General features: G+C 35.1%; 10 protein-coding genes across 19 annotated transcripts; 5 read left to right on the top strand and 5 right to left on the bottom strand.

Annotated features, from left to right (window-relative positions):
- The first annotated feature begins 2,871 nt into the window (after positions 1-2,871).
- LOC133289284 (protein TIC 22, chloroplastic) lies at positions 2,872-6,419 on the top strand. Of its 2 annotated transcripts, XM_061487184.1 has the most exons (8): positions 2,872-3,237; positions 3,326-3,388; positions 3,800-3,874; positions 4,167-4,214; positions 4,600-4,659; positions 4,771-4,842; positions 5,716-5,751; positions 5,835-6,360. In XM_061487184.1, exons 1-8 carry the CDS (start codon positions 2,890-2,892, stop codon positions 5,937-5,939), a joined length of 807 nt encoding a protein of 268 aa, XP_061343168.1. In that variant the 5' UTR covers positions 2,872-2,889; the 3' UTR covers positions 5,940-6,360. The 2 variants fall into 2 exon arrangements, with proteins under 2 accessions (XP_061343168.1, XP_061343169.1); XM_061487185.1 differs by lacking the exon at positions 4,771-4,842 and having other exon boundaries at positions 4,600-4,644; positions 5,835-6,419.
- A 189-nt stretch (positions 6,420-6,608) lies between these two features.
- On the top strand, positions 6,609-10,022 carry LOC133289283 (UDP-glucuronate:xylan alpha-glucuronosyltransferase 2). Of its 4 annotated transcripts, XM_061487181.1 has the most exons (4): positions 6,609-7,173; positions 7,290-7,536; positions 7,663-8,296; positions 8,829-10,021. In XM_061487181.1, exons 2-4 carry the CDS (start codon positions 7,345-7,347, stop codon positions 9,785-9,787), a joined length of 1,785 nt encoding a protein of 594 aa, XP_061343165.1. In that variant the 5' UTR covers positions 6,609-7,173; positions 7,290-7,344; the 3' UTR covers positions 9,788-10,021. The 4 variants fall into 4 exon arrangements, with proteins under 4 accessions (XP_061343165.1, XP_061343166.1, XP_061343164.1 ...); XM_061487182.1 differs by having other exon boundaries at positions 6,609-7,541; positions 7,674-8,296; positions 8,829-10,022; XM_061487180.1 differs by having other exon boundaries at positions 6,609-7,536.
- Positions 10,023-13,885: 3,863 nt separating this feature from the next.
- LOC133289296 (protein WEAK CHLOROPLAST MOVEMENT UNDER BLUE LIGHT 1-like) lies at positions 13,886-19,889 on the top strand. Of its 3 annotated transcripts, XM_061487203.1 has the most exons (5): positions 13,886-13,924; positions 14,019-14,118; positions 14,280-14,449; positions 15,240-16,028; positions 17,479-19,889. In XM_061487203.1, the coding sequence occupies exons 4-5, from the start codon at positions 15,279-15,281 to the stop codon at positions 19,357-19,359; spliced, it is 2,631 nt and encodes an 876-aa protein (XP_061343187.1). In that variant the 5' UTR covers positions 13,886-13,924; positions 14,019-14,118; positions 14,280-14,449; positions 15,240-15,278; the 3' UTR covers positions 19,360-19,889. The 3 variants fall into 3 exon arrangements, with proteins under 3 accessions (XP_061343187.1, XP_061343186.1, XP_061343188.1); XM_061487202.1 differs by having other exon boundaries at positions 14,019-14,449; XM_061487204.1 differs by lacking the exon at positions 13,886-13,924 and having other exon boundaries at positions 14,026-14,114.
- Positions 19,890-20,311: 422 nt separating this feature from the next.
- On the bottom strand, positions 20,312-22,070 carry LOC133289299 (photosystem I chlorophyll a/b-binding protein 5, chloroplastic). The gene is made up of 6 exons (XM_061487208.1): positions 21,742-22,070; positions 21,505-21,637; positions 21,249-21,361; positions 21,060-21,164; positions 20,719-20,807; positions 20,312-20,628 (listed from the first exon to the last, which is right to left on the bottom strand). Exons 1-6 carry the CDS (start codon positions 21,939-21,941, stop codon positions 20,486-20,488), a joined length of 783 nt encoding a protein of 260 aa, XP_061343192.1. The 5' UTR covers positions 21,942-22,070; the 3' UTR covers positions 20,312-20,485.
- A 689-nt stretch (positions 22,071-22,759) lies between these two features.
- Positions 22,760-26,180, bottom strand: LOC133289307 (protein CYPRO4). Its single transcript, XM_061487219.1, has 2 exons — positions 24,418-26,180; positions 22,760-23,069 (listed from the first exon to the last, which is right to left on the bottom strand). Exons 1-2 carry the CDS (start codon positions 26,041-26,043, stop codon positions 22,788-22,790), a joined length of 1,908 nt encoding a protein of 635 aa, XP_061343203.1. The 5' UTR covers positions 26,044-26,180; the 3' UTR covers positions 22,760-22,787.
- A 440-nt stretch (positions 26,181-26,620) lies between these two features.
- On the bottom strand, positions 26,621-28,681 carry LOC133289270 (pentatricopeptide repeat-containing protein At2g04860). Its single transcript, XM_061487167.1, has one exon. It carries the CDS (start codon positions 28,424-28,426, stop codon positions 26,621-26,623), a length of 1,806 nt encoding a protein of 601 aa, XP_061343151.1. The 5' UTR covers positions 28,427-28,681.
- A 523-nt stretch (positions 28,682-29,204) lies between these two features.
- On the top strand, positions 29,205-31,545 carry LOC133289308 (thioredoxin-like 4, chloroplastic). 4 transcript variants are annotated; one of them, XM_061487221.1, is made up of 4 exons: positions 29,205-29,299; positions 29,856-30,477; positions 30,670-30,723; positions 31,128-31,545. In XM_061487221.1, the coding sequence occupies exons 2-4, from the start codon at positions 30,028-30,030 to the stop codon at positions 31,254-31,256; spliced, it is 633 nt and encodes a 210-aa protein (XP_061343205.1). In that variant the 5' UTR covers positions 29,205-29,299; positions 29,856-30,027; the 3' UTR covers positions 31,257-31,545. The 4 variants fall into 4 exon arrangements, with proteins under 4 accessions (XP_061343205.1, XP_061343206.1, XP_061343207.1 ...); XM_061487222.1 differs by having other exon boundaries at positions 29,228-29,299; positions 29,884-30,477; XM_061487223.1 differs by lacking the exon at positions 29,205-29,299 and having other exon boundaries at positions 29,349-30,477; positions 31,156-31,545.
- Positions 31,546-32,790: 1,245 nt separating this feature from the next.
- LOC133289318 (uncharacterized) lies at positions 32,791-36,270 on the bottom strand. Its single transcript, XM_061487234.1, has 4 exons — positions 35,541-36,270; positions 34,726-34,921; positions 33,257-33,388; positions 32,791-33,131 (listed from the first exon to the last, which is right to left on the bottom strand). Exons 1-4 carry the CDS (start codon positions 35,849-35,851, stop codon positions 33,009-33,011), a joined length of 762 nt encoding a protein of 253 aa, XP_061343218.1. The 5' UTR covers positions 35,852-36,270; the 3' UTR covers positions 32,791-33,008.
- A 13,066-nt stretch (positions 36,271-49,336) lies between these two features.
- LOC133289329 (cold-regulated protein 27) lies at positions 49,337-52,397 on the bottom strand. The gene is made up of 5 exons (XM_061487245.1): positions 52,271-52,397; positions 50,405-50,515; positions 49,990-50,290; positions 49,674-49,775; positions 49,337-49,590 (listed from the first exon to the last, which is right to left on the bottom strand). Exons 1-4 carry the CDS (start codon positions 52,364-52,366, stop codon positions 49,699-49,701), a joined length of 585 nt encoding a protein of 194 aa, XP_061343229.1. The 5' UTR covers positions 52,367-52,397; the 3' UTR covers positions 49,337-49,590; positions 49,674-49,698.
- A 1,079-nt stretch (positions 52,398-53,476) lies between these two features.
- LOC133289310 (protein DCL homolog, chloroplastic) lies at positions 53,477-60,607 on the top strand. Its single transcript, XM_061487225.1, has 3 exons — positions 53,477-53,923; positions 56,472-56,586; positions 60,100-60,607. The coding sequence occupies exons 1-3, from the start codon at positions 53,574-53,576 to the stop codon at positions 60,274-60,276; spliced, it is 642 nt and encodes a 213-aa protein (XP_061343209.1). The 5' UTR covers positions 53,477-53,573; the 3' UTR covers positions 60,277-60,607.
- The last annotated feature ends 822 nt before the right edge of the window (positions 60,608-61,429 follow it).

The raw sequence follows: 61,429 nt of genomic DNA, 5'->3' as shown, positions 1-61,429 counted from the left end.
TTTGTGTTTATTTCTCTTAAAAGAACTCAAGTCCTTGTCCTTTAAAACTTGTACACTTTTTCCTTATTTATTTGAGAATAAATACAATTTGAATAACAAGTTTGAGAAGAAGTGAAAACTAGTGTGTGATTCTGACATGGAAATGCTTGTCTGCATAGTGGGCAAGGTTTCTGAATTCGTTTTCATCTATGAAACCGTTGTTGTCGGCGTCTGCTGACTTGAAGGCTTGGCCACTATTCCAGGAGGCAAACAGCCCTCCGGTGAGGCGGACAGCATGGCGCAGTTCGGCTTTGCTGATTCGTCCATCTCCGTTAGCGTCAAATGATGTCTTCAACCACCGCTTAAACTGCTCCACCGTCATCACACGCTTCCCATCACTCGACACATTATGCTCCTTGAACGCCATACCCTTGCCCCCTTCACTGTTAGTGATATTGAATCACTCTCTACGTATAACCTATTTGCGTTATGTCTTGTTCTCATTCAGCTTCCAAGCTTGGGTATATTTATATATGTTCGTATTTTGTTAATGCACCAATACTTATAATTATTTATTTGAGTATATCGATAAATAAATTTGCAATTGCATCCATTGTGGAAGAATAAGAATCGTATCCCTTGCTATTTTGCTGCTTGCAGGATGGATCTATATATCTAAAATGGACGGCCGAACATTGTATAAACACAACATCGACACTTTACATCATTTCATTCTTACAAAAATGTGTGATTCACATTTTTTTTTAAAAAAACTCTTTTCATTTTCTTTTTCATGATTTAACTATTTCTCTTACTTAAAATGACACAATTTTGTGTCATTTAAAATGATATATATTTTTTCCTAATATTATATAGATTTCCATTAATTCTTATTTCAATTAAACAATGTGGGTGCTATTGTGCGTTATTAACCTTTCCCTCCCTCTCTCTCATTTTTTTTTTTAGTACATACTACTCTCTCATTTTTTTAAATGTACTATATTAGCATAAATGATGTTGTGCTTATTCTCTTTACTAGTTGGTACATAATATAACGATAAAAATCATTTGGTCCTTTCCAATAGGCACGCGGTGGGAAAAGAAAATCATGTGGAATCTTAAGAGCCCGTTTGGTATGCAGGATTTTTGGAGATTTTTGAAAAATTGAATTTTTTTAAATTTTTAATTTTCAGATATTATCGTAAACTGAATGTAAAATTTATATTTTTGAAAATTGAGATTTTCGGATAAAAAAAATTTCTCCTCTATCAAACACTCCCTAAATGTCGAGCTTTAAGACTATTTTAGGCTTTAAGAGTCTGCCAAGTTAAAGGCGAAATTGAAATGAATAAAATAAACAAGTTATTTATACAAATACTAATGAAAGGAAAAGACGAAGTTATCTCGTATAAGAAATTAAAGATTGCATTGTTTACAATATATTATAGACACCAACGTTGAACGATTAGGAATGGAATACTTTCCCATATACCATGCGCGGCAAAAGTAATTTGTATTCTGTGAAGCATGCATGAACATTTTACAAAAGAGCTATGTCCACCTTAAACATGCATTACACGTTCTTGTTTTTTGAAAAAACTTCAGCTAAATTCTTTGAATTTTATTATCACCAGGCTAGGGTGGGCGGCTGCTTCCATCTCTCAAAAAAAAAATTGAATTTTTTTTTGATACAGTTGAAGGTTAGATGTGGTGCTTTTGTTAATATTAAATGTATTTCGTTTGGAAGTTCTGGTTTGAGATTTAAGTTGAAATTTACCTTCACTTCACTTAATGTGTGTGTTATGTGTATGCTCTTCTGAAATAATCAGAAGTCAAAAATTAAATATTTTTTTCAAAAACGAAATATTTTGAAAAAAATCTAAATAACTTTAGCTTTTCTAAAAAATATTTATAAAATAAAAAGCACTTTTTTTGGAAACCCGTCCAAACCGGCCCTAGTACTATTCAAAAGATTAAAATTAGCAATTTTAATTTAAAATTTATTTTTAATATATTGAGTATGACAAAATTTTATATAATAATATGTTACCATATTATTTAATAAGTTTGATTGATATTAGAAAATTATAAATATTTAAAAAAAATATTTTTAAAGAAAAATTTAATTAAATTTTCGTGATTAATCCTTTTATCACTTACTTATTTTATATATTTTTTCATCCATCTACAACATTACTAACATTAAAATATGAATTAATATGTCTATTTTACTCCCATAAAAATTAATAAAATATACAGGATAAGTGATAAGAGAATAAATCATTTAAATCTTTTAATCTTTTCACAAATATAATTTATCAATATTTTTAAATCTATATATCCAGCGTCCTAAAAAGTTATTTTTAAATCCTTATACATATAAGCATTTAGATTTACAATAGTTGCAACGTGCATATTGTTTTATGCTTTCATAAGCTTTAGAATAGTTATAAGTTATAACACGCATAATGTCTTATGCTTTTATAAGCTTGTAGCTAAACATTCAATAATAAGGGGAGAGGGTATGACATGATATATAATTAATAAAATATATAAGAAGTTCGCCTTAACAATTTAACATTTGATTTTCTGATACAATAATTCTAGTTATAGGATATGTTATGACATAAACAATAATCTCTTCATTAGAGTTTTTTTTTTTTTTAGTTTTCATGTTTAATGACTTGTTGAACACATAAAATCGTTTAAAAAAAAAACAAAAAAACGAGGGGAAATAAAACAAGGAAGAAGACTGGTCTACACTCTACAGGCCCACGAACTCTGGAGTAGTATTTCATTGATGGGCCAAAACGAAATAGGTGATTAACCCATTATTAAAATTAAAATACAAGAACCGCATCCCAAATCGATATTTATAGGGAGCGACGTGTGTTTTGATTACAAGTGAAGATGGGGTGGTGCGGACAGGTGAACCCGCTTCTATCATTTTCGAGGTTCATTCATCAACACTGCGTCCGTTTAGGGACTGATATTGCAACTCGATTGGAGGACACGAAGCGAGTTGTGGGAACCCTAGCTCAAGCTCAAGCTCATCCCCTATTTTCATTGGCTCACCCCAAACATGCCCTTGCCGCTACATTGAGTTCCCAGCACGTGGCTAAGTCCCTTGCCGGCACTTCTGTTTACACCGTCAGCAATTCCAACAACGAGTTTGTTCTTATCTCTGATGCCGACGGAGCCAAGTCCATTGGATTGCTTTGTTTTCGCCAAGAGGACGCCGAAGCCTTCCTTGCTCAAGTTTGTTCTGTTTCCCACTCTCCATTCTTCTAATTGCTATTTCCATTATTTTCATTCTCTTTATTTAATTCATTGGTCCTCGTTTTAGGTTCGATCACGGAAAAGAGAACTTCGAAGCAATGCTAGGGTTGTCCCCTTAACTCTTGACCAGGTCTTCTTCCATTTCTTAACTGCATATATATTGTTATTTGATTTGTATATATCTTATTTTGATTCTTTTCTCAATGTCGAACCTTATCTATCAATTGACACTCAATAGAGTTGTGGCTTGGCTTCTATCATTTTGATAGCCACTTAGGAATTCATTAATTCAAAATAATAGGAACAATTATTTGTCAAAGAATTAAGTTCCTATTTAATTTTGAGGCTTGATAAAAGTGAAACAATCTGAAATGATTTTTTTACCCTTTGGGGCTTTACAACCTTGAATCTTATGATCCACCTTTCCGCTTCTTAGTCAGGAAGTACATGCCATTGACTGCAACTGGATAATTTTTTAAGAACGTTAACTATGATGTTTATCCTGTACCTTTTACATATGACTATTACTCTTGTGGTATAGGTATATATGTTGAAGGTTGAAGGCATTTCATTCCGATTTTTACCCGATCCAATTCAAATAAAGAATGCTTTGCAGGTTAGCATCTATTATAATTCTTGTGCACAATATGTCACTTTGAGCCACCCCAGAATTTTTCATCATTTGAGCTCGATAGCAGTGACAGTATTGTATGAGTTAAGCCTGATCAGTGTGAAATATAAATAATGGGGGATGGAAGCTTTGACAATATACATGGTAGCTGCAGTGTCGGAATTAGTTCTGTAACATCAATTTAAACTCAATTGCTCATAACCATGAAGCATATATGTCAGGTGAACCACTGACCTGTTAGATGTGTTTAATATCGTTTTCACTTCGTGTTTATCAGCTCAGACCAGCCAATAAGGGAGGTTTTGATGGAGTTCCCGTTTTTCAGGTATGTTTTCAATTTTTCCTATTTCTTGGTAAAATTCAGTCATTGAGAGGACTTTTTGGGTAATGATGGGGTGTGGGTAGTAATTACAAAATGGTATAAGCTTGTCTTTTATTTAATGTATTTATCACTATTGCAAGGGGAGTATAGTACCTATGCAGACTTCAGTAAATTTTATTTTCACTGAACTAACTGTCAACTAGTTTAGTGCAGCTGATATGTGGCATATGATATATAAATATTTGAGACTGGCTGACAGACCATTTAACCATATTAGTATTGCACCATCAGTAGTCTAATTGAAATCTGTGGTGGATTGGTAGTCCTTGATTGTTGTTCTTTCTTTGACTAATGAGTGTTATTGACTAATAATCATATATGCTTACAGTCAGACCTTTTGGTTGTGAAGAAGAAGAATAAGCGTTACTGCCCTGTATATTTCTCTAAGGTTTGTCTGACCTATTGATCTCCTCGTCGTTTCATTTACACTATTAAGACATCAAAAGGCATGTTGCTTTATAGAATATTATTAAATAGTAGTTGCTGGTTAAATGGACAGGAAGATATTGAGCAGGAGCTATCCAAGATTTCCAGAGCATCCAGAGGACCTGGAGTTTCTCAGCATATAATGGTATAGAATCTGCCATCTCTGGCTTTTGGTTTTTGCTAGTCTCTGTTAGAAACTTGGAAGCAAGTTTCATAATCGTTCTTTATTTTAATTCTTGTACTTTGGACATTTCGAGTATTTGTCAGAGACTCAGAGCTGCTTACTAGTTTCACAATGTTTTTAGTCATCACAGGCGACAGCATATTTTATTTAACCCCTGAAAAGCTGATTTTGTGTTGCCCTTCTTTTGTGCAAGACTCATCGTGAATAAAATTAATGTGTAACCACCTGTAGGATTAACTTGAAAACTTGCGGAACAGTTGGTTGAATTAGTGGTCTGTGTACTATATTATTCCTGATAGCGATGCTGTCAATTCCTTTTAAGGCAATTATTGAGTTAAAAAGTGCTCATGTTATTTAAATTTTGCTTTTGAACAAAACTATATGCCCTTGAAAACAATTATCTTGATGGAATAATTAGTTTTAGTTCTATAAATGATTTGATTTTTGTTGACGTTCTTTCAGTTTTCATGGTAAAAAAAAATCTTTTCAATGGATGATTCCAATGTGAAAATAGCAATCTAAAACTCCTTGTGGGAGTTTAGTTCGTGGATAAACTCTTTTAATCTGTTGTCCATGGAAAAGGTTAGGGGACAAGTGAGAAACTTGTGTTTTCTTAAAAGAACAGGAAGTAGATTTTTAAATTGTGTGTGTGTGGATTTAACTAATCACATGGTCCTCGTGTACTAATATCAATCTAGATATTCTGCTACTAGTGTTGTGAGAGTTTTTTAAATGATAAATTAAGTTACATGCTAGAGTAGATTTGTTTTAAGTATTTGTGATTTATAATTTGTTTATTTTCTTTTCTTTTTTTAAATAAAATTAAATGAACAGGTTGGCAGCTTCGAAGATGTACTGAGAAAAATGGAGGTAGTTAAGTCTGCTTACAGGTTAATAGCTTATAAGCTGGGAAGTAGTTTGAATTCTGATGAGTTCTCTCTCCCATGATACAGATGAGTGAAACGAGTTCAGGATGGGAGGATTTGATTTTTATTCCACCAGGGAAAAGTCACTCTCAACACATACAAGAAATTAATCCGGATGCAAACTTAAGCTAACCATAGTTTTTATGTGGTTTTCTTGAGCAAATTGGATGATATAGTTGTAACTTTCTAGTCAGCTGGTGAGATGACAGGACCTCTTTCTTCCAAATAGTAGTGTTCTTCCTTCTTGTCTTCTCAATAGAAACTCCTTCTGATGCCGATACTGCTTTAAAGATTCCCAGTGGATATAAGGTATATGTGATTCTGAGAGGACATAACAACTAACGTCCTTCATTTAAGAGGTCGATGGAACCACCATTGTTGAGTGTATTAAATACTAAATGTGTGAGAGGTGTTCCTATTCATACATGTACTCTTTGCTTATTTTGGCACTAGCTGTAATGCTACTCCTTGAATTCTACTTTTTTGAGTTCAGGGGAGAGAATGGTCTTCATTTACATTTGTTATCTAGATTATTTTTTCTTTCTTTTGATGGGGATGGCTGGGCAGGCCTCGGGGGTACGGGGTTGAAGGAGGATTGTCATAATTGATTCATCACCCTTTTTGTTGTTTGTGGGACATATGGATTGATTCACCACCTGAAGAGAATGATTTGCTACGGTCGTACAATAGACATAGTCGACCTACTGCCGCGCTTCATTTCATTGTATGAATGAAATGGTCAGCATCTCATTGGTCTCATATATTGTCCCCACACTTAGTTAGTCTAATCATGGCAGGATGCGGGGACAAAAATGTGATAGTTTACCATCTCTTGGGATGTAGCCGTGCAAAACTTGCCCTGAAATAATTTTTTAGGGACGAATGATGTGCGGGACGTTCAACCTGCAAACACATTTTATATCCGTTATGAACAGGGTAAGCGAAACGAGTTTTTCATTAGATATCAACTATCAAGAATTGGTGGAGCCTCACAATTGATGAACAAATGATAGCAATATTTTTTTGCATGTAAGAGGTTGACAGTGCAACCGAATGGTTGGTGGAGCCTGCTTACCTGTTCTTGTACGTTTCCCATTTTATATTTTCTCAGTCCCAGGCAGTTAATGTTAATGGACTTAGTGTTTTGACTACTGTATCCCTCCCTGTAGTTCTGAACTGATTAAGCAACTAAAGAAACAAAATGATATATAGGTAATTTTCTATTTTGTCTAGAAGTTTTAGTTGACCGTCGCCTGAAATATAAGTAATGCAGTTCTGTTCAATCTCTTTTGTCTCACTCGAAAGGAAATACAATGAAAGCAGCGAGGAAAGGACACATGGAGCTATATATGTGGTCTGCCTTGATGTAAGATTTACTCTAATTCTCCAACTACCGCTTCCAATCCTTGCTCCATATTCTATTCATGATATTTAACTACTACATAATTCGTATCTAAATTGACGAGTGGGGTGTTCGTCTAGATATATAATGTAATCCTCAGTCCTCCCTCACCTTCATAAGAATACTGCTCAAGCGATGCAAGGTTCGAGTCTTGAAAAGATGTTGAAGACGGTACCATCTAAAGCTTTGGTTACCAGAATCAATTTGGTCTTCCTTCTTGTCTTTCTGGTTGTTTATGCAACCCTTCTTCTCCGTCCATCTTCTTCCGTCTATTTTGAGAATGCAGCTTCCCTTGTGAGGTGCTCCTTGCGCGAATGTCATCACAAGGTAAGGTGAGCCTACTTTTGTGGCGTCGTACCTTTCTTTTTCCCTTTTGTGTATCTGTGCTTCATTACATCATATGAAGCATGTCTTATGATCACCCATTGTTCTGTTTGATCTTAAAACATTTAGGCAGAAAAAAGCTTCAAAATGAAAGCAGTATTGGAGGAACCTCAAGCGAAATCAGAGAAGCAAAATAAGAGTGCAATTAAGATAGAGGTACCTGGCTTCTTTCGCGAGTTGGGGAAAGGAATGAAGATCGGAATGGTGAACATGAATGAAGACGATGTCAGTGAATGGAGCTCGCATGGAGAAACAATACCAGTTCATTTTGAGAGGGTCTCACAGTTTTTCAATTGGACCGACTTGTTTCCTGAATGGATAGACGAGGAGGAAGAGAGTGACGTGCCGTCATGCCCGGAGATACCTATGCCAGAGTATGCAGACTATGGAAGCATGGACGTGATCGTGGCTAAGCTGCCATGCAAGTATCCTGAAGAGGGGTGGGGGAGGGACGTTTTTCGGTTGCAAGTTCATCTTATTGTGGCAAATCTAGCCGTGAAGAATGGGAAGAGGAATTGGAAATGGAAGACAAGAGTGGTTTTGTTCAGCAAGTGTAGACCAATGCTGGAGCTGTTTCCATGCGACCACTTGGTTAGGCGGGAAGGTGATTGGTGGTATTATGAACCTGATTTTACGAGGTTAGAACACAAGGTTTCATTGCCTGTTGGGTCCTGCAAGTTGGCCTTGCCTCTCTGGGAACAAGGTATTTGAATAGCATTGCCTTCAACATTATGTATTCATTTGTTTTCTTTTCCTCCTACCTGGTTTTCCTTCATCCCAGCAAAATAATCATGCATTAAAAACAGTCAAAACGTTCGCAGGTAGAACAGGTAGGGACCACGCTCTATCCACTGAGTTACAAGCCTACAAGCACTGGCCTGTTCCCCCATCGCTTAAAATTAAACTACTAGCTTTCTGTTTACCATACCATATTTTTTTTATTTTTTCTTTAACTGTGACATTTTTTTTAAAGGCATAACAATATCATGACACCCCATCGATTGTATCTTTATGATCATGTATCTTCTCCCTGCGGGACTGTAGGCGAGATGGAGACAAATCACAAACGGATAAATATACTTTTCAAAGTTAGTTAGCAGTTTGCTTTCAAGTTTCACCAACTGGTGAAAATCTTGATTGAAATAAAAATATACATTTTAATAAACTGTTTTTTTATTTTTTAAATTTTATTTTCATTTTCTAATAACAAAGTTGAATGTTGAATTGATATGCAGGAATTGACGAGGTGTACGATTTGTCCAAGATTGAGAAAAGCGTGACAAGCAGAGGGAGAATCAAACGCGAGGCATACGCCACGGTCCTGCACTCCTCAGAAGCCTATGTTTGTGGTGCAATAACACTCGCACAAAGCCTCGTCCAAACAGGGACCCAACGCGACCTTATCCTGCTCATAGACAAGTCTATCTCTGTTCCCAAACGGCAGGCCCTGGCGGATGCGGGCTGGAAGATCCGAATCATAAACCGGATCCGAAACCCGAAAGCAGAGAAAGGCAGCTACAACGAATACAACTACAGCAAGTTCAGGCTATGGCAACTGACGGACTACGACAGAATCATCTTCATCGACTCCGACATCATCGTCCTTCGTAAACTGGACATCCTCTTCCACTTCCCGCAAATATCGGCGACGGGTAACGACCAATCGATCTTCAACTCTGGCATAATGGTGATCGAACCGTCGAACTGCACGTTCGGCATATTGATGAGCCACCGAAACGACATCGTTTCGTACAACGGTGGGGACCAAGGGTTTCTGAACGAGGTGTTCGTGTGGTGGCACAGGTTACCTCGGAGGGTTAATTTCCTGAAGAATTTCTGGGCGAATACGACGTTGGAGGCGAGTGTGAAGAACGGGTTGTTGGGGGCGGAGCCGCCCAAGGTTTACGCGATTCACTATCTGGGTTGGAAGCCATGGCATTGTTACAGGGACTATGACTGTAACTGGGACGTGGAGGAACAGAGGGTGTATGCGAGTGACGTGGCACACCGTAGGTGGTGGAAACTTCACGATGCAATGGATGAGAGTTTGCAGAGTTTGTGTAGGTTGACCAAACAACGTAGGACTGAGTTGAACTGGGAAAGGAGGAAAGCTGGTAAAAAGGGATTACCCGATGGCCATTGGAAAATCAATATTACCGATCCTAGACGATTGGGCTCTCTTTTGATTCATTAGATTTACATTTCAATATTTTCATTCTTTTTTTCCTTTCCTTTACACACTGCACCTTCTCTTCTCTCCTCTCCATCCTGTTTATTTATTTTGTGTGTGAATAGGTCCTACCATCCATCCATTTTGAGAGTATGCTTGAGTTAAAGGGTAGCTATTGCTCATTTCCACACAATTCTCCCAGATTTAATAACAACAGCAATGGCTTAACCACTTTCCAGAATTTATAATTATAAGCCGAACAAATTTAATAAATCACGTGCTTGCTAGGAGAAAATTCTGGTGGTGATTGTTGAGATATATAGTCACGTTGGTTGTATATGCAACTAATGTGGCCTTTATAAAGCCTTGGTCACTCTCACCCTTTGAGCTAGCTTTTAGGGTGGTATATTTTAAGGTTCTTTATATGGTATAAGAGCCTGGACTTGTACATAATCCACGCTTCAAGCCCAAAGGACTCTTGTGTAAGAGGGCATGTTGAGATATATAGTACTAAATCCCAAAGTTCTTAACAACAAGAGTGTAATCATTAATTGATCAGATTTACTATTTCATCTCTTGGATTTATCACTTCTAATAACGTAACTTTCGCTTGCATGATTTTAATTGTCTGATCAATGGTCTCTCTCTGTCGTTCCCACTTCCCAATTTCGTGTAGAGCAACAACTCAACAAAATTATTGGGTTGAGGGCATGATGAATCTGAGACGACGACACCATGGAATTGGTTAGGTGAACGGATTGGTTCAGCAACCCTGAATAACTAATAATATAGGTTAAACAATATTATAAAATAAGTGTTAAATATTCGTTAACCAGTGTAAGTGAACTAGGACGTCGCTTTCTTTGTTTTTTATTATATTTTCTTTCATTCTAACTAAAAATAAAAAATATGAATTGTTGTAGGGCATGCAGTACTCATTGAAATGATAGTTAATAATAATATGAAATGCATTTTTCACCTTCACCTCTCATTTTGAAGTATTATCTATGTACCCAAAAAAAATATTTTCTTGCTACTAATGATTTATAATGTCTATTTTGAGGACAATTTCTTTCTTTAAGTGTAGATTAGAAAATGAGAAACAACCTTTTTTTAAAATAAATAAATAAATAAATATTTATCCTTGTTATAAAATACATGTAATCTTTGTATAACAAGAACAACACGCGACACAACATTCAAATATATATTAGATTTTGTTTATAATATTAGTAAATAATAACAAAATTCAGATAAAGTATATAGACATTTGAATGTAGTAGTTTCTCAAAGGGCAATAGCCAATAGGGCATACATAATTATTCATTATTATTTTATAAAAAAATATTACAAGCAGCATAAATAAGGTTAAAATAAAAATAATCCCGAAAGATTATAAAAATTCAAATTAAAAAAAATAGAAATTCATGATTATGGCATTACCTAATAACTTAATTTTATAACAATACTAATGGAAATACGTTAAATACCTTAAAAAACAGCATATAGGCTCAAATTTTAAGGTGACTATGAAAGTTATCAATAAAATAAATAATTAAAGTGATACCGTGCCTATGAACCTTCTATTAAAAAGAAAATTACTGACTATATATATGCACCGAAATTTATGACGACTCCGGCGTTGGGGAATGGAGCATTTAGAAAACGTTTATAATTGCTTGGACAATCTGATTATGTCTTTATGCAAGCACAGTACTTGTCATCCTAATATTGGAATAATTAATGAGCAGCAAAATGATCCTTATTTTAAATTATTTTGTTTTTATTCAAAATATTTTGCATGCTTGGATTTAGCTTTTGAAAATTCTCAAATCATGGTTCACACAAAAACTTATCTCTTCGGGGTCAAAGATGTGCCTCTTTTGAGTGGAGAATTAATCTCATCCTTCTTCCGGTAGCGAAACTCAATGCATGCACCTGCTGTTTTAATGAGGGGCTAGCCTACAGGGCCGTATCCGAGGACAATGTGACCAGAAGAGGTTGAATGGGGATACCTCCAGATTATACCAAAAAAAAAAAAACTTATATCTTATAATTTCTTTTCACAAAATATGATTTTGTATTTTTAAAAATCAAGCCAAATATGCTAATAGTAGTAGACAATATATGAGTTGATATAGGAAATATAAACTTCTATCCATATTTAGATTAGTTAATTTTAAAAAGTTATAATTAACATGTTATCAAGAGATCTTTAGAACGAATTTTTCTTTTCTCAAAATTATTCACAACAAACACATAACGTTTTAATTGTGATATGATTAAAAGATTATTTTAGATGATTTTCTCGTTAGAAGATAACTCATTATATATAAATTTATCCTCTTCGTGAAATAAAAATCCCTAATTTAAAAAATGAAAAATAAATTTAAAAAACTTAAATAAAAAAGTAAGGTGTTGTTTAATGAATTAGAATGACAAATTTATAAATAATCTCAAAAGCCATAAAAGTCAATAAATTGTGAAACATTCCCCCACAACCAATCTTTTTCTATCCTTCTTCTTTTTTTCTTTTTCTTTTTTGAAAAAGCCATCACATACTAAACCCCACCTAACAATGATTCTTCAGCAAAAGCCGAAGTTTACGCAGATACTAAACCCAACTTTATTGTCAAAGGAGCCTTGGACGTGGCACCATGGGGTTGGTTGAACATAAAAGCAAAAAAGCATCTGCACCCAAAACTTTATTTTACATCACTTTAATTTTTAAACAATTCAATTACATCAATTCACAACATTTCCGTCCAAATATAACGTTAATCATTTTCAGTAATTAAATTCATATAAATTTTATTTCTGAATTTTAATATTTTAATTGAGCGAAATTTAAAAAAGATATAATATAATCAAAATAAACAAACTTCGACAATTAAATTATTTAAACTTTGATATTTTATTTATTTATTTTGAACCATAAATAATTAAAATTTATCTTAACCGTGTTTTGCATGGTTATTAAAATTTCGATTTATCACAACGATTTTATGTTTTTAAGATTTTTTTCATCAAAATAATTTCACCAATATTTCAAACACTTTTTATACTTTTATAATTTTATGTTTTTGCAATTTTTTAGTCCCTTTTCAATTTTATTTAAAATCTCCTTTTTTAACAACATTGGTGTTTTGTTCCTTTCCTCGTTTCGACCTTCTCATTCTGATTGTTTTCCATTTGTCGAAGCTTCAAAATCGCAGTTACAATCACAGGTATGGACTCTTCACTCCCTCCGTCAATTACTAGATATGGACCCCACACTACAACATCCAACGGATAAGAACACGCCTCATATGAGTTGGATTCTTTTGAGCTGTTGGCCCAACGAGGTCCACTTGCGTTACATGCAATGCAATTAAATCATGCAATTTATTATTCCTGAAGAGTAAAAATAACTCAAATTAATTATTGTTTTATTAATGATCAACGGTGCATTATTAGTGTTGGTGTTTCATAATGGATATCATGTGGCATTTACACGCCATGCCCGAATCTACATCATTTACTATCAGCGGTAACTTTATTCATTACACCTTTTAATTATTGTTTATTTCCGAATAGCAAAAACAAAGGTAAAATAGAAAACCATGACCAGAAAAAAAAATAAAAAATAATAAACAAAGAGAAATAGAAGCTGGACCACCTCTTCCGGGGCCATGAGATGGTCGGAAAACAACTTTTGTCTTGTAGTTGATTTCATACATGAATAATATTTAAAAAAAAAAATTGTGTATTAGTTTTAAGTTAACTCAGCACAATCTTCAAAATATTTAATTTAATAATAAACGAAACATGTGATATATGGTTAACCATGATAATAATAATAATAAGTTATCGGGTTTACATATGTCATTTAACATAATACAACAAACTTTTCTATACACATAATGTTTTGTGGGGCTCACACTTTTTAAAGAAAAAAAAAAAGAAATTACAGCACACAAAACGAATCTTTATAATATTACACAATCACTCTTCCTACAACATAACTCTTATAAAATTTATATTTGATAGTAATAGAAGTGAAAGCATTTGTGAGTTTTTTTAATAAATAATGGGATGCATGTGATTAACTATTGAAGGAAATAAAGATTTGAATTGAGAGAGTGAGCGTAGAGATGGATCTAATCTAATCCATGTGATGAGGTAGGCTCCACTAACTGTGCACCTTTCTTTCACCGTATATTTCTGTGTTTCTAATAATAGAAGCATAGTTTCCCACCTTCTTTTATTTTTGCAGATCCTAATTTTAATTTTGCTCCTCAAAATTTCCGGAGAGCATTATTATCGCATCTTCACTTTCAATTTCAATTTCCCTATTGCTAATCTCAATCGGGTGGGTATGTTCCCTTTTCAACGCACTTGCTTACTGCTTAATCTCTTTTCTTCATCTTCAATTCCATTTGTTTATGATCATATATATCATAGTTTGGGTTACTGTTTATGAATAACTGGAGCTGGATATAACGTGTTTGCATACTTGCCTGGCTGAACCTTATAGGGAAGAAAACAGAGCGTGTGAAATTTTCTATATTGGCTTTGCCAATTGCCATAAATGGACTTTACCATAAGTTTTCATTGGAATTTTCAAGAACCCAGTTAGAAATTGGCCAACCTCCCTTTCTTCACTGCAACCAACCGATTGAAAGCTGACGTCTTTGCCTTCAAAAGGTTAGTCACCATTGATGGTGTAAGATATAGGTCTAAATTTTTTGTAAAAAAAGAAAAAATTTAATCTGGCTTCCAAAATATAGATATGGGGTATTTATTTTCTGTTGTGTTTATTATTCAGATGAATATCTCTTGTTTTACCAATATATTCTGCCTTTTTTTTTGTCTTTGTGGTGGTAAATTTCATTTCAATATGTATGTATATGAAGAGGCAAGACCTGTGTGAGCTTTCATGTATTACATGGCTCTAGTTTTTTCATTGATTAATCATCAAGAACTATAGGTACTTAAGTAACTTTATAAGTGCAGTTAATTGTGGTTGGAACTTGAAATAATAGAGCTTTAGTAAGGAGATCTCTATATCTGTCAAATTATGATTAACTTTAGAATGCTCTGTTTCATACCGTATACAGTCCATTTTGGCTTAATTTATTTTGTTAAATTAGAATTATACATAAAGAAGTCTCAATACATTGAAAACTTGGGAAACAGCATCCTTTTATTGTTTCAGGCAATTGGCTGACACCTTGTAACAATTTCATTCAAATGCCCAATAGAGATGATGATGATTATAAAATGATAAATAATTAAATGTTATATATAGAATTCAATTCCCAATTTGTGACTTGTTCTTGGGTGTAGCAATCCCTCTTAAAATTTGAACCTTATACATGGTTATTTTTAATTTCTAATTCTAATTGTATTCTCTGAAAAGCTTATTCAGGTTGTGATTCTCTTGTTTTTGCTTTCATTTTTCACTGATTGATTTTCTTTATTACTTTTTTTTTAGAGCTTAGACACTTGCTAGCACTCAGGACTGCTCCTTGCAATGGAGGATGTTGAAGACAAGCTTCCCTCTGACTCCACTTCAAAAATTGCAGAAGAGACACCACTGGGAGAACATGCTGAAGACAAGCTTCCCTCTGAGTCCTCTACGAAAATTGCTGAAAAGACACCCCTTGCAGAACCCCCTGAAGGAAATACTGAAGTGATGAACCCACCAGATAATCAATCTTCCACTGAAGCTCCAACAATCACATTTAGTAATGGAGAAGTGGAGTCTGGCACTACTCATTTGCCAGTGACTTTGTTATCTGAATTAGCATCATCGAATGCTTCTGATGGTCAAACTATAATACAAGATGAGTATCTTTCTATAGGAAATTCAGCTTCAACCCCAAATGCTACAGTTGATGTAACAGAAAGAAGCCATCAGGGAACTTTGGTTGAAGATTCTGAACCAGGTGTTGTAGAAGATGTCTCTGACAGGCATGAATTGCAGGATGATGTTACTAATGTCACTGCTGGCAGTGATGTTGATAATGATATTATACTCTTGGCTTCCAGTTCTGAAACAAAAGATTTGCAAAATCATTACAACGAACTAAGGATAGATCCACCTCAAATCGAGGTTCCAGAAGTTGCTGACGGAACAGTTGACTCACCCGCTCATGCCAAGCAGGTTGATGCAAAAAGAGGCCATATTGATACCGCAGCTCCATTTGAATCTGTCAAGGAAGCTGTTTCTAAGTTTGGAGGAATTGTGGATTGGAAGGCTCATAGAATCCAGACTGTGGAGGTATATCTGTCTTGCATTTGTCTGCATCTTTTCATATGAATGTCATTTTCAAGTTACCTTCTTCACACTTTTTGTTTGAAATATCAAATTATATTACTCTTGTTGCTTTTCAAGGAAAGAATATTTTTGGTTGTTTTGCTTGCTTCTTAAAGCTAAACCAATATCTATTAGAATAGGCAAGAAGTAAATGTTGTAACTAGGGAGAAAAGGATGAGAGCAACAGTCTTGAGTATTGTTTTGATTATTAATGGCAGTTGTGGTAGTTAAGCAACTAACACTAATGCTGGAAGGTTAACTTTTTTCATGTTTGTGATGCACCGAAAATTGGCTTAGAATTATGTGTGCATGCTTGCATGTTTTGTGTTGGGGTTTTTAGGCTTATTTTTATTTTAGTAACAACATCATTATTGTGCATCCTTATGCTGTATTTGTAAAATTTACTGCTGGCATGCTGTTCCTAGACCTTATAGTGCAACTTGTCTTTTTCATTTTACATGTATTTGCCTATCAATAGTTTTGGGAAGGAGCAGGGTGTATGCTATATCTCAAATTTTTGATATTAGAATATTGTAAAGAACCAATTCAACCCAACAGCTTAAGCTGTTGGGTGAAGGCCTTTTTAATAGTTTATATTATTCTTTAACACGCCTCCTCACACGAGAGCCCATTGGGCTTGAAAAGTGAATAATGCATCAATCCCAGTCTACCTGTGCTAAGAAATTTCACAAGAGAAAGTGGGGGGTGGTGAGGATCGAACCCGGGACACGAGGCTCTGATACCATATAAAGAACCAATTCAACCCAAAAGCTTAAGTTGTTGGGTGAGGGCCTTTTTAATGGTTTATATTATTCTTTAACAAATATGAACACTGTTATTTTGGGATATTAATCCATATGCAGGTCACCTAATTTTATGGCAGAGTTCTTATGCTTTAATCAGTTTTGGTTGTTAAACAGGCTAAAGTTCTTCGCTGATACTAATTGTAATCCTACAAGGAAACCATGAATTCTGTGATTCTGCAATTGAAATGATTCTGCTATTTATGATTTCCCTTTTTATCAATTCATTTTGGACTGAAACAAAGTAGGAAATGAATTGTGGGTACTTTTTGCCCAATATATGTCCTTTCTAAACAAACTAAACCACTCCCCGTTAAACCCGACTAGTGAGTGTGGGGTGGAGGAAATCCTTGTACGCAGCCTTACCCTTGCATAATTGCAAAGAGACTGTTCCCTGGATTCGAACCCATGACCTTTCAGAATATATGTCCTTTCTGATGTCAAAAAATTGTTTTTTTGCTATTGATTATTCTTCCAGGCTTGCTTCCTGCCCAGCAGAAGAGAAATTATTTGTTCTCATGACTATACTGTTTGTCTGCCAGAACTGCAATTAACTTCAGTTTCTTTTTTCTTTTTTCTTTTTTCTTTTTTCTTTTTTTCTGGATGTACAGAGACGCAATCTTGTAGAGCAAGAACTTGAAAAAGCACAAGAGGAGATCCCAGAGTACAGAAAACAAGCAGAGGCTGCTGAAGAGACAAAAGTTCAAGTACTGAAAGAGCTGGACAGCACAAAGAGACTAATTGAAGAATTAAAACTTAACCTAGAGAGGGCACAAACAGAAGAGTGTCAAGCAAGACAGGACTCGGAACTTGCAAAGCTCAGAGTGGAAGAGATGGAGCAGGGTATTGCAGATGAATCGAGTGTTGCAGCCAAGGCACAACTCGAGGTCGCAAAAGCCAGGTATACAGCAGCTGTTTCGGATTTAATAGCTGTGAAAGAGGAGCTGGAAGCATTGCGTAAGGAATATGCTTCCTTAGTTACTGATAAAGAGGTAGCTATTAAGAAAGCTGAAGAGGCTGTTGCTGCATCAAAAGAAGTGGAGAAATCAGTGGAAGATTTAACTATTGAGCTAATTGCCGCAAAAGAGTCATTGGAGACTGCACATGCTGCACACTTGGAAGCAGAGGAACATAGAATAGGAACAGTCATGGCAAGAGATCAAGATTCTCTCAATTGGGAGAAGGAAATTAAACAGACAGAAGAAGAGCTCCAGAGACTCAACCAGCAAATTTTGTTTGCCAAGGATCTCAAATCTAAACTGGAAACAGCTTCTGCTTTGCTTCTTGATTTGAAAGCTGAATTAACTGCTTATATGGAATCAAAGTTAAGGCAGGAAGGTGATGAAGAAAGAATCTCAAAAGGAGACCTAGAAGAACAAGAGAAGAAGACACACACTGAAATACAAGCAGCAGTGGCATCAGCCAGAAAGGAACTTGAGGAAGTAAAGCTAAACATAGAGAAAGCAACTGCTGAGGTTAATTGCTTGAAGGTAGCTGCTACATCATTAAAATCAGAACTTGAACAAGAAAAATCAACTCTTGCCTCCATCAAGCAAAGAGAGGGAATGGCCTCCATTGCAGTTACATCTCTCGAAGCTGAATTGGACAAGACTAGATCAGAAATAGCTTTGGTTCAGATGAAGGAGAAAGAAGCCAAAGAGAAAATGACCGAACTTCCCAAGAAGCTACAGCTATCAGCTGAAGAGGCTAATCAGGCCAACTTGCTTGCTCAAGCAGCTCGTGAAGAGCTACAGAAAGTAAAGGCAGAAGCAGACCAAGCCAAGGCTGGAGTAAGTACCTTGGAAAGTAGATTACTTGCAGCTGAAAAGGAAATAGAGGCTGCAAAGGCTTCTGAAAAGTTGGCAATAGCAGCAATTAAAGCATTGAAAGAGAGTGAATCAACTAGAAGCAACAATGAAGTGAACCCGTCCACTGGGGTAACACTTTCTTTGGAGGAGTACTATGAGCTCAGCAAACGAGCTCATGAGGCAGAAGAGCGAGCCAATATGAGGGTTGCAGCTGCTAATTCTGAAATTGATATAGCTAAGGAGTCTGAATTGAAATCCTTCGAGAAGTTGGATGATGTGAATAGAGAGATAGCTGCTAGAAGGGAATCTTTGAAGATGGCAATGGAAAAAGCTGAGAAGGCAAAGGAAGGTAAATTAGGTGTAGAACAAGAATTAAGAAAATGGCGAGCTGATAACGAGCAACGAAGAAAGGCTGGTGAGTCAGTGGTAGACCAGAACAAAAGCCCTAGGGGTAGTTTTGAGGGTAGTAAGGAAGCGAATAATTTTGACCGGGCTCATCATGCAGTTAATCCTGCACATTACATGTCAAGTCCAAAGGCTTATGCCCATGCTGACAATGATGACAATGATGAAAGTGGATCATCCCCAGAATCAAAACATGGGAAAAAGAAGAAGAAATCATTGTTCCCACGGGTTTTGATGTTTTTTGCTAAAAGAAAATCTCATTCAACCAAGTCAGGGTAATCCCGAATTGAAATCATATACATTGTTATGTTGCAGTTATCTTAACTCCCATCATTTTGGAGTTCCCACAGTGACTTGAAAAGCTGGACTGTTCAAAACTATACCGAACGTGTACATGTTGGTGGTTGCTATATGTATGGTTTGATTGGATTATACTCTCTTTCGCTAAATGGATGGTGTATGGTCGCCTGCTCAGTCCTTTATGAGGAGGTAAAAATGAGTTTATCTTTGGTGGGAAAAGAGAAAATAAGATGATCCTGTATTGTGTATAGGCTTCTGATATATTGAACCTCGGCTTCTGTAAAGATTTGTATGAGATTTGATCAATTGAAAGAAAAATTTCCAGTTTGAGATTTGAAGCGCTTAATGGCATGGTGTTGGAATATTGAAAAAACCTCATTAAATTGAAACCTGGAAAAAGCTTCTAAATGGCTCCCAATCAAAAGGTGAGATTATTGTGGATCTTCTGATGCATGGAGTTTACCATATAAAGGCTAAAGTCAGATTTAAAAAAATATAGACTCCTATACTCGGATTTAATTTATAGAACTGGACCAACTGGTCTCTAGCAGGTTCAATGTTCTGGATCATTTGATGCTGCTTTAATGAGTTGTCAATGACAGATTTATCCTTTGTTCTGTTTGATTTTTTTTATGCAACTTTAAATGTCAAATTTTTGGAAAATCTTTTTACTTTCATGAACTTATTTAACAAACACTGTATGATAATGTTCCATGCATATATTTAATAGGAAGCAGAAAGACCGGGAGACTCATCAAACTGGCAGGATTCTGCCTGTCTATTCTGGTTTAAACATTTCACTCGCGTGCAATGAAGCTTAGGGTAAATGACCTTTTTGGGTTAAAAATTGTTATAATTTGCTTCAAAAAGTTATATGAACTGAAATTAAAAAAATAAAAATTAGGAAGCCGATTTTGAGTAATTTCCCCAAGCTTAAACGAAGAACTAAGATCATTCAATTGGCCACAATGAACAGTTATCCCGTTGTTGAAATGTAATTGAATACTTTTACCTCAAGACCCTTAGATCTTGAAGGGGGAAAAGAAGAAATTTCATTTTGTGGATCATTCCATGTCACATAAAACTAATACAATGCTTCTTCGAACTAGGAACTTGAACTTGCAAGGGTCTGAATAACAGTTTTATGCCATGGATTGGAGAGATGCTCCACAAGGTTATCAATTGGCCCAACATGAGTCACCGAAGCTTGTACAAAGATGCCAAGAATTGCCACCATTGCAAGTCGCCCTGTAACCAGAACATATACAACTATTGAAACGAGCTTTGGAGAATTATAAACTAACCGATAAAGATTTAAAGAACTGAGAAAAATGATACCGTTCTTGATCTCTTTAAGCTTCCAGTCATGAGCATTTTTAATGTCTTTAGCCAGACCAAGAGGATTTAGCAGAGGACCCCCAGGGTATCTGTTTGTTGAAACAAGAATATATACCTCAACGTCTGCTAATGCGAAAGTGCAGTAAAATCATATTGCCCTATGACAGTTTTTTCCGTTGCTGAGGATAATGCATGTGTCTCAGCCCAAGATAATAATAATAATTCATGCTCGATACAATAATTAAGTAACACACACGGAATAAGATTCAAAACTGAGGGAGAAAGATAAGAGATAGATAGATATATATATATATTTATTGTCATTGTAAAAATGGAAATACCCTGGCTCTAAGCCTTCTAATGCAGCTTCCAATCCAAAGAAGGATCCTTCTTTAGCTTGAGAACCAGGACTAACGAAATCCATGTACCTTTTTGTTTCGGCAAACCTGAAATCATACGTACAGGCCCGTGAATCCTCAAAAGGATAAATATGAAAGCCTCAACTCATCAAGCAGAAACTAAGATTGTACCCCATCAAAAGTAGCTGAACAATGAAGAGTGTCTCTGTGTTAGCAAACTCGTATTTTACGGCACCAGCTTCAAACCAAACTGGTATCTTACTAAGTCCTGTGACGCGAAGTAGCTGCACATATTACTAAGAAGTGAAGTTTCTCTAAAAATACCTCAACTTGTGGATATTTGATAGATTCTATTAACTTAATGAAAAGATGTTACTACAACTAATCTTTATTATGTGCAAATATGTACAATTTGGGGGGGACTCACATCTGTCACTAGAATTCCAAATACGCCAAGCATTGCAAAGCGAGCATGAACCAGTTCTGCCTGCACGTACCACTTCAAGCTTTCTGGATCCTCTGCAAGCCCAAGTGGGTCGAACCCGAAATCTCCAGGAAGACTGTAAAGCTTACCATTATGTTAAAACTTGAAAAGAGAAAGTAGCAGTAACAGGCAGAACAAGATGAATAAAGAGTTAAAATGCATAGAATTCTTAGAGCTCACGTTCCATCAAGATAAGGTGGGGGATCAAGTCCTGGGAGCCATGTAGGTCTCTGTTGTGCTGCCACACAAACTTGCCTATTACGTGGAGTGACTCCTCCTCCCCACGAGTATCTTCCGGCTGGTGAAGGTTTATCTATGCTCTTACTGTTGAATAAAGCGCGTGGCTGAAAAGGGAAGCTTCTTCCTATTGCTACGGCCATTGTTATCTGATTATTATCTGCTACTTTTGGAGGGATACAAATCCCACTGCTCAAAATTGCTACTTTCACAACAACCACATATGCATATTATTTTACTCCTGTTGTTTTAGTTTAAAGTAAAAGAAAATAACAAAAAAAAGAAAAGAAAACATGGGCCCACTTATCCATGGAGATTAGAAACGTCTGCTTGTGAGGGAAAGGGATGGGCTGCGTTGCAGTTCTTGCATCCAACAATCCTCATTTAATATTCAGTTCTCATAATTATGTTTATAATAAAATTCTGGCAATTTTTATGGTTGAGAATGTCTACAGAAACAACTGCAGACAAACAAATTAGATTCACAGTAACAATGACTTCCACCCTAGAAACACCAGCTTCAAGGCTACTCCAGAAACCAGAACTTCATGCTCTCCAAATTTCTAAAATATCAGCATATTCCATATTCAACTTCACCGCATTTGTGTCGATTGAGGTACCTTTTAGTTTCTTCAGACCTTTTCAATTTATAAGGTAACTTAAAAGACAGCGCAAACAGAAAGTGGAGGCTGAGATGGCTCCTTCCATCACAGGGCTCAAGTAGAAGTATTCAATAAATTAGGGATTGGTAACTCAGACAAAGAAAAAAAGAGAGATTAAAATGAAAATGATAATTTTGGGACAAACTAGCATTACCTTGAAAGAAAAACTGAATATAATGGTACAATTTGACAACCATCGCTGATTTTTCCTTCAACTACACCTTAAACATCCTAAGTACAATCGAAAAGTTTTTAAACAAAACATTTAAAATGTCATTAATTAAGCTGAAAGAGCTAACAATTAGATCAATGGCTGTGTCCAGATTATCATCGCTTGCTGGACATGCTGAATGAGCTGACTTTCATTGGCGTGGCTATTACCAACGGAGCCTCAGGAGAATCAGTGACTGCAAACCTGTCATGCATAAACCGGCTATCAACAATGGAATCATCCCGAAGGACTATCTTGTAGCAGTAGCAGCTCTTTAGACCCTGTTGGTTATGGTAGCACTCGTGAGAACCATCCTTGACTTGTTGGAAGTTCCATATCACGCTGAACTTCCCCACTGTGGCTACTATATGTCGCTCCTGCTTCCCATTCTCTGTCACCTAAGCAACCAAGAAGACGCAATCATAATAATATATATTTCCACAAGAATATGAAAGACACAATAAGTGCCACGATATGTCACTTCTCAGCAGATGTGGGAACAGAGCGGTCACAAACTAACTTCAGGGAAAAACACCATGCAAATCTACAACAATCTAAGTTTTCAGCGACAGCAAACGTGCCATTCACTTCAAAACCAATAAAAAATTAACATGCACAGTTCCTCACTGTTATGAATTTGTTAATCCTGGATACAGTTTTACCAGAAGTAAAAAAATTACATAGAAGAGACCATCCAAATGAGATGCCAATATAGAAGTTTCCATTCAGTGCATGTGCTAGGTATCCAAAGCTGACTAAGGTGTGTTCTAGAAAAGGAAGAGGGTGTAGTAGGGTAGGGGATTAAAGTCCCCATGTAGGCAAGGTGGGAAGCGGGACTTCATGTAACAACCTGCTTCACACGAGGCAGCAGGGGAGTGTGGGAAGCAAGGGAGGGAATGAGGGACATGTTTATAAGAGAGAGGGAGGTAAAACAGATAGGAGATAGGAAATTAGTGAGTGAAGAAATTGGTGTTAGAGTCTAGGCCTCTCCAAGAGTCTGGGATATCTGTACTTTTCTGTCCTGTTGACATGAAGTGAGGAAGAGAGTTTTCACTATTTTCTGTTCAAACATACCAATGTTTCTGATATCAATCAATATCAAGAGCAGAATTTCAGATATAATAAAGTATCGTTCAGCTATTTCAGGTCCAGTTCTATCAATGCACGATAATGTTCATCACCAACAGATTCAAGTGCAATCCTTCAGTTCACAAAATGAAATAAGAGCATAGCAGCAAGTTATGGAAAAGATGCAACCAGAGGAAAAGTTATTAGATGATAGCATAGAGACATTTACTTTACCCCATCTCCTAAAGAAATACAAGATGTTACCCACCGCTATCAATAGTAAATATATTTATTTGAAGTACGGCTGATAAGGTATAATATCTCCTTATATTATAATTTGCAAATAACTCTAACATATGACATTGACAAGCTAATATGATATATAAGGTAATATGTCCTTGTGTTTGAATTGCAACACAGTATGACAATCATATATTTATTATTGATGCTGCGCACACCAATAAACCATGACTCAGGAGGATGACAAAACATGTTTTGATGCACAAGATACTTTCTTTACAATAAAGGGCAATTGAGGAGAAGAACAACAGAATGATCATAACATTTGGAGCCATGAGCCCATGACAATTCGCAGGCAATAGATGGTATCATTATTCTTAATTTGCAAGATAACAGGGGAAACAATCATAAGCAAGCAGACATAAGATTTATACTTACCCAAGAAAACTGAGCATTACGGAATTTGTTATTGACTCCAGCTAAATGTGAATCCAGAGGGTTGAGCTTCAGCAATCTTGGGGCAGCGATCCTATTTCCCATGCGTCCGGCAAAACCAGTCTTTGCTTTCCCATCTTTGTCAGTAAAGATGGAACAAATAAGAACTAAGTAGGTATCGGTTGTACCCACAATCCACTTGCCATCGAAAGTAACATCAACATGAGTAACAGGCGAGCCAAGGCCAGGAAAAGCTGTTTTTGCCTGCCTCATAGAGTTGATTGAATAGAGGCGAATCTTCCCATCAAGAGATCCTACAACAATTGAACCATCACCGGTGGTGGCAAAGCATTGAAAGTTGGTCCCTCTTGAGAACTGATGCCCTTGTGCCCAATTGAGGACAGGGGTATCTGTCTTAGCATTAGAGTCAGCAAGATTTTGAACTATTCCATTGCGGTCACGCATATCCCATCTACAAAGCCTGTTATCATCCAATCCTAGAAAAGTAGATCCCGAAGGATCCAACTGAGCACCCTTACTATCATTGGCGATATCTCTCATTGTAATTTCAGTCCCATCCTTTCCAAACATCCACTCCGTCACAACCTTCCCAGTCTCAATATCAAGCTGGTGAAGCCCAGTAGAATGAAGCTTACCCCCACCCATTGGACTCATGAGGAGCATGTTGGTCTCCGCCTTCATAAGAAGCGTTTTCTTGGGTGTAGAATGCACCAAAGACGAACCCGCATTCTGATATCTATCACCAAAATTGACAAAAGCACCTTTCCCATGTATCCCATGAGCGAAATTCTTCACAACCTGAATCCCGGTATCGCCAACCAAGAAACTGTTGTCCAATGCTCCCAAAGCCAAGCTCTGTATCCCACCATTTGCTGCTTCCTCAAACTCCTCCCTCAAGTCTTGGTTCCCTCTCAACGGAGTGGCGGAACCGGGGCTCTTGGAGAAGCTATCATCCGCATCTTCCCACATAGAATCATCAGCAGCTTCTGGTTTCGCCCACCCAATAAAATCCTTTCCATAAACCTTGAGCTTGTTTTCTTCCGTCGCTTCAACGCCATGCGTGTTCTCAAACACACACTTCTGAAACTCTGCAACAAAGGCATTGTAATCTTGTTCTGTGAAGAACTTCATAGCCCAAACACCACGCGCAACGAAGTCCACACGACGCTGGTCGCCGAAAGTTTTCAATTGCATCTCCGCACCCACCTTGGTTCGGATTTTGGAACCAACCTTCAAAACCCACGAAGATTCCCCATCTTCCTCAGCTTCGTCTTCGTCTTCGTCTTCGTCATCGTCATCGATTCGGCGGGTCCTAACGAAAGAGTAAGAGGTGAGTTTCTCAGAGGTTACCCATTTGGCATTTGGAGTGTTTCCACCAACGTGAAGGTAAAGCTTAACGGCGTTATTGAGTTTGGGGTTGTGGGTTGAAGAGTATTTGAGCTTGAGGGCTTTGAGCTTGGCCTCAACGTCATCAATTGATGACGGTGTTTTCACTCTCCGTTCCGAATCTTCTCCTGTCGCATCTTCATAGTTTCCCTCTTCTTCTTCTTCTTCACGTTCCGAGTCGGAACTTTCTAACAAGTATTCGCGACTATGAGACCCACCCATTTTTCTTTGACGATCGAAAGAAAAGATGAGTTCGGGCTCGGAGATACAGAAGAAGATCCCAAATGCGTAGAGCGCCAAGTTCGAATTTTGAAAACGAAACGTTTGGATTTTGGCTAGGGTTTTTGAAAAAGAAAGGATACCCGTTTCCTGGGGTGTGGACCCTACCGATCACCACTAGGCCACTTGCCTCGCGATTTAGATGCAGATTGCAACCATTAAACTCAATATCGTTTGGTTTTGTACTCAAAGTGAGATGTGATCAGTGATTGGGTGGGTGGACGCAACTATTTAATATTTTAAAAGAATTAAATTGTAAAATCCTTGAGAGATTACACGCTCCATCGTTTACTATCGTTTCATTTTCCTCCCAATTAATTACAAGTTAGTTGAATATTTAAATTATGATGTGTTAGAAGTTCTAGGTTTTTTTCAAAGCAATAAAGAGTTTTTATTCAGTATCCTTTAATATATGCAAATCATTATTGGTTTCAAATTTAACAATATTTTTAAATTTATGGTTAAAGTAGTGTACATTAAATTTAACCTGCTTGTTTTCAAACAGCCTTTATTCGTGTCTTTAGATGGATGTTACTTCAATAACACTAACACCTGAACATCCATCTCCTCCACTGTCTCTCATCATATCCCTTACTCTTGCCACATCATCCCACCTCCCAACAATTGCATAAAGATTTGACATTAATACATAAAAGCCACCGTTCTTGTAATTCAATAAAAATAATTTTTTCGCCAAGCCTTCCCCAAGCTTGACCTCTTGTTGGATGCAACAAGCACTTAATAAAGCTCCCCAGACAGCAGAATCAGGCCGAATCTCCATGTTGTTGATAAATTTAATTGCTTCTTTGAACAAGCCTGCCCGACCCAAGAGACCAACTATGCAAGCATAATGTTGCAAACTTGGCATCAATCCATACTCTTCTGTCATGATACGGAAGTATTCCAATCCTACATTGACAAGTCCCGCATGGGTGCATGCTGCTAAAACTCCCAAGAAGGTGATTTCATCCGGTTCTAGCCCTTGTTCTTGCAATTTTGAATAACAACTGAAAGCTTTATGTTCAAGTCCATATAAACTATAACCGGATATGATAGAGTTCCATGTTGCCAAACACGGATCATTGATGCTATAAAATACCTTTCCAGCATAGTCTAATCTTCCACACTTAATATACATATCTATTAGAGCAGTTCCTGTAAAATCTTCCACTTTCACATTGTTCCTCAGGACATAATCGTGCAGTGTCTCTCCAATCCGCAGATTCCCAAGCTGGCAACATCCAGATAGTAGACTAGCAATAGTAATGGCATCTGGTTTTTGTTCATACTTGTTCATTTTGCAGAACAACTCCATGGCATCACTTGATTTTCCAGCCTGAACACAGCCTGATATCACAGAATTCCAAGTGATCAGTGGTTTTTCGCTCATATCAAAAAACAAAGACAAAGCTGCTTCTACCTCATCAAATCTAGAATACATGCTTATTAGCCCATTTGCAACCAAGCAATCAGTAATGAGCCCACTCTTCAACCCATAACCATGGAAAGCACAGCCAATAGCAAAATGAGAAGGACTAGTAATTCCATGAAGGACACTAATCAAGGCAACTGCATCTGGTTTTATGTCTAACTGCAGAGTTTGGATAAAACACTCAACCACAGACTCTATATCACCTTTTTCAGAATAGCTAGAGATTATCGCAGTTAAAGAAATCAGGTCATTTGTTGGAAAATATTTGTAAAGCAATTTTGCAATATCTGTGACCCCTTGCTTTGCATATAGACAAACTAGCGAAGTAACGACAGAAGCATCATCGGTGAAGCCACATTTGACAATATAACAATGGACAGTTTCCGGAACAGGATTTGCTGACATTAGGTTCGTCATTGTCACCGGACTGGGTTCTAAACCTTCCTTCAGCATCTCCTTGAAGCAAAGAATAGCCTTGTCCGAAAAACCATTTTGTCCATACGCACCAATCATGGTATTCCAAGAGACAACATTCTTCTCAGCCATTTCTTCAAATAAGAGTTGGGAAGCTTCCAAATTATCACATTTAGCATACATTGAGGTAAGGGCATTATTCAATTGAGGATCCCAACCAAGGCCAGCTTTGATTCCAAACCCATGAATGGATCTACCTTGAAGAATCAGCCCACGTAGACCACAAGAAGGTAGCAAACTAACAATTGTAGTTTGGTTAGGTCTGAAACTCTCTCTAAGCATGTGTACAAAGAGTTGAAGAGCATCATAAGGAAGCCCATTTTGTGAATATCCACAAATCAATACGTTCCATGAAACAACATCTCTAAAAGTCATATCTTCGAACAGTTGGCGTGCATGAGTGGTAAATCCCAGTTTCATGTAGAAATCAATAAGGGCGGTATTTACATAAAGAAATTGGTTAATGCCCCGTTTCACCAATTGGGTTTGAATCTGTCTTACATGTAGAACAGGAGTGGAAGCAAAAGCAGAAGAGGAAAGGCAAGCTTTGATGAGTAACGAAAAAGTAACATCATTGGGATTCGCATTAGCCCCTAAAAGCTGCCGGAAAGTAACGAGTGCCCACCTCGCATTCTGGAACAGAGAGTGAAACAAAAACAGATTTGGTTCGGGAGACATAGCTAGCCAGTTGGAAGGTGAAGTAAATAATACACTGATTGAATGGATTAAAAGTTAATAACGAACAACATGGGCCTAATTACTACACTATCCTCGTAGGTTCGCAATTTTTTATTATTATTAATTTAGTGTCTGGATCAACTTATGCACTTTTGGACTATTTTATTCTGTTAATTTGTCAAATGCAGGTCGAAAAAAAGTTTATAAGAATACTTACGTGAAATCATACTCTCGTGCAATTAGAAGAGCACCAAATTTTTCTACACAAATTCGTTTTTCGTATCAATTAATTTTATTTTTTTAAAAATATAAAATATGAGACTCACGTTTAATTTGTCTCTACTTTTGTTCTTTTCATGCAACGTAAGAAAATATGATGTAATTTATTTTTTAAATAAGTAACATAATTATAAGTTGAAGTGTTTAATTAATAAAGACACGCAAGCAGAAACTGGAAAGATAAATAATAAATATTATTAAAAAAAAAAAAGAGAATAAATCCCAAACACAGTGCGTGGATGTGAGGGGGAGTGCGTGTCTTCTCCTCATTCGAAGTTTGTTGTGCAGAGATATCGCAAAAGCGCGCTTTTCTATTCAGATAATCCCCCATAACAGGTATTCCTTCCTGTTCTGTTCGTTCGATGCTTCTATTGAAGCTTACATATTTGACCATTGTGTTGTGTTTGCGTGTTTTATTCTTAAACATGTTTGTTTGCTCAAATTAATTAAGCCTTTTTTTCGGTCAATTATAAAATATAATGGATCAAGTAACTTTTTAACCTTCAAATTAGTGTAGCTTCTGGAAGGAATGCTTTTGTTTTTTTTGTTTTTATCTTCTCCCGGGGGCAGGACTGCACTTCCGAGTGGATGTACAATGTCATGTTTGACATGTTGTCACTTGTCATAGGGTTTACCGATTGCTGTTTCTGCAAATTTATAGATCATGATCCCTTAAGACTTGGTGTTTCACTTCTGGTGATTGGGAGAGTTAGAAATGGTTATACTACCATGGCTATATGTGTTTTTAATAAACATCTATGTCAATTGAATCACAACCACTTATAATCTGTTTTCCATTTTTCGAATAGGTTAGTTGTTTAGAGATTTTGTTAGAAAACCATTTTCGTTTTTGGTCATTATTTATCATTTTATTTGATGATGCTTTTTATAGGGTGCCTTACCCCTTAGCTTGAAATCAGATAAGTGCACAAGAAATGTGAGTCAATTGAAAGTTTGAAACCCAGCACTCCTTTCTATGAGTCACCATCAGCTACCAGCTAACTCATCAAAGCTTCTCTCCAAAATTCTTGATTACGAGCCGCACAAGATCTTGTCTGGAAAAGATGCAGCAAGTTGTCATTCTGTATAGCAAGTCCTTTCCCACTGTAAGACTAGACCTACAGACACCAGTTAAGTCTGCAATTTCACATGTAGTTTTCAGCTTGGTTCCTAGGCACAGTAAGCGCAAACTATGTTTTGGTGGGACAAAAATGGAACCTATAACAAAAATCAGGCGCACATTCTGCCCTAGTAAGATAAGAGTTGCAGAGGAATATCAAGAAGATTTGCTCGCTGAAGAGGACGATCTCTGTCCCGTTGAGTGTGTAAGAGAATTCACCACTGATGAAGAGTTCTGCAAAATTCTGGACAAGGCTAAAGAAACTGGATCTTTGGTCGTGGTAGATTTCTTCCGCACCTCTTGTGGAAGTTGCAAGTATATAGAGCATGGTTTTGCAAAATTGTGCAAGAAATCTGGTGACCATGATGCTCCGGTAATCTTTCTAAAGCATAATGTAAGTATACTATCTGTTTAGCTCCTTAATACTTCCAAGTTCTCTCCAAGCTGTCCAGAAGAAAGTCTTGATCAACTAACATTTACTTTTTCGTTATCTCTTAAACTAGGGGTTTTATTTGATTAATTATTAGATTTGCCATGTTAGAATTTTATCAGAGACTCTTATTAGTTATTACGCCATTGCTTGTAGGTAATTGATGAATATGATGAGCAATCCGAGGTTGCAGAGCGACTAAGAATCAGGGTATTTATCTTTTATTGATTATTGAGTATTAAAATGAAAATCATATAAAACTAGCCTGTCTCCGCTGGAGACAGCTAAGCATCAGCCATCAACCTGATCTGCATGTTTGCTGTCTAACTTGTCTTCAAAGTTTTATAGTTAGTGCCTTCATGATCTAATTGGTGCAAAATACCATTTTCTTGTTTGGTTCTAGTTCATCTTGTGATTTCTTTTTTGACATTTATCTCTGAAACTGTCTTCTCTTTCACCCCTCTCCTTTATATGGATAATTCTATTTTCTCCCCATCTGCAATAGATGTTCGGTTGTGCATCATTTGTACTACATGCAACTGCATATAATCACTACACTCATGTATTCATGCTTTATGATCCGTCGAATATAAAAAGGAAACAAACTGATGCAGACCGTGCCTCTTTTTCACTTCTACAAAGATGGAGTCCTGTTGGAAGCATTCCCAACCAGAGACAAAGATAGGATTATTGCAGCCATCCTCAAGTACTCATCTCTTGAAGCCCAAGACATCTTGAGTTAACTTTAAGGAATGGTGTCACGGTGCCCTCGGGGACGGTTGTGCTGGGAAATTAGTCTTTGTTTGTATAGACAAAGTTCATTAAACACCATTCTATACACTCAAAACACTTTAATCTTGGCAGCCTAATTTGTTGGGATATTTGCTACGAAGTACCAAATGGAAAGTTTAATGTCCATTGATGGAACATTCCTTCCCTTTCCCTGGTGGTGGGCACTACTAGGCTATTGCTCTAATACTAAAAATAATAGAAACAAATTAAATTTTCTTTCTACTTGTGGCATGTGTGTTTATATTTGACCAAGACCTTTTAATACTTGTGTATACTACTAGTACATACAAGTAGAGGAGCCGGGCGATGCCCTTGCCTGCGAGTGTGATTCAAAACTCAATTGAGTATACGTAAGTTTAATTTTATTGATAATTAGTGTGATTTCGATATTTGATATGTAGTTCAATTTAGTAGGATAAATAAACCTCTAAGGTGATATTCATACTTAGGAACTAAATTGAAAAATTAAAGAAATGGAGTGATTTTCCTAAATTAAAGCAATTTCGAAATTCATATTTAGGAACTAGATTCAAAACCTCATTTATTAAAGAATCTCTAAGATAAGTAGTGTGAGTTCCCTAAGTAGTCCAGCAGTTACTTTGGTACTTTTCTTTTCTTTTTTAGTTAAAAGTTACTTTTAAGCTTAAAAAAAATTAAAAATTGTTTGATGATTTTATAAAAAATTTAACTTAAAAGTTACTTAAAAACTCAAATTAAAAATAAGTTGATACAACTTTAAAAAAATAAAAAAAAAATCTTAAGAAATTTTAACTTTTAGTTTTTTTCTTTATTATAAAAAAAATTCTTTTTATTATAATAACTTTTATAAACCTTGTTTGACCTAACTTAAAAAGAGAATTAACAGGTCTCACATAAAATGAGGGTTTGTCAAGTATTATATCAACAGTTATAGCGGGAACCTCTAAATGTTAGACCACAAGTAGTTAACAGATGTTCCGCTGGTGAAATACACAACCACAGAGGGCTTGTTACGTTTACAGCAAGAATAGCGGTTTTTCGTTACAAAATTGAGTTAAAGGAATCTCAAACTTAGCACCACCCCACACCAATGCACCTGCGGACCTCAAGGAACATATTTCTTCCTAGCCCTTTTATCACCTCTGCAAGCTATCTACTTTAATTGATGTCCATCCTTGCTCTAAAAGTATTGGAAATAGCAAAATGGTGTTTACTATGATATAGTAATTCATAGGTATAATATATAAACATCCACAACTTGAACGTTGAGATTTTGAGTTTCTTGAACATGACTCCAGAATTTTTGCCCTGAGCTCTTTGATATTCTACCAAAATAGGTCCAAATTACAGCTTGACAGACAGCAATCATGTGGGCAAAATAAGGAAATAAACTTGGGATTTCTAAACTACAATCTAATTTTTAAAATGTGCGCAACCATTTTCCTTTCCTTTTCTTTTCTTTTTTTCTTTTTGGGGTAAGACGTTATTAGAAGTCACTTGAGGGAAAAAAAACCATGTTAAATATATGTCACTTTCAAGATTGTACACAGTATATAGTAGAATTCATCTACATAAATTACAAAGGTCACTAGATATTAGAAAGAAAAATGATCAATCATTCAGGGTTCAGCAGCGAACAATAAAAACCCTGCCCCGTTAATGATAAAACTGTAAATTGGCCTTGACTATGTTTAAACAAGAAACTGGTGGGCAGAAACACTACCTTATGCCCTTTCTCCATATGAGTTTTCAAGGACCCGCACTTCCGGTCCGTATATCAAACGGCAACGCTCAGTAAATGAACCAACCATCCTAGAGGCTACCTCCTTAAAGAACATCGATGCAACCTGACCACCAGAAAAGCATACTTAACCAGTCATTTAACAGATAAGAAGACTTGATCGATTTTCCAAACATAAAGACAACAAAAATGTAAGTTGAGGAAAACGGTTACAGAATAACAGAACTATACCTGTCTGTAAAGTGGAGACTGAAACTTAAAATCCACCAAGAAATGAAGATTGCAAGTTCCTGGAACCGGGCCAGGACTAAATTCCCATATGTTTATCAAATGGTCAAACAGAGTACTCTGCGACACAGTTGTCTGGAAACACAAAAAAATATATAGTATAAGTACATAACAACAGAAATAAATAGAAATGAAGAGCAAAACTCTACTACCAAAAATTAAAAAAAGAGAAAGAAATGAAGAACAACACAATAATGAAAGGTCCAAGTTGATGATCAACCAATGTGAACCATGCACAGGTTTGTGAGTAAAGAATCTAAAACTCATATCTATAACATTCAATCTTCAATTAAAAAGGACCAAAGCCACATAAACACTCTAGCAATAACAAGATACAACAGAGAACAATCACAAGGGATAGAAGCGCTAAACTCAGATGTACAAATCTGAATCTTGTATGCCAATATGCTCATCTCGGCACATATATCAAGGTGGCTATCATGCCATATAATGGATTGACCACATGATGCTCATGCAACATACTAGTAAAAGAATAAGACAAAAACGATACTGCTGCATCTTATCCAATAGGCAACAATGCTTGGGCTTGGCTTGGCTCATCTCATAATAAACAAACCGAGATTTAGACAAGTGAGGAGCTCATTCAATAAACAAGCCATCCTTGAGGATTTTACTACTTGGCTCGTGAATAGATCGTGTGAAAATAAGTAAGAACAATGTATATGTTATGTGATGTTTGCTAGAATAATAATTATTATCATTTTCATTAGAATATGTCATCAACCATAATTATGTTGATTAGCTAGTGATTAGGCTACAAGTTAGCTACTGATTATAAGGCTGTCAATTAGCTTCTAATTAACTCCTAATTACCCACTTGATTACTACATTGATTGATAGCAATCAAGCTATAAATTATAGATCAAGTATGCAGCCCATACGCACAATTTCTCTCAATAATTCTCTCTTTACCATATTATTTTACATATAAACTTCTATACGGGCGCTGATTTGAAACTTGTTCATGACTGGCTTGGGTTCATTTATGCTTGAGTTTGTTTATACGGATTAGGTATAGTAACCAAACTCATTGAGATTAAGCTCATATTTTGGCTTATTAATACACAAGTTGAGCTTGGGCTGCCTCTTTTTTAAACGAGCTTTGCTCAAGCCTGCTAAGGGTCCACTTCGCTCTGACCACCACCACAAAAATGTAAGAAATTGCTAATACATAGGCATAGTTACTGCTTTGCTTCCTCTAGTTTAAAAAAGTTGCAATTCTCCCTCTAATTTTCAAACTGAAGCAATTAACTGTGTCTGTCAGAGATGCTCATAAGCCTACAGGTCTCATCAATTATGGAAATTTTAAGTCACAAAAATAAAAAACTCATAACCATGGTCCTCCTGAATTCAAGAAAAAATAAACTACCATAAACAAGGAGGTTGAATACCTTTATACGCTTTGGTTTGACCAATTCAACATGAGAAACATAACTTTCAACAAGAAATTTAAATCCAATCTCCAACTCAGCATCAAATGATCCATCTGGATAGTGTTTAAGTATCTCCGACCTTTGACACCATGGGACAAAACCATGATAGAAGTCAACAGCTGCAACAACATCAAATAATTGCTCTGGAGAGTACCTAATAATCAATAAGTATATTAGCTTACAAATACAAGAAAGAAAACAATGACAAGGTATAAATATTCTATATTCAACAGTAATTCTTACAAGGCCCAGGATAAGATGATGATTCATAAACTTATATTCATCCACAGTATTCCATACATTCAAATTCATAAATCTTCTTATTGAATTCAAATATAGGAGTATCATATAACCCTGGTACAAAAAGTGCGAACTTGATATTTGAGCTTTAAACTGTTTGTAGAATATATCCCAGCATAATAAAACTAGTTAGTCATCACAAAAACTAATTTACTCCTAAGAATTGCAATAAATCGCATAAGAAGGGAGGGCTAATAATGACAATAGAAAAAATTCAACAATCAGCAGAATTACCTATTGAAACTCTAAACTTTCATTAAGAAAATAAATGATTGAGATACAAAGATTAGTAACAGAAGACACCAGCTACACCAGTAAATATTTACAAAAGTCACTTATTCTAAATTACTATGCATACAAAAGTAAATTTGGGAAAATCGACAACCAATAATAATTTTAAAAATAGAATGCAAATAGAGACAAACACATGCTGGGAAGCACAGACAAAGAGAAAGGAATAGGTTCCTGATTACCCCAAAACGCGCCTCTCCTCATAAATTTTGGATAGAACACCTTCTTCACCATCTCCACATCCAAGAAACTGCCTCGATTGGATAGCATGACTATTATTATTATTATGAGACAACCCTCCCATTAAGGGGGGAAAACCAATACGTGAGCCAAAGGGCTTAATCGGATGGGTAGCCCTGCCGGCAATTGCAGTGAGGTATCGGCACCCATCGAGTTTCCCACTGCTCTTGCTACACCTAATCAATTGACTCACACCACTTTTGCTCGATGCTAATGAGCGAAGTGCCTTGGAGGTCGACAAAAATGGTGGCATTGTCCACTCCAAAAAAATAAAAATAAAAAATTGGGGATACCTAACCTAATCAAATTTTGGCACGGTGAGAGAATAGGAATGATGGACCTTTTCCAATTACGATACAAGTGCAGCTAGAAAGATAGCTTAGCGGAATTATCTGGGGGGGAAAAATATTATCGAATGAGAATCACAGATAGGGATTCGGAATCGAAACGAAATCAGAAGAATGCGAACCCTAGGACACGAAAAATCGTCGATGTTGAAAAGGAAGGAGACGCTAAATGGAGAAAGAATTGCGATGGTTTTGTAGAGAAAAAACGTCGATGTTGAGTAGAAAGTTGAAGGGGGGAGATTTGGTGGGCGTTGGTTGAACGAGACGAGGATTCAAACATGGGACGGCCACGTCGTTGTTTAGGCCTTTTTTGTTTTTTGGATAAAATTGTTTAGGCCTTTTTTGTTCTTCACAATTGGATTACTTATCACCTGACATGAACCGCCACGCGACGCCGTTCGTAGTTGACCACACACGTGGAAATTCTCGCCACACAATACGGGAACCCTGTCGTCTACGCCTCAACTTCACCCCTGCCTTTTCTATTCTCATTACAAATTAACATTTTTTTTAATAACTCAAAAAAAAAAAAAAAGAGCGTGATTGATTAAAATATCCAACATCATTTTATTTTATTTTTGAATTTGTTATCTATTTTGAATAATGTATCTATCACGTTAGATTTGGATTTATATATACAGCATCAGAATCATTTTATATTAACGTAAGTTATATTCTCAATCTTAATCGTTGGTCGTATTTATATCTAACAATTTTAGTTTATTAGATATATGATTCATTAGATGCAAGTAAATCAATTATCAAGATTTGATGTAAAACTTCTTATTCTCGCACCGGTTACACTGGTGTAAAAATAATAAGTCTTACACTAAATCTTAACCGTTAATTTTCGTGCATTTAACGATTAATATTTATTAGGTCTCATTCATTAATTAATTTTTAGTTTCCAATAAATCTCAACCGTTAGATGCACAGAAATAAACGGTTAAGATTTGGTGTAAAATTTATTATTCTTACACCGGTATAAGTTGATCATATTGCTATATATATAAGTCTTACACCGAGTCTTACACCGCATCTCAATCGTTGATTTCCGTGCATCCAACAGTTATAATTTAAGAAATTAATTAATATTGATTAATTATTAAATACATTACAAATGACAACCAATGATTTCCGTCCATCAACGATTGAGCTGCGGTGTAAGACTTGTTATTCTTACACCGGTGTAAAAAGATCATGCCTATATATATGTGTGTGTGTGTGTGTGTAGCCTTATCGTTTCTTAAGTTGCTCGAGATATCTTTATCTCTGACTACTAAATCATAACCGTACAAAGATGAATCAATAGTGATAAAGGAAAAGAGAGAAAAATGGAATAATAATCATTCAAAGGTGAATCAATTAATATAAGGAAATAAATAAACAAAACAACGTAGTTTTTGGGTGGACGGAGATAAATATATCTCATGTTGCTTGAGAAATATTCCTCTCTGTCTATATATATGCATAGATATATATGGTAAAATTATTTATACAGCCACTTTACGTACAACAGTAACAGGTGTATGGTTATGATTTTCCGCATTTAATATTTTTACCATTTGTATGGTTACGATTCCCTACATTTAATGCTTTCACGTATATATATGCCAAGTATTTGACTACTACACGTAAAACAGCTGTAAAAAAAATTGAACCCTATATATTTATATATATGTAAGTTTAACTTTTTCTACAGTTCTTCAGATAAATTATCGTCAGCGTACGATTTTAACTATATCTTATTGGTAAGACATAGTTATAATAATAGAGCTATTTTTGTCTCTTTCCTCGTACATTGTCGACTGACGTGACGAAGAGAAAAAAATAATTTTACTATTGTAACTATGTCTTAATGGTAAGACATAGTTAAAATCGCGGGTTACAGATAAGATTATTTAAAGTAACTTTACATACCTTTTCTCCTTGTTAATAAACCCGGACCGGCCCAACCGAGTCGATCCGGAAATTGATAAACTGGTTATATAACCAATCCGAGAGAAGCAATATATATATATATATATATGGGATAGCATATTGTGACACCCAAATAAAGTTACGATCGATCATCTCACCGTTAGATTGGTAGTAGCGATCCAACGGTACTCATTTAATCCATAAATATTCCCTGTTTTCGCTGCTCTCTCTCCTCCCCCTTCTCTCTCTCTTCCCTTCGTCGCCTCCTCCCATAGCCAGACACGTGACGGCGTCACTGCCCACATCCTCCGTCTCGCCGCCGCCGCCGTTTATCCCTTATCCCTCTCTGAGTTGTGCTCCCCTTTCTCTACCGCCATTTATCCATCTCTGCATAATGGAATAAATATCATGGAATCTCAACGCCCGAATCAATTTCATATAGAATAATTGAGATCTGAAATTTATTTTACCGTCGATGCAGAAATAATAATATCAACTGTGCATGACTCTTATTGTCAATGATGTGTTTGTTGGCGTTGACGTTATAAAATCGATGCAGAAATTAAAAAATATTTAGGTTATAGGATTTTCTTTTTTTCTTTTTACTTTCATGGAGTGCATTGAGTGATTGTGATCAAACCTATAATTAATAATTCTATGAAAAATCGAATTAAATCGGTAATCGGAGGAAGGCGGCGCCGTCAGACGTCGGGACAGAGGATATGGGCGGCGGCGGGCGGTGGGAGAGTGTATGGTTATCAACGAGGAGAGAGAGAAGGGAAGAGAGAGAAGGGGGAGGAGAGAGAGCAGCGAAAACAAGGAATATTTAGAGATTAAATGAGGACCGTCGGATCGCTACTACCAATCTAACGGTGAGATGATTGGTCGTAACATTGGTCGTAACTTTATATGGGGCAGGTTCTTTTTACACTAGTGTAAGACTAACAAGTCTTACACCACTTCTCAACTGTTGATGGACGGAAATCATCGATTGGTATTAGTAGTGTAATTAATAATTAATTAATATTAATTAATTCATATGACTTCATTTCTCAAGCTGCTTGAGATAACTTTATCTCTGGCTACTAAATCTAGGGCTGGCAATACGGGCTGACCCGACCCATTTTCTGCCCCGTTTTGGCAAAATGGGCTGCAATTATCAACCCGTCTCGTTTTATGAATGGGCTGGCAGGCTGCGGGCCAACCCGCCAAAAAATCCTAAAATAAAAAAATAAAAAAATCTACACAAAAAATCTACATAAAAAACACACAAAAATCTGCATAAAACACATAAAATTTAAGAATCAAAGCACCCTACAAATTCTGCTTAAAACTGATTCTACAAGTCAACCCAAAAAATAAAATAAAAATATTAATGCATGAAATCAATTATCAAGTTTAACTAAAATACACACAAATGTCCATTCAAATTAAAAAAAAAAATCACAAATTCAAAATGCTTGCTTCATTCATTGCTTTGAAGAAACTCCAACAAAACATGAACTGTCATCTTCATCATTCATCAATCTTCACATCAGAGGCACCTTTATCTACATAAATAGTAATTGAAAAAAAGAAAATAATTAATTTTACAAACAAGTATAGTTCAATATAAAATGAATTCAAATTAAATAAATTACCAGTGCTGAAAAAACCATTCTGCCAATTACGGGTACAAAGCAAAGCTTCAGCACATTCAGGTAAGAGACTACTTCTGTATTTATTAATGATCTGTGACCCAATGTTGAATGCAGATTCAGATGCAACAGTGGTAATAGAAATGCTTAATAAGTCACGAGCCATTAGGGATAGATTTGGAAGACGTTTAGCTTTCCCCTTCCACCATTGTAATATATCAAATGTATCATCATCAAACTCCAAATTCTCCTCTCCCAAATAAACATCAAGTTGAGATTTTCCAATCTTTGCTGCATTGAAGGGCTGATTGTGCTTTTTCAATTCCTACCATATTTAAAAAGTTAAACACATAAAAATATAAGTCTTAAAAAATACAGAAGTCAAGTAAATAAATTAACATTTCAAAATAAAATAAACTTACTTGGAGCATGATTTCTGAAAATCTCTTCTTCTCTTTTGATATTGACCCACTTGAAGATGCACTTGTAACATCACTGAGACTTTGACTTTGAGCATTTGAAGAGGGAGGAATGTTGCATGCATACTTGTCAAAGAGATTGTATGCATTTTTCTTTATTTCTTCTACTTTTGCTTCACCTGTCAATGGATTAACTTTGGAATAACAATAAGACAAAGCAAAAGTCTTCATCCGTGGGTCAAGAAGCGCTCCTAGTGCAAGCACAATACTATATTTCTCCCAATATTTGTCAAATTTTTCCATCATCCTTTCAGCCATGCTCTTTAAAATGTTATCATCGTCATGTAATGTGTTCTGGAGACTACACTGAATTTGTCAAACTTGCAAAAAGTATAAGTTGGCAGTGGGATAGGATGTGCCATAAATCAACTCAGTAATATCATAAAATGGCTTCAAGAACCCCTTAAGTTTTTCTCCTCTATCCCATTCATCAAGTGAAGACAATATTTATAATTTCTATCACTGAATTCAAGAATAGAAAACGCACGTTGGTATATGAGAGCACTCTCAAGCATCAGATAAGTTGAATTCCATCTAGTAGGGACATCTAGGCATAAGCCTTTTAAACTGTTAATTCCTCCCACTTGATCAATGCATTCTTTAAATGCTTTCATTCTGCCTTCTGAGACCCTTAAATATTTGACATTTTCTCTAATTTTGTTCAAGGCATCACTAGAAACTTTCAACCATTCTTGAACAATTAGATTCAAAATATGAGCAGAACAACGAACATGAAAAAAATTGTCCATCACATAACAAAAAATTCTGCAAACCAAGTTGACTTTTCAATTTTCTCACCATATTGTCATTCGCAGATGCATTATCTAAAGTAATGGAAAACAACTTCTTCTCTATTCCCCAATCCTTCAATAAATCACAGATTTTTTGACATAATTCAAAACCAATGCGAGGAGGAGGCATATGACAAAAGTTAATAATCTTGCTATTTAACTTCCAATTTCTATCAACAAAATGAGCTGTTAAACCTATGTAACCCTCCGTTTTACAAGCTGTCCACAAATTAGAAGTTAAGCAAATCATAGTTGGAATGCTAGCCATTACATCTTTAAGGTTCCCCTTCTCTCTCATGTAAATCTTTAAGACATCGCTCTTAGCAGTATTTCTTGAAATTGGAATTGCATCAAGATTTAAGTAACTTATCCAACTCCTAATCCTTTCATACTCAACGAAATTGAAAGGCAAATCATGCTCAATAATTGCAAGAGCACACATCTCACGTGATACCATTTGATCTATTTTCTGACTTTTCAATTTACCTTGCATATCTATCATCATTTGATCCATATCTTCAAATTTCATATTCTTGCACTTTAGAATGTGACGTTTCAGATGCGATGTTCCATAATTTTTCCACCAACTTTGTATTCTTGATTACAACCATTACATTTTGCCCTCTCAATTCCATCATCCGCTACTCCTATCTTGGTAAAAAACTTCCAACAATCTGAAGTTTCTATTTTTGCCTTCTTCTTTGTGGATTCAACAACCGATTGAGTTTCTTGATTCTCACAACTTTCCACATCAATAGGTTCATTATCCTCCATTTATAATCAACTATAAAGAACGACGAGAATATGTTTCATTAAACTACTAGTATAACAAATTAAGCATGCATTTATAATTCAGAAAATATGTAGCCAATTGAACTAATATAATTTTTATCTTATAAAATCAATTTTAAACTTTTTCATTCATTAGACTGATTAATTGATTTTTAATTTATAATGAGAAGTTTGGAACCTGACATCTCTGCTATTGATTTGTCCAAATAAACACACGATACAAGTTCACTACTATTAGTCCCTTGGAACTTCCACAAACAGATGAGTACCCAAAAGGTATGGCCATTTATGAGGAAACTGAATAAGGTTAAGAAGAGAACAAGGCTAAATATATAAATGAGAAATTCGAGGTCCAATATTAAAAATTAAGGGATTTGGTTGCACTATTATCACACTAAAATAAATGTATGATATGATATGTTTCCAAAAAAATAAAAATAAAAATAAATGTATGATATGAATCTTGAGAGAACTCACCTAAAAAAAGCCAAAATTAAAGAAGAACCAAAAGCTATAGAGTTCTGAGAGGAACTGAAACTTGATCCTATGTTATTATGATATGTATAGCATAATTTCTTTGATCTTTTTCCCTTTAGCTTTAAATAAACTGCTTTAAACATTTAAACTGAAATAATTCAACTCGTACAGTAAGATACCACCTTAATTTCTTTGATCTTTTCCCTTTAGTTTTAATTCTAGGCTTTTTTTATTTGGAAGATGGGGGTACATAAGAGAAAGAAAGCAGAAACAACTGCATGTCAGAAACAAATTGCACCTTAAGGATGAAAAACACGATTTGCATGCTGCATTAATCTAACTGGATCAGTAGAATCAGGTTCACAACCTCCTACTCAATTTTATTATAACCATGATTCTAAGCAATGATCAAATTCTATTGAATTTCCACCGAGTCTACATGAATATCAGTAATAATTCCAATACTACTCACGCCTGCCTCTCCCCAGATAAGACCACCAAAGCCAGCCCTCCCCTAATTACCATAACAACTGCCATGAATTTTCAGTTTATCCCACCTATTCCTTGGAAGACACTGTTGGAACCTGGAACCAGAACTGTAATTTTATTGAACAATTATCTTTGTACGATCACTGATACTGATATCAGTGGAACATCAGTTCCTGAATAGATGTATTCAACTATAGAAGAAGAGAACAGGAAAAAAAGAAAATGCTAAAGACAGCACAGATATACCAAACAACCAGCAACAAAATGAACGTTCTGTCCTGCCTCCAGGCTCTAACGATGATGAAAGAGAGAAAGATAGAAGCTGCAAATTATGTTAAATGATGGTAACCATAAGCTTCTTCAAATTAAATAAAAAATTGAAAATGCTTAAACTTAAAAAAAAAAAAATCAAAGACCCAAAATAACCTTGCCCAGGAACGTCGCACGACGGTGTTTGTGACCGGCGAAATATGTGAACGGCGGTTGCGCAGAGGCGAGAATAGCTACAAATTTGGAGTCGCTTGGTCTTTCTCTGAAAATCTGCGGAAACAGAAGCACAATCTTATAGATTTGGTGTGTGGAGCTTAAAGAAAGCAAGTAGTTGGTGATTAAGAAGAACCCTAACAATGGGGAAGAAGTAGCACAGCCAAATCCAAATTCTTTCAAACGTCTTCCTTTCTATTGCTGCGCATAATAATCAGAAGAAAGAGAAACGGCGAGTGGTGAGGAACGAAGGCGAGGAGCAGACTGGTATTGGTGAGGAACGGTGGAGACGAAGAAAGGGGAGAAATCGAAGAGGAATTGCTGAGTGAAGTTTAGAATTAGGGCAACTACAAAAAATTTAATTTTTGTACTTTTATTTTTTTGTATTAAAAATTAAAATTTTAAATATTAAAATTTAGAGTAAACATCCTTTTTGGTCCCTCGCAATATCTATGAATTTTTTTTTTAATCTCTGGCAATAAAAAAGGACTAAATTGGTCCCTAAAAGTATGAAAAAGGCCACGTTAGTGACAGAGGAGTTGACATAAGGACTAACGTGGCCCTTTTTTCATAATTTTAGGGACCAATTTGGTCCTTTTTTATTGCCAGGGACTAAAAAGGATTTTGTAGATATTGTCAGGGACCAAAAAAGGTGTTTACTCTAAAATTAATAACCTGTCGGGCCAACCCGGCCCGATCCTTTATCAACCCGTTTTGTTCAATATGTAAATGGGGCGGGCTACAACGGGTTGGTGGGTTGCGACTCATAACCCAACCCGCCAACTTGAGTAGGTTAAACGGGCTGGCCCGACGGGCTCGACCCATATTGCCAGCCCTAACTAAATCATAACTGTACAAAGATGGATCAATGGTAATAAAGAAAGAGAGAGAAAAAGAAAATCGTAACCATTCATAGGTGAATCAATTAATATCTATGTTGAACCGACACGGGACACGAGATACGACACCGACACGGGACTCGAGATACGACACGACACGATACTCCGACACGTTAATTTTAAAATATTAAATTTCAACACGTTAGAACACGTTTTGATATTATATAATATTTTTAATTTATGTAGTGTATATTATATTTAGTATTCAAAAATTTAACAAAAAAATAAAGCTAAACTTATAATATCCTTTAATTTTGCAAAGAAACATAAGATATTCTAAATATTTATATTTAACTCAATAAAATCGTAATCGTAATCTAACGAATCTAATAGTTGGAACTCAAAATGCAATGCAACGTAACCTTTGAATCTTTTTTGAGTCTTTGCAACGAGTATTGGAGTGTCGGAAAGTGTCGTAGTGTCGGTGAGTGTCGAGAAGTGTTGAACACGACACGTTAGAATTTTTGAAGTGTCGGAGCTTCATAGATTAATATAAGGAAATAAGTAAACAAAACGACGTAGTTTTTGGGTGGACGGAGATAAATATATCTCAAGCTACTTGAGAAATAATTCTCTCTCTCTTTATATATATATATATATATATATATATATATATATATATGGATCACGATCATTTTACACCGGTGTAAAATTAATAAGTCTTACACTACATCTCAACCGTTGATGCATGCAATGGGTATAATTTAGGAAGTCATACGAATTAAATAATATTAATTAATCATTAATTACACTACAAATACCAACCGATGATTTCCGTCCATCAACGAGTGAGATGTGGTGTAAGACTTGTTAGTCTTACACTGGTGTAAAAAGAACCTGCCTATATATATATATATATATATATAGGGATATATTTTTCTTATGTTGTAGGAAAAGAATTATCTTATGTTGTAGAAACAAAAGTATAAGTGGGACCCACATGTAAGAAGAGAGAGAGAAAAAAGTGGTAGGACCCAACTTCTTTTTTTGTGTGTAGGAGAGATGTTTATCTCATGTAAAATGAGATAAACATAACCCATATATATATATGAGTGTGTGTGTGTGTATGGGATGAACATTTCTCCGGGAACTTGAGGTAAGCTTATCTCAAGCTACCACTTTTAACTATATACTACGTGTAGTACATAAAAGTGAACAGTCAATTTTGTCCCAAATATTTAAAAATGACAAAAAAAAGAGTTGTTCATTTTTTGAGACCACCACACTATTTCGAGTAGCCATTTTCCAAGAGTTATTTCTCTCAATTGAACCGTTAGATCATCCTCAAATTTAGTCGACATATTCCTCTCATATGATACTTCAATCTGACCGATCCAATTTTTAAGCTAAGCCCTCTAGTGTGAGATATGGTTGTCAAAATATGGCTGTCCATATTGAAAAAAACAACTTTCCTAAGAAGTACCACATTGCTCACTTCTCATTACTTCCTCCTCCCTTCTCTCTATACAAAGAGCTCAAGCCTCTTACGATGGAGCATCAATGTTTACTCTTACGGGTCCTCATGAAGTTCTATATTATAGTAGGAAATCAAGGAACTGCTGCAATATTCTATGCTGAAAGTGCTGAGACCTACACCTATAGACTAGATTAGGATAAGACTTTTGTATTGTATAATTATGTGATGCTAGATGTAAAATATAAGTTAAAGGGATGCAATATATAGTAGAATGTAGGACCAATGTAAAATAATTTCCGTATGTAACCGACTTAATGTTATGTATAAAGTAACATTGGTAGATATTTATATAGTTCCTTTTTAATTGTTTTTATCATCAATAGTAAAATTGAAGAAATCAATTTATATTTATTAATAACATTAACACCTCTCCATTTTATTTCTTACTGTTTATACCTAAAAAGAAAACATAAATTTAAAGAAATCATGTAATATTCCTTATAAGAGTTAATTTTAAAGGATGTTACACTCAAGGTGTGGTAGGACCGACACTTATTAAAAAAAAAAATGAGTGGCGCAAGAATCGAAAGGTGGGAAGTATGATAGTGTTTTCTCTTACTACATAAAAGAATTACTTCCCATATATATATATATATATATAGGGGTAAATATTTCTACATCCACTTTAGATAAGGTTATTTACAGCTACTTCAAAAACTATGTCGTTTTGATTAATGAAGGGTGTTTATATAATTTTAGATGAATTAATTAAAGGGTGTTTTCGTAATTTTATTTATTTTTTTATCATATACATTTTACTGAAACACCCTTGATTAATTCACCTAAGAGTACATAAACACCCTTCATTAATCAAAACGACGTAGTTTTTATTAATAGTTCCTTTTTAATTGTTTTTATCATCAATAGTAAAATTGAAGAAATCAATTTATATTTATTAATAACATTAACACCTCTCCATTTTATTTCTTACTGTTTATACCTAAAAAGAAAACATAAATTTAAAGAAATCATGTAATATTCCTTATAAGAGTTAATTTTAAAGGATGTTACACTCAAGGTGTGGTAGGACCGACACTTATTAAAAAAAAAATGAGTGGCGCAAGAATCGAAGGGTGGGAAGTATGATAGTGTTTTCTCTTACTACATAAAAGAATTATTTCCCATATATATATATCTATATATATATATATATATATATATATATATATATGGGTAAATATTTCTACATCCACTTTAGATAAGGTTATTTACAGCTACTTCAAAAACTATGTCGTTTTGATTAATGAAGGGTGTTTATATAATTTTAGATGAATTAATTAAAGGGTGTTTTCGTAATTTTATTTATTTTTTTATCATATACATTTTACTGAAACACCCTTGATTAATTCACCTAAGAGTACATAAACACCCTTCATTAATCAAAACGACGTAGTTTTTAGGGTAGCTGTAGATAACCTTATCTAAAGTGATTATAGAAATATTTTTTTCAATATATATATATATATATATATATATATATTACTTATTTGGAGTGCTAACTTTAATCCATAAACGAATAAGTTATAGATATATTACTTTATTATAAATGTTTTGGTTCGAATGAATATACTACTTTCGTTTAAATGGTGAAAGATAAACACATTTTTTAACGAGGTAGGATATTCTTACTACCAATTTTTTCTACTACCACTCCACTACCACTTTAATCACCATTGGATTCAAAAGTTATTTTTCTTTTCTCTCTCTTCATTCAACTTTTCATCTAATCCAATGGTGATTAGAGTGGTAGTAAAAAAAAGTGGTTGTAAAAATATCCTAACTCTTTTTTAACATACTTTTTTCTTTTCCACATACAAGTAGCTGAAGTAAAAAATAGTGTGTAATATGTCCGAGAAAGTTAGCACAAAATTCCCTTTAAGTGAAGCTCGTTATGAATTATTTTACACGAGTTAAATTGATATGTCAGCAAAAGATATACAAAAATTAAAACAAAGTGAATGAGCACTTTTTTACATGAAAAATTCTCTGGGTATACTTCATCCAAATTTTTCACTATCAATAAAAGTGAAATTACAAAATTATCCAATAATAACTATAAATAATTAAAGTATAAAGGATTTCTCCCGTCAATGGAGATAAATTATCTCCAATGAGCCTAAAACGACGTCGTTTTGAGATGGAAATCAAGGTATTTTTGTAATTTTAATATATTGCAGTGTTGTATTAGTCTTTATTATTATAATATTTTAATGTTATAATCCCAAAACGACGTCGTTTTGAGTTCACTGAAGATAATTTTATCTCCAGTGACTGGAGAAATATTTTTCTCATAATTAAAGTACCAATAAACAACCTTAACACAAGTAATTTTAAAGTACCATAATATCTTAATCTTATAATCACAAAACGACGTCGTTTTGAGTTCACTGGAGATAATTTTATCTTAAATTATCTCCAGTTACGGGAGAAATACTTTTCACATAATTAAAGTACCAATAAACAACCTTGACACAAGTAATATTAAATTGCAAGAGGTATTCGCAAAAGCACGGGTTATATCTAAATTTAGTAAGGAGCAAATCCGAATTGTCAAATTGAAGAACTATAAAAAAGAGGAACTTAATGACCAAATTTGAAAACCATTCAAGGATTGATATTTCTCTTTAATGTTATTGCGAGTTTGGTAGAGTAAAAATATTTTTTTTATTCGAAAATTATGATTCATGAAAATATGATGGGAAAGTGAGTATTCCAAAAATGTTATCAAAAAATTATTTGATACGTTAAAAATAATATTAGGAATATTAAATAAGTTTCCTCTTTTTCACCTACTTTTTTTTCTCGTTTTCCCTCAATCTGGATGATATTTTTAGATGAAATTTTTATTATAATTTACACACAAAACAGACTTTCAAGTAAATTATTTTTCCGAATAAATTATCCGAAATGTAATATCACACGGTCTTCTTGCAAATCCACCTTCACTTTCCTGTTTATCTTAAAAAAAACCCTACCAAAAATCCGAACTATCAAAATTTAGGTCCAAAATGTGCTTGATCCAAATTGTGCATTTAAGAGGTATGCCTCTTTCATCACCGGTGTCTTCCGCAGAAAACTCTTATCTCTGAATTTTCTAAGATTGCATGTAACATCTGATCAAGGAATCAACCGTCCAAAATTAAGACCAATGAGTCCCGAACATTCTAAAAAAAAATTAATTCAATTCTGTAACAAAATTATTGTTGTTCCTTCTTATTTATTTTTCTTATTCTTCAAAATGTTTATAATGATGGTCTGTGGCGGAGCCATTTGGTTCCTAACTGATGCCTTGACACTAGGGATGCTAAACTAAACAAGGGTTTTTGACCCGACTCGTGAAGATCTGAGCTTATATGTCTATAATTGATTGTTGAAATCAGGCTTACACTTGTATAAAAGATCATTTAATAAAAGAACCTCATGTTTCACTTCAAAAGTTTGTTGGTACCAAAAACGGTGGTGTAAGTGGCTCAACTGTGCAGATAAGAACCAGATGAGGAACAAGAATAGAGGTTTTGTGTAGGAAACGACTTCAATGAAAATCTGCTTTTAAATTATTACATTTTTCATGTGCAGTGTATCTGCTAGGCAAAAAACGATCTGGTCTTAGAAGGATTTCGGTCCTTCCTTCGGCTTCGTGGCAAAAGTAGGCCATTCCCCCTCACCTCACAAACACTGTCACCGCTTGCAAACGGATCTTTCATATCCGGATGCGTGTCCTAGAAGTGGATCCGGTCTTCTTAGCCTGCTTATTATTTAGTTGGTGTTTCTGAATTATTGGTTCCTCATTTTTCGACCAAATAAATTAAAAATAAGAAAAACGAAAGAGAATGCTACACAAACCGGAAATGACTCAAATTAGTTGCTATCATAAATCACTACTACACTAAAGCAGCTTTATACACACACACGTCATTTAACAGAAGCCAAAAACGACTGCCCCTCTTTATTCATCGTCGCTCACTCACCACTCTACAAAACCAAGCATTCGCGTACACATAAAAAACATCTCCTGATTCTTACCTTTTAGAATTTTTGTAACAAGTCAAATCTAACAATTAGCACGTTCACTTTCCGCTTATAAGAGTTCTCTTCGGAAAACTTCAAAGCGTCTCACATTCCCACGAACTCCATATTCTAAGCAGAAGAAACAAAAATCTTTGGTAACATCTCCAGCAGATGATTTATAGATAGGGACGATCTGCATCAGCATTTTGAATGAACATTACCCAATTCCAAGCGCCCATCAATAGCAACAAAAAATTACATTTTACAAAATTTTACCTGATCAGTACAGCATCAAAGTTTTTTAGTCTTTCCCTTTTCTTCTGTTGTATTCCTTTTCTCCATCCACTGCTTCATCAGTAAAGTTCTGATCTGTCATCTCTGTAACAACCACATAGTCAAAATTCAAAAACTTGGGTACATAAATTATCGTGCATGTACACATGTGGACAGACAATTACAATCTTCACATTTCCGAATTATCATCAACTAATTAACATTTGGTTGTTCCATTTGGTCTTAATATATATTTGAAGAAGGTAGCTAAAACAGTTTGGGTTGTATATGTCTTTGATAAAAGAAAATTTTGGCGCACCTGTGTCATTACAAACCAAGTCATGGGGAAACATATGAGATTCACACAAATGAAGGTGCCCTGAAACTGTTGCTGATACAGAGGAAAATCTCTTTTTTTGACCTAAATCAACAACTTGACTTGGGGAACTAACAATTTCTTCAACGATTGGAGCAGCTAAACTTCCTTGTTTGCCCGAAGATTGGTAGTGCTGAATCCATGGATTTGCCTTTAAATCATGGCACTCGTTTAGTCTCCTCATTTGTGGATTCTCTCTCACAAAACTGATCTTTTGCCAACTGCCACTTCGAAGGACCTTGAACTGTTATTTAATGCAAACAAAATAAAAATAAAAATTAGTAGTAGTTTTAACTTCAGTTCCAGTTGAAGAATGAGATATTGTGTAGAACATAATATTAATTAATATAGGCGAAACCTGGCCAGACATTTCCTTGGAAGCATATAATCGGTCAACAAAAGTTGCTTCCATAGACTTAAGATACATGCTGTGTTTCTCATTGGTCCACTCAGCTGTAGAAACAGATCCCTGATTTGAAATTCAAAAAACAATTTGATTGATGCAGCCAATAAGTTACATGCCAAATCAATCAATAAAGAATTGAATCTTTTGGAACTCAACTTTATTTATTCAATGTCAGTTTCTTAAGTTTTTCTTCATGTTATTATTTTCTTGTTACAGTTTTTTTTTTTTTTTATTTCAACTCTTTCTTGAACCAGCGGTTAAATTAAAAAATATTAAATTCTGTTAATTTTTTCAGATATTTATTATATGTTGATTATTAAATTTTCTCTTCACACAATTAAGGTGGGGTGGGTATTTGATATAAATAAAAAATTTAATATGCATTTATTTAGCTTATTTTTAAAAAAAAATTAATTAATTTTTTAGTACGCATTTATTTATTTTTTCATGACATCTCAAAAGTTCAAAGTACAATCGACAGGGTCCATGGCCCATCAAAAAGGTTATCCTCCATTGCACCTTATTTGGATAAGAGAGAAACCAAACGAATGGATGGGGAAAAAAATAAGCAGATGTAATTTAACTTAAAAAGAAAAAATTTATAATTCGTTTCTTAAATTTCATTTTCTTCTTACTATTTTTTCAACCAAAATTAAATAAATAAATAATTTTCTTTCCATGTTTTCCTCCTTCGTAACATATGGTAGCATTAACCATCTGATCCTCTTCTTTATCTTTTTCAATAAATATAAGCACTATCACAAAATTAATTGACCTTTATATTATTATTGTCTGGATTTATTATTGAAATTGTTTGTCAACATCTACACCATATCTAAACTTTAAAATAAACAACGTATTGTCTCTTAAATTTTTTATTACTCACAGATGTTACATTTAATGGTCATAGCTAAAAAGTGAAAAACCACATGTCATTGAAATTTACAGAGGAAACAATTGCAACGAAACTGATGACGCTGATCAATATGCTTCGTTTTTAAGGCTTAAAAGATAAAACTACCACTATTCGAAATTTGTCGTGATAACTTTTAGTTCCTCAATTTAAAATCATTTGGAAATGGAAGAACCGTTTGAATATCTAAATATTTATATAATAATCATCCGCACAAATTAATATAAAAGTTAGTAGTATATAATGAAAACATTTTTAATACGTCCCTTAATGACAGAAATTAGTAAATGCTTACCTTTATAATAAAGTTATATATTAAGAATAAATTGATGGTGAGAATTTAAATATCTCGAGAGATTCGTATATTTGTCATGCTCTTGTATAAAATAAAAATTCATATACAGTAAACAGTTTTTTTTTTTTTTAAAAAGAAATAACATTGGAGTTGCTTTCACCTGTGTTGAGTAAATCTTCGATTGATCACAGTTGAACTTATTTTATATTTTTAAAATAGTGTGTGCGGTTAATTGGTTACGAGCTCAATATAATTGAAAAAATAAAATATTATAATACCAAAAAAATATTATTATATATTCTTAGGTTAATTTGGTAGTTCATCTATCTTTGGCTGAAGCAAATGAATTTACAAAGTTTTTTATTTTTTTTAAAAAAGGATATTTTCATATACAAAATAAATTAATATTCGTTTTTTATTTTTTTATTTTTTTTTGGGGAGGTGAACATATTCGCTTTTATATTTGTGAAATGTAAGTTTATTATGAATTGCTTTAATCAGTATATGTTTTCGGCGATTGTAACTAAAAGAATTAATAGCAGAGTTTGTAAATAATGGTGAAAAAGAGTATAGCTAGGAAGCAAAGAAAAATTGGAGAAAGTAAAACTACCTGCATCTGCTTGTGTGGTAGATTGGAACCAGACTCGTTATCCAAAGTGGGTGAACTCGTCCTAGAGTCTTCTTTTATTCTGAAACTCTTCTTCATTTGCAATGGAAACAAGTAATGATGAAATATAGATGAGCAAGAAGGCGAAGGAGAGAGAAAGCGATGAAAAAGTGTTGTGTAACAAAAAATAAAGAAAGAAAGAAAGATCAAAGTTGTGAGCGCTTTTAGACGTTAGTGGGACCACCGCATCGCCACGTTGCAGTGGGCTTGATTAGATTTAGATTGCGCAACGGAGAAGCCACTGCAGTAGATATTTTCTTGGACATCCAAAATATCTGAAAATATCGATAGTACACTTCTTCCTACTGATAGGTCCTCGTTATTCCCTCAACCTCAACATCTATATACATCCATACATATAATAGGGGATTAATATTTTGATAAGAAATAAAGTTTATATCTCAACACACAGAAAGATGTATGGTGTCGAGAAAAAAGAGAGAGAAAAAAAAAATATAAATTTCACATTTATTTATAATGTATATAAAAAATTCGTATAATAATATAACAAATGATAGTCATTACTGTTGATAAAGAGCAGGTCAAAGTATAAACTAAATTCAATTTATTGGGATGTGAATGTGAATTTTAAATTTAAGGAAACAATTTTTGTAAAAAAATCGCATAATTCTTATTTTATAGTCGAATGAGAATTGATTTCATGAATAAATTAAAATGACTTTAAGCCACTAAAATTGGATTAATGGGTGGTGAGAGTTTGAATAATCCTTATGATATCATAGATTCGAACTTTAGAGTCGCCTTTATATAAAATGAGTATAACTATTTGTAATTACACAAAAATAGTGTCATTAAAAAATCTTGGTGATGGTGATTTATGTGTAACGTTTAGGAGACTCATCACAGACCTATACAAAGACTTTCATCATGTCATTAACATGTGTAATTGACAAGCTAAACAACATCTCATATTCTGATTATATGCGCCTTGGATGAGATAAGAATCAGATTACAAGAAGTAAGAATATGTATGGGCCTTCCTTTGCAAGAGTTTTCTGGGTTGTCAAAGCCCATTTAGCTTTGGGCTAGGTCTCAATATCTTTATTTCAGTTAAATTCAAAAAAAAAAAAAAAAAATTCCCGAGAGTCAGGGCAACAAGTTGGCCTTGTTTGTTTATCCAGGTTTACACGGAGAAGTCCACATAGCAAAACTTGATAACTCGAGGGAGTGAATGGGAAACCATGTTTAATTAGTTGAGGTGATAGAGAGTTTTCGCTTTTCAGGCATGGCTTCTTCACTATCCAAGGCACCACCACCGCATGTTCACCTCTTCAGAAACCCTTCCTCTTTCCACTCTTATCCTGCTATTCTATCTTTTGGTTTCTACTGGAACACATCTTTGCTTCACCCTCGTCTCTCTGCCCTCAAAGCAACTGTGTCTGACGGTGATAATTTGCTCAGGAAGCCCCTCCTTCCTCACAGGAATGGAATTTTGGATGGCTATGACTATGAAGAGGAGGATGAGGACGAGGAGGACAATACTGAAGAGGAGAGATGGATTGATTGGGAGGATCAGATTTTGGAGGACACCGTTCCTTTGGTTGGCTTTGTTAGAATGATTCTTCACTCTGGACAGTGAGTTTCTGTTTTCCAATTACAAGAAGAAAAAAAAAATTGTTATTTCTTCATATTATGGTTTAGGCATTGCAATCAGTAATGGTTTGATTTTGAGTGGCATTAAGTTTATAAGTTCTCATGCTTTTATAAAACAAAGCTCAATAGTTTTGTCAAATGCCTCTAGTCCAGCAAGTGCTTGCAATCTATGCAACGGGTGATTTTTAAGTATAGTGTAAACTACTACATTCATAATTATTCACATGGACTAAGTGTACAGCTACATTATTTTTAACTAACACCAGTCAGTCAGTCACATTATTGGTACAGCGATATTCTGATGAGAAGTGTTACTTTTTTCTTTTTAAACCCTGACCTTGACATTTGCTTCCAACTTAGCGTATTGTGTATATGTGCTCCCTGGATAGTTTGAATGGGTATTTTTTGCGCTCTTAACTCCAATGAATCCAGTCGTGGATGTGTTTGTGTGTGCTTGTCAGTTGTCACCATGTAGTTGTTCTCTACATTGCCTATTTGATGCTGGGCTAAATATTTCTAATTGGTGCTTTTCTCTTGATTATGATGATAAAATTCTTTCAATTTTCAAGCATCAATGTTTAGTTTGTATGCCTTCTCTCTTGCACTGACATTGAAACATTTCACATTGCGCATTCAAGTAAAGCCACATCATATTACATATGTTTAATATATTATAGAATGAGAATATTGTGCAACTAAAACAAGTAATATATAAGACAACCTAACTCATGCTAATACAGAACACATACTATCTAACATATGAATGTTTCAACCTCAGAACATGACACTAAAAACTTAAATCATCACTGAATTTGTCAACAATAAAAATGTGAATAACTTGTACCTAAGGCAGTGGCGGATCCACTTGTATGTCAGGGCACCAGCTAATTTTTAAAAATGGTACATTTTTTCTTCAAAAATTATGATACAATCTTAGTACTGGTTGAGTTTTTAAAAATAATACAACCTTAGCACTGGCTGAATTCTACCTGGTGGGTCTTTTGGCACTGGTTGGGTTTTTCTTCTGGCTCCGCCATTGACCTAAGGTTTATATTACTTGCTGGAATATGATTACAGAACTATATATTGAAAAAGAATAATAAAAATATGACAATACTTTAAGCTAAATAGACATTGTATCTGATAGACTCAGAAGGACAAAAAGCATAACTGAATGCTGAGTTGGCAAGAAATAATGGGAAGTGTGAATTCAGTTAGGAAAAAAAATGAGAATATAATAGGGAAGGATAGGTAGTGCAAGGTAGGCATGAATTAAGCAAATGGGTTAGGAAGGGGTAGAGGATCTGACTGAGTTGGCAGACCTCTGGAGTTTTCTTTTCAATTTTTTTTTTCTTCTTTTTGTAATTTCATGTTTTCTGCATTTTAATTTTCTGTATGTGTTGCTGTAAGGAGCTAGTATCCTCTGTTTTTCATTAATAGAAATACAGTTCCATCAGTATCTAAGCAAGTTGGGAGTATCATGAAGTTAGGGAGTCTTCATTTTCATTCCAAAACTTAACATTCCTTGTTACATCTTGCATTTAAATTTTAGTGTTTGAACTGATGAGACATATTACTGCATACATCTAGGGTTCTGTGTATAACTATATGTTACGAATTAAGCTTGGGGGGAAAGCTACAACATTGAGGTATATTCCCTTAGGAATACACCCTAGGCAGGGGTTAATTCTGTTCAGAGCAGTTAGTCGGAGCCCGGGGTAGTTAATATGGCAGTTATGCTGCTGGAGGCTAGGAGGGAATCCCGGATAGTGTATATAAGGGAGATGGCCCTCCTTTAGGAGTGGCTTTGGAAAAACATTGTGTTAGGCTAAGAATTTCTCAGTTGAAGGGGAGTGCCCCTTGTGAAGAGGATTTTCCTCTTGTGTGTTATTTGGTTTTCTCATCAATAAAATTGTAATTTTTATCCAATTTCCCATGTTTTCCTTCTTGCTCCTTTGTCATTGAGAAATTCCTTCCCTTGTGCAATCCAGAGCAATAACACAATATTATTACAAACAACAAAAGCAAGAAGAGAGAGAGAGAGAGAGAGAGAGAGAGCACTTGGATATGGGATTGTTTGAAATGTCCTATCTTTGGTGATAGCCTACTCACATTGTGTAATGTGTGAGATGAGACACTGTTTCATTTGGCCTAAATTTTGAATTGGATTTTAAGTGGTCTGCCATTTTCAATGTTGCCCAGGTTGTGTGTGCAATACCTGGCCAATATGAAACCAGAAAGGAAAGAGGGGTGTTATTGGTCCAAATGCCATTGCCATGGGCACTGGGAAATTGCATTGGCAATTAGGCCAGTCCTTTGTCGCAATCCTTTGTCCTTGGTAACATGGAAGTCTGATTTTTTAGCATTTCAGTAGAGATGGGGAAGTGTAACTTACTAATAATCAGTCTTTGTACGCAAAAGACATCTGGTGCTTGTGATGAAAATTTAATTGATAGTTATTTCATGTGTACATATTTTGTTTTCATTCCTCTTCTAAATTCTGATAACATCTCGTATATTCATGCCATAGATATGAAAGTGGAGATAGACTAAGCCCAGAGCATGAGAAAGCCATTCTTGAGAAGCTGCTTCCCTTTCATCCAGAATATGAGAACAAGATCGGATGTGGAATTGATTATATAACGGTATATATCTCTCTCTCACACTCACACTCACACTCACAGCATGTGCACTACTTTCGTTGATAAAAGGCTTTTCCAAATATTATTTTTTTGTTGAGTCCAATAATTATAATTTTTTTAGCTTTAGCAATCTATTGGATATACCTCCATGACATCAGTTTCACATCTATCATAAAATTAAAATGGCTCCTGATAAAACCGTTGATCCAAACAAGGTTCAAGATGGGCCGAAGAAGGAGAAGGCCTTACAAGTTTATACCATAGGCCTAAGGCTACTAGAGCTTGTTTGTACTTAGGAGGTAAACATGTAAGTGGAGAGGGAAAGTTAGCTATAGAGAAAGAATATAGAAGGGAGAGAATATAGATCTGATACAAATAGAAATGTAACAGAGGGGGTTACACTCTATGGATTTTCAGCTTTTAACTTTGGACCATCAGAGAATATCCTTGGCAACTACTGCTATTACATTTCCTTGTAATTATGTCCTAATTTCATTATCAATACAACTTTACTTTTATATGTAAGAACTGTTTCCTATCAGCTTTGGTGGAGGATCTGACCCAGTAATAATAGGGTTTGTCTCCTCTGAAGTGCAGGGTGCAATTTACTTATTAAGATTCAAGTGGGTAGCTATTGACAACGAAATCAAGGGAGTTAGTTTTTGCTAATTCATAGAGTGCTATCTGTTTGCTTTCATTTTATGAAAATTTATGCCATTGATTCGTTCATCAATGAGGATCCATTCCGCACTTCACTTAGCAAAATGCACCTTGCTCTTTAGAGGACTCTAATCCTGAATAATAGTAACCTAATTGGGTAGTTTTACACCCCTGATTTGCTAATAACTGAACTATGTTGCTCAGCTTTGCAATTTATTGAGCCTCTGTACAGATAGGCTCCTTCTGGATATTCATCTTGAAGTTGTCTTCGTTTTGCCCTTTCTAGTAGGTCAATTCATTTGTTGTTCCAAATCCAACTACTTTGCTTGGTCTTATTTTCATCCCATGTTAGTTAGTTGCTGCCAGCCAAGGATATTCTCTGATGGTCCAAAGTTAAAAGCTGAAAGTCCATAGAGTGTAACCCCCTCTGTTACATTTCTATTTGTAATAGCAGTAGGACATATGATTTTTCGTTGGGGCATACCTTTCATAGCGACACGTTGCATCGGGCCCCGGGTGTAGCGAAAAATGGGCTAGGGCCCTTGCCACAAGGCAAGGCGCTGCATCGAGCCCCGGATATAGTGAAAAATATGCTAGGGTCCTTGCCCCAAGGCAAGGCGCCAGGTCTCCACCCGGATTTGGTGAGAAGTATGTTAGGGTCCCAACACGCAGATGGGCGAGCGTGGCGGGCAAGTACAACCCAGGGGTTAAGGATGTGATTGGGAAGCTAGAACATAGGAACCTTAACGAGTAAGTTGAGGGAGTTAGCAGATGTTTTTGCTAAAAGGAAAGTGAATATTGTTTGTTTGCAGGAAACTAAGTGGGTTGGAGAAAAGGCCAAGGAAGTGGATGGAACTGGTTTCAAGTTATGGTACACAGGTATTAACAAGAGTCGGAATGGTGTTGGAATTATGATTGATAAAAGTTTCAGAGATAAAGTTGTGGACGTCAAAAGGAAAGGCGACAGGATTATTCTGGTTAAGCTGGATAAGAAAAAGGTACCATCAAAGTATGTAAAGGCAATCAAGGATATGTATGATGGGGCTACTACCTGTGTGAAAGCTTGTAACGAAACATCAAGTTATTTCCCTATCACGGTAGGTGTACACCAAGGGTCGGCTCTAAGTCCTTATCTCTTTGCCTTAGTTATGGATGAACTAACAAAAGATATTCAAGAGGAAGTGCCATGGTGTATGCTTTTTGCAGACGATATTGTGCTTATCGATGAGAGCAAAGACGGTGTTAATAGAAAACTTGAATTGTGGAGAAGCACGTTGGAATCTGAAAGATTCACATTAAGTCAGAGCAAGACTGAGTATCTGAAGTGTGAGTTTTCTCTGGTAAGAGATGTAGATCAAGATCCCGTGCATCTAAGTGGTCAAGAGGTACCCAAGAAAGATACTTTTAAATACCTGGGCTCCATTTTGCAAAAAGGTGAAGAGATTGATGAGGATGTAAATCATAGAATCAGAGCAGGGTGGATGAAATGGCGTAGTGCATCTGGGTTTTTGTGTGGCCGCAAAATCTCCCTTAAGTTAAAAGGAAAATTCTATAGAACAGCAGTAAGACCTGCAATGCTATATGGAGCTGAATGTTGGCCAGCACATAGGCAACATGAGCATAAAATGGGGGTAGCAGAGATGAGGATGTTAAGGTGGATGTGTGGTCATACGAGGATGGATAAGATAAGAAATGAAGATATTCGACGAAAGGTAGGATTACTGCCGGTGGCTGAGAAGATGAGAAAAGAAGATGAGAGAACATAGATTGAGGTCTTTTGGGAACGTAATGAGAAGGTCCCTGGATGCTCCCGTAAGAACAGAAGTTTGTTACCAAGAGCTCAACACAAAAAAAGGTAGAGGTAGACCGAAACTTACTTGGGGGAAGGTAGTAAAACAAGATTTAATAGAGTGGAATATAGATTGGCGGACGGTATGCCTTAGAACGGAACGGAGAAAAGCTATAAGCATGGTGGAGGGTTAGACCTGTTGTTATTCTTATGTTCCAGATGGTCCCTTTTTAGTCCTTTTCCCCTTCATTTCCCCCTCTTCTTCTTTTCCTTTTCTTTTTTTTACTTATATATATATATATATATATATATATATATATATATATATATAGGGTCAGGATCATTTTACACCAGTGTAAGTTACACTCTTAATCTTGTCCGTTGATCTCATTTATATCTAAGGGCTCTAATTTTTTAGTAATGTGCGCCATTGGATACAAGTGGATCAATGGTCAAAATTGAGTGTAAAACTTCTAACTCTTACACCGGTGTAAGAATATCCTGCCCCATATATATATATATATATATATATATATATATATATATATATATTTACTATTCTATTTATTTATTTTTCTTTTTTTTTCCAACCTTTTTATATCTTTTATTTGGGTTCATCTACCACCGACCCCAATTAATTTGGGATAGAGGTGTTGTTGATGTTGTTGATGTTAGTTATGGATTCCCATAATAAATGTTTTTAGTAAAGTTATAGCCTGTAAAGTCTTTTGCAGCTAGCCAAATATGGCTTTTGGCCATGGTGTTACCTTCATGTGTAGTGGTTATGTTATCCCCGTATTAGATGCTGAAAAGTTTGTAAAATGATTGGATCTCACTTTTCTCTTGTTAGGCTAAAAAAAGAGCAGTGCAATTGTTGGCTTCTGCTTTCAAATGATCTTCCATTACATGCCAACGTAGTTTTTATTTTAATATAAATGAAATATGCATTCACTACACTAGTTGTCTGTTAAATTCTATCCAATCTGGTTTTTTGGGGTGACTATAAAACTTGATTTGTCATCTTTGTATGTTGCTGAAAAGTATATTACTCTCTTTTCCTACGGCAGATTGGATATCATCCTAATTTTGAACGCTCTAGGTGTTTGTTCATAGTACGAAAAGATGGAGAGATGGTTGACTTTTCATTTTGGAAATGCATAAAGGGTTTGATCAGAAAGAATTATCCATTATATGCAGACAGTTTCATTCTCAGACATTTCAGAAAGCGGAGTCGTGATTTGTGAAGTTAGCCCTATCTTATTGCTGGTTGTACCATTTTATATTAGAATTCTCTTTTCTTTTTTTTATTAAGAAAAAAATATTCTCCCTTTTGATTTTTCGTGTTCTCTTATTGCTGGTAGCATGCTATTTTAATGGTCTGCAAAGAACGAATATAGAAATTCCTGGAGTTTAGAAGAGTGGATAGCATTTAACGACTCGCTGCAAAAGATTGCCATCAATGCTGGAAATGACTCCAATTTATTATTAAGTGATTTTAAAATATGGTAATGTAGATTATGTACATAGATAGAGCTTGATGATAATGTTACTTTCAGTTCGATTAATTTTCAATTTGAAGGAATTGAAGTTTAATTCTGAAGTTTGCTTTATTTACATACCATTGGTACATTACCGTTTAACCCTCTAGGGAGAGGGGATGTTATCCAATTTTAATTCCAAAACATGTCATAAACTTCAAGCATTGGCGGACGTATTTGGTTGTCAACGTGTACAAGTGCACGCATAAATTTGATTATATATTTTTTTTTATTAAAGAAGAGATATATTTTTTAATTAATTAGGAATGTCACTTACGAAGCAATTTTAGTGACTGCAATGCAGAAACACACGCATAGGTACTACGAAAGAAACACATCTCATTTACTGCTTATGTTTTAGTGGTTTTATATCATTAAGTTGATTACTATTTTTTTATGTTAAGTCGAAGTTTTCTTTTCTTTTATTGTTTGAGGATTATATCCCTCATATTATATGAATGATTTTTTTTGTCATTTTAGAAAAAGACAAGTTATATAATATTAAAGAAAAATGAGATGACACATTATTCAATGAACTGGTCTTGTCTTTTTCTTAACATACAAAAATTTGATTCACGTAACATAAGGGATATAAATTCTTTTTTTGTTTATATTCTTTTATTTTTTAATGTATTTAAAGTTTTGTTTTAATTTTTTTTTCGGAAGCACTGTCCGCAAATCCTCTCCACTAAATATTCAAATTAAATATGTACACGTAAATAAAATTTCCTAGCTCCGTGATTGACTTCAAAGATGACTTATCGTAGTATTTACAAGTTGTTTATAATGGAGAATTGCTGACACAGAGAATAAAATATTCTTGATTTGCTAAAAATTGGGGAATAACATAACACAAAAA

The sequence above is a fragment of the Gastrolobium bilobum genome, unplaced genomic scaffold (assembly GCF_033153095.1).
Source record: "Gastrolobium bilobum isolate Gb01-03AN ecotype WA unplaced genomic scaffold, APGP_CSIRO_Gbil_v1 utg9887, whole genome shotgun sequence".
NCBI classification, from domain to species: domain Eukaryota; kingdom Viridiplantae; phylum Streptophyta; class Magnoliopsida; order Fabales; family Fabaceae; genus Gastrolobium; species Gastrolobium bilobum.
This window is presented reverse-complemented; position numbering and strand designations above follow the sequence as displayed.

Bases quoted from the DNA above. Each gene is read 5' to 3' on its own strand.
- LOC133289284 (XM_061487184.1), top strand. From the start codon at position 2,890: ATGGGGTGGTGCGGACAGGTGAACCCGCTTCTATCATTTTCGAGGTTC. The intron at 4,660-4,770 runs GTTTGTCTGACC...TTAAATGGACAG, and splicing joins GCCCTGTATATTTCTCTAAG to GAAGATATTGAGCAGGAGCT. The intron at 5,752-5,834 runs GTAGTTAAGTCT...CCCATGATACAG, and splicing joins ATGTACTGAGAAAAATGGAG to ATGAGTGAAACGAGTTCAGG.
- LOC133289283 (XM_061487181.1), top strand. From the start codon at position 7,345: ATGCAAGGTTCGAGTCTTGAAAAGATGTTGAAGACGGTACCATCTAAA. The intron at 7,537-7,662 runs GTAAGGTGAGCC...TAAAACATTTAG, and splicing joins TGCGCGAATGTCATCACAAG to GCAGAAAAAAGCTTCAAAAT. The intron at 8,297-8,828 runs GTATTTGAATAG...ATTGATATGCAG, and splicing joins CTTGCCTCTCTGGGAACAAG to GAATTGACGAGGTGTACGAT.
- LOC133289296 (XM_061487203.1), top strand. From the start codon at position 15,279: ATGGAGGATGTTGAAGACAAGCTTCCCTCTGACTCCACTTCAAAAATT. The intron at 16,029-17,478 runs GTATATCTGTCT...CTGGATGTACAG, and splicing joins ATAGAATCCAGACTGTGGAG to AGACGCAATCTTGTAGAGCA.
- LOC133289299 (XM_061487208.1), bottom strand. From the start codon at position 21,941: ATGGCCGTAGCAATAGGAAGAAGCTTCCCTTTTCAGCCACGCGCTTTA. The intron at 21,362-21,504 runs GTGAGTCCCCCC...TAATATGTGCAG, and splicing joins TTGGAATTCTAGTGACAGAT to CTACTTCGCGTCACAGGACT. The intron at 20,808-21,059 runs GTATTTCCATTT...TTCAACAAACAG, and splicing joins TTAGAAGGCTTAGAGCCAGG to ATACCCTGGGGGTCCTCTGC.
- LOC133289307 (XM_061487219.1), bottom strand. From the start codon at position 26,043: ATGGGTGGGTCTCATAGTCGCGAATACTTGTTAGAAAGTTCCGACTCG. The intron at 23,070-24,417 runs GTAAGTATAAAT...TTGGTTGCTTAG, and splicing joins GTAATGCTCAGTTTTCTTGG to GTGACAGAGAATGGGAAGCA.
- LOC133289270 (XM_061487167.1), bottom strand. From the start codon at position 28,426: ATGAAACTGGGATTTACCACTCATGCACGCCAACTGTTCGAAGATATG.
- LOC133289308 (XM_061487221.1), top strand. From the start codon at position 30,028: ATGCAGCAAGTTGTCATTCTGTATAGCAAGTCCTTTCCCACTGTAAGA. The intron at 30,478-30,669 runs GTAAGTATACTA...CATTGCTTGTAG, and splicing joins TAATCTTTCTAAAGCATAAT to GTAATTGATGAATATGATGA. The intron at 30,724-31,127 runs GTATTTATCTTT...AAACTGATGCAG, and splicing joins CAGAGCGACTAAGAATCAGG to ACCGTGCCTCTTTTTCACTT.
- LOC133289318 (XM_061487234.1), bottom strand. From the start codon at position 35,851: ATGCCACCATTTTTGTCGACCTCCAAGGCACTTCGCTCATTAGCATCG. The intron at 34,922-35,540 runs GTAATCAGGAAC...ATTGATTATTAG, and splicing joins GAGGAGAGGCGCGTTTTGGG to GTACTCTCCAGAGCAATTAT. The intron at 33,389-34,725 runs GTATTCAACCTC...TTGTGTTTCCAG, and splicing joins TCAAACCAAAGCGTATAAAG to ACAACTGTGTCGCAGAGTAC.
- LOC133289329 (XM_061487245.1), bottom strand. From the start codon at position 52,366: ATGAAGAAGAGTTTCAGAATAAAAGAAGACTCTAGGACGAGTTCACCC. The intron at 50,291-50,404 runs GTTTCGCCTATA...ATTAAATAACAG, and splicing joins CCAAGGAAATGTCTGGCCAG to TTCAAGGTCCTTCGAAGTGG. The intron at 49,776-49,989 runs GTGCGCCAAAAT...TGGTTGTTACAG, and splicing joins CTTGGTTTGTAATGACACAG to AGATGACAGATCAGAACTTT.
- LOC133289310 (XM_061487225.1), top strand. From the start codon at position 53,574: ATGGCTTCTTCACTATCCAAGGCACCACCACCGCATGTTCACCTCTTC. The intron at 53,924-56,471 runs GTGAGTTTCTGT...TTCATGCCATAG, and splicing joins ATGATTCTTCACTCTGGACA to ATATGAAAGTGGAGATAGAC. The intron at 56,587-60,099 runs GTATATATCTCT...TTCCTACGGCAG, and splicing joins GTGGAATTGATTATATAACG to ATTGGATATCATCCTAATTT.